Raw genomic sequence first — 72,089 nt, 5'->3', positions numbered from 1 at the left:
GAAACAAACCAATAAACACCTGTTATTATTGTACACGCTCACAAGTTTCATCAGCACTTTATTTTGAAAGTTCACCTTTATTTTGGAGTCCTCTGTAGCTACCGTACCGTCTATGACCAGCAGGGACGTCATCGCCTCCTCCAGGAAGTTGTGAAGCTTCTCAGCGTCGTGAGTCGCATCTGATCCAGATGTTTCTATGACGATGTAGAACGGGCATTCTGCAACACACACCAACATTAACCTAGCATCAACATTAACCTAGCCATATCATTAGCCTAGCATTGTCTATAACCTAGCATCAACTTTAACCTAGCTTGAATATTAACCAAACGTCATCATTAGCTTTAACCTAGCATGAACAATAGCTTATCATTACTTAGCAATATCATTAGCCTAACATTAACCTAGCTTGAATTTTAATTTAACGTCATCATTAGCTTAATATTAGCTTTAACCTAGCGTCAACATTAACCTAGCGTCAACATTAACCTAACAAAATCCTTAGCTTTAACCTAGCATCATTAGCCTACCATTAACATTAACCTAGTGTCAACTTTAAACTAGCAATAACCTAGCATCAAGATTAGCCTACCATTAGCATGCTGTACCTGAGATGGGATTGGTCAGTTCCAGGTGTGTCTTCAGTAAATCCATACATTCACTGTCCAGGAACTCAAAGGCTGACAGAATTTCTCCCAGCATGCCTCTGCACAGCTGGAAGGTTTCTAACAGCTGCTGGAAGCTCTCACAGCCTGGAACACACACACACACACGCACACGCACACGCACACGCACACGCACACACACACGTCAAACACGTGGCTCCGTGTGCTCAGAGCTGGTATTGGTGGTTACCTAGCAACACCACGTTGACAGAGGCGGGTCTACGTGGACAGAGGACGGACACGGCCGTGATGACCCCCAGCGTTCCCTCTGAGCCGATGAACAGCTGCTTCAGGTCGTATCCTGTGTTGTCTTTACGCAGCGAGGACAAACAATCCAGGACACGCCCATCTGACAACACCTGAGTCACATGATCACACACAATGAAATTAATATACAAAATAGCAGCAGAAATAAACAAAAACCCACAAAACGAGAAGAACTTTCAGACGCTGAAGCACAAACGTCACCAGTTTATAAATGTTACAGACGTCCATCTTCCTCCTACGTGATTAAACAAAGGGTCGAATGCTGCGTTCAAAGATAATCAATATTCTAACTTCCGACTAAAGCTGAGCGATATAATTAAAAACAAACGACCTGTAAGGGACAGCACGTGTGAGTGAGTTCAGTGGTGTGGCTTGTTTAGCAGAAGGTCTGGGTTAGGGCGTACATGTTCTGTGAAGTAGTGAACGCAGCAACTTATAAAACCAGAAATTTAATACAAAATAAGTTATAAAAATATATATATATCACAAATATGGAAATAGGACACTGACTATGAATAATATTCAATACTAAGAAAATGACTATATACATAAAAATTATATTAATATGGGCATTTTCTATAAAGAGAAAACTCAATATATCGCCCAGCCCTAATTTTTACTTGAAAGTGACTTTGAACGTCACCCCAAAAATCAATGGTATTGTACGCTCTCACAACGCTAAACAGTTTACAAAAAGCATCGTCACACATAACTTAAACAATTAATTTGGCAAATGTTTCAATTAATTTATGCTTAAAACAATTGAAGTTTCACATTTAGCTTCATTTTTCAATGTCGTCAAACTGTGTTTTTAGTCATTTTGTGTTTTTTCATCGTATGCAACTTTTGGTTGATTTTGTGTATTTCTGTTTTTACGTATTTTAACGCTATTTTTGTCAATTTTAGTTTTTTATCTGTATTTTTGTTATTGTTTCATATTATCGTTTGTTATGGCCTGTTGCCCATGTCTACTGTAGAAATGTTTGCACTTAAACAAAACAATAAAATAAAGACTTTTTTTAAATGTATTTAGTTTAAGTTGATTCAGAGCTCAAAGTCTAATTTTAATTTAATAAATATAATCAATATTGTCTACATCATGTAAACTGATCATATGCTGTGATGTAACGTTAAGGAAGCAGAGGGTCATGGGTTCGTATCCAACCTGGGTCGTTTGTTTTGTTCCCATCGTGTGTTCAGTGCCTGAACGCAGCATTCCATGTTTCTCTGTCAGCTGCTTCCTGATTGGCTACATTCTGTTGCAGTTTTAATATATACAATTGTTGGCCCCGCCCCCTTTCTTTCAGTGTGTGCTCCACCCACCGCCTCCAGTCCCAGCACCGTCCCCCGTAGGGATCCGTAGCGCAGCAGCCTCAGACCCCCAGCGTTGGTGGCCACGTTGCCCCCGATGTGACAGCTGCCTTTGGCCCCCAGGTCCAGGGGCATCATGTGGTCCCTGTCCTCCAGGTACTGGGACAGGTTCTCTAGGACGCAGCCTGCCTGACAGGTGAGGATCCCTGGAGAGGAGCAGAGTGGGAGGAGCTATGACCAGGTGTGTGCGTGTATGCGTGTGTGCGTGTCTACCTGAGACGTTATCAAAGCTGATGATGTCGTTCATCAGAGACGTAGAGAGGATGATTTCATCATAGACTGGGACGCTGCCTCCAACCAGCCCCGTGTTTCCTCCCTGGGGGGTCACAGCCAGGAGACGATTGCTGCAGTACCTGCCACGGTTGGACTCAATTACAATTAGGTATTCAATTACAACTTAATTACGATCACAGTGATCATTTTTTCAAATTACAGTTCAATTATGTTTGGTTGTTTGTCCTGAGAAAGTCAATTACGTTCTCAATTACAACTAGGGGTGGGAACCTCTGGGTCCCTCACGATACAAAGCTCACGATAACGATTAGCTCACAATATGAAAATACTGCAATTATTGATATATTGGTCAGAAATCAATCTACAATAATCTATGACAAAAGAAAAAAAAGATTAAGTGAAAAAATACATTTTATTTTATATTTCTGAAAGAAAATATAAAAAGTGTTTTATGAACAGTGACTATTTTAGTGCAACATTTCTGTAAATAAGTATCAACATATCAATGTAAATAAATAAGTCAACATTAATGTGCCCTAGTTTGCACTTCTACATATAGATAACGTTTCAATAATAATGTGGGCCATTTTAAAGTGATTTTATGACTAACTTGTATTTTTGTGGACTATTTTTAAGAAAATTGCAGGATTTTATTTTTTTTAAAAATATAGATCTTGACATTAAAAATAATGCTATTATGTGACATAAGCATGGGTGAGTGATTGAATTTTTATTTTTGAAGAAATCTACACAATGATTCATGTTTTCTCTGTTTTTTGTGTATTTTCTGTTGTGTTGCTGGTAATTAGTATGTTTCTCTCTGTGCATGTGTTTTTGGTGTCATTTTGTTTATTTTTTATTTTATTTTGTGTCTAAGTTGCTGGTAATATTTAGTATGATTATCACTTCTAATTAAAAAATAAATGAATAAAACCCATATTTTGAATGCTTTCATTTGTTAATTTCCCTCTCTCTCAAATACACCTGTACACTGCCCTGAAGGGCCTGTTTTGGACCCCGGACCACGGGTTTGACACATGCAGTAGATGAATTCAGTTTTCAACACTTACTTTAGTATCTGTGAAACTTCTTCTGTGGTCTGAGGCCTCAGTAATACTTCACTGGACCCTGAAAGAAGACATGATGACATCATCAAAGGTCAGCTGAGGTCTTCTGATTGGTCGGTGAGGGGGTTCCCACCTCGGACTGATCTGAGCCAGTCCACGTTACTGGACTCCAGCAGGTCTGGGTCCGTGATGACTCGGTTCTGGAGGATCCTCCTGAAGAACGTCAGGTCCTCCTCAGAGACTCTGGAGAACGGACGCCTCTGAGGAGCTGCACTGGGAGACTCGGAGTGAAGTCCACGAGCAGGGGGCGGAGCTCTGAGTGCACAGGAGAGGGTGGTGACCCTGTGGGAGGAGCCAAGCCTCACAACAGATCCCAGTCTGTGGAAAACTGTTCCCATGACTGAACAGAAGGTGGAGGAACAGGAGGAAGAACAGGCTGTGGAAACAGAAGAAGAAACACACGAGTTAGAGAACAGACATGGGTCACATGGGTCGCCAAAAACACACAACATTAAAACAATACCAGAAACTAGGGCTACACAATTAATCAAAATGTAATCATGAGCTCGTTTTTCATTGCGATGATTATTAGATCTGATCTTCTGCAATATTTACGTTTAAAAAATGGGCTCTGCATTCTAATGTATTTATTTCATTAGCCTTACCTACATTTTCAATTCTTGTGTCAATTTAAAAAATGTATTTTTTAATATGATTCTTATTCAAAGCTTGGTTTTGGACTTTAAACTGTACACATTGTTTCAAAGTAGGACTGACTTTTTTTTCCCCTGAACATCATAAATAATTGTGATTATAATTGCGATTACAATACTGATCAAAATTATCGCGATTATCATTTTGGCCGTGATTGTGCATCCCTAACAGAAACAGACAAAATGACTCCATAAACATACAAAGTAACAACAAAAAACATCAGACGTACAAAAACAAGAAAAACGCACAATGAGAAAAATAAACACCAAAAATACACAATAAAACACACAAAGTGAGAAAATAATGTATAAATTTAACACCAGAAACACACAAAATGACAGTGAAAACACTGTGACCAAAATACACAAATAGTGAATAAATGTACAAAGGAACACAACAAAAATGGAAAAAAACACTAATAAAAACACAGAATGAGGAAATACACAAAGTGACAGTAATAACACTCAGTGACAAGAAAATGGATGAACATTTTGTAAAGAAAATTTCACAATAAAACACTGTTTAAGTCATTCTGGGACTAAAAACTCCCACCTGAGTGTCATTTATAAGGTTTCATCGTTCTGTTGTCTGCGAGAAAACATGCTTTTAATAGTGATAAATATTTTTGTTTTTAAATTAAAGGTTATCAAGTTTCATTGCTTTCATTATGTACTCATTTACTTATGTTATCAACTACATTTTAACTAGTAAAGCTGCAGTTATTAATTATATTTATTTTCTTTAATTGAAATGCAACATTTAATCATTAGATAAATTTAAAGCAATGTAGCAAAAAAAAAATGCATATTTCTCACAAAAGGATTCCACTACATCAAACTAAGATAACAGATGGAAAAAGTAAATGTACTAAAGTAAAAAGGTAGTAAGTTTATTTTTTACTTTTTTTCTTAATGAATGAAGCTTCGAAGCAGAGAACATTAAGAAACATTTTTGTAATTGCGGTATTTTATTTGTGTTGCAGCCCTATTTACTGAATGTACACATGTAAAGTAACCCTGCCAGATACCTTTACACATCTTTATTCAGGTACAAGCTCATATTTTATTATCTGTTTATAGAAAATTAGTTTCATGTACATTCATCAAAAAAAATCCTCCTGTGTTTAACTGCAAAGGTAAGCAATGATTTTCAGTCGAACAAAGACGTAACGTCCAGTTTTTCTACATTTAAACAATTTATTCAACAACATTAGCATTGTGTCAATGTTTTAAATGTTAGCCAGAGATCTCGGGTGAAGCTAGTAGCATTAGCTCGCTAACTAATGCTAACACCGAGTGTGTTATTAACACTTTAGTGTGAGAACTCTATATTTACTCACCATGAACTCACTTCATGAGCTGCATGTCTCAGTCTCACAGTTCAAGGACAAACTCTTTAAAAGATGGACAAGTTACCATGTTTACAACTTGTACGTCAGCGAGGCGCCGGGCATTGACGTCATGACGTTCAGAGACGGGATCCAACCAATCAAATCTGGCTTCCGGAGTAGACCGCTGCTGCTGATTGGACCTTACGTGATGATGCGGTACTAGACGACAATAAAAATACGGAAGTAAGATTCAAAATTTATAAAATATACCCAAAAATTATCAAATGCTTACATTTATTTAACAGTTTCAACTGAAAAAATGCGTTTATTGATTCCTACATTTTGTACCCCCGACTTTTTTATTTTTATGGTAAAATCTTCCCATATATTAATTGGTTACTGAATATCAATAAATAGTGACAGAGAAAAAAGAAACGATATATATACATATTCAGACCTTTCAGATATTATGGAGCGCTAATTGTAAAGCTGCACATGCTAAAATAAACAGCAAATCTTTTTCAACAATTTGCAACAAACCACATTTAAAACATTTTTTTAAAACCGGATTTACAGCAATATTGTGACATTTGTGATGTTTTTCCTCATGCAAAAGTCAATGTTAAATGTAAATGTTACAATTAAATCTAAATGTTTTATCTAAATGTCAAATATGTAAATATTTAGCTAATATGCAAATTCACTGTTAAGATTTAGCATTTCAAATTTAGATTTAACATTGACATTTTATGAGGAATTAAAAAAAAAAATCACAAATATTGCTGTAAATCTGGTCAAAAGTAAAAAAAAAAATCACATTTTGTAAACGTGGTTTGTTGCTAAATGTTGCCGTTTATTTTGGCATGTGCAACTTCACAATTGGTGTTTCTTAAGATATAGATATTGACATTTCTAATATACTCAAACAATCATATATATGATAATGATTAAATAAAAAATCCTAGCAGAGATATTCTTTTTTTCTTTAGTTTATTTGTTTTGTATTGTATGATCTCTATTTGCTTGCATAATAATTTACGTGTATATGCATATTTTGTATGCGCTATATTCAACTTCTGCTATAACTAAAGTTTGTCCTTTTTTCCTTAAAGATCTGTACCGGAAAAACAATCAGTTCTGCACATGTGCAAAACAAAAAATTACCAGAAAGGTTCTACTGCCAGGTTCCAACGTAGAACAGTTGCATGTCTGCCTGCTTTCTGTCATGTCGTCAGTAAAAATGTGTAGATCGTTTTTTATATGCCCGAGGGAGACAGAGCGCATAGTTAACCTATTCTGTTCAAGGAGGTTAACAGAATGTTTTATTCACTTGAACAGAATCCATATATGTAAATATATGGTTACACATTGAAGCAAACAGAAAGCCGTTCTGTTCAAGAGGAGGTGAACGGAACAGGCGTTAACCTGCAGTGGCTGGTGTTGGATCACTAGGACCACTTTATAGGGTCCAAGCCAGTGCTCAGATTCCAGCTCAAGTTAACCTAGGTTTATATCATGTATGAGTTATGTCTGAACAAGGCAAAAAAAAACAAAACAAAAACTGGTTAGACATCGGAGTAATGGAGGGAAAGAACTTTTGGTTAAACATGGAAGTAAACAACTTGGTTAGACATTAGAGCAATGAAGGAAAAAAAACCTGGTTCAACCTCGGCATTCCCTGTTTCTGCAACATCTAGGAAGGAAATCAGGGTTAGCAAAAAGAACGTCAGTCAAGTCAGGTCTGTAAGTCCATGTAAGCTGAAATTTAGCCACCGTCTTGAGAGAGTGGCCAGGTTTAAGGTGGGGCACCTTCCCACCTGTGTGGAAACTAGAGTAACGCTAAAACGAAGGGTCAGAGGTCATCTGCTCGAGCAGAAAGAGGAACTGCAAGGTCAAGGAAGAATAACCTATAAGCTCTTTAGACGCGGAAAGAGCCTTTTCAGTTTTAAGACAACGAGGAAGACGCGTAGAAAATGAATGCAACCCGAAAAATATACAACAAAGTGTATGACACGCTATCTGCGTACTAATTGTATAACGCAATTTCTATAAAGTATAAAGGAACCAAACTACAGTAGAACAATAACAAACAAAAAGGTTCAGAAGATTATTTTGGCAAAATTCATCCTCAGATTGAAGACTGTAGAATAACTTCCTTTGTTCTTCATAATTCCTCCATTAGAAGACAAAGCTATTGGCTGCTGGACGTCATTGGTTTTAAACCAAACACTTCACTTAAAGTACTTGGCATTTTAAAAGGAGTTTCTTGGCACCGGTTTTGTCAACAACGTTGAAGTCTGTTCCATGATGGGAGATAATTGATCAATATTTTTTTAGATATTGGTTTCCAGGACAGTGAATTTGATCTTCTCCCTCTCCCACAGATAAACAGGACCTTGAATTAAAGCATCTTGATTGAAATCCACGTTGTGCCTTGAAGGCTGGACTGTGGTTTGTGAAAGATGTCATGAATCACTGCAATTCTGTTGGATACAAATGAAGTCTTTGATTGTGGATGTTTTGCCTTTGGTCCAGAAAGTGAAATCTGAGTGAAGTACATCCATTCCACTAGGGTTGCCTTGGTAACTCCTGTATCTAAGGTAGCTCACTATTTCAAAACCCTGACTCTGTAGTTCAGAAGTTTCAGATTGATCAAAGTTTCCAGGCTTGACACACCTAACCGAGTCCTCCATACATGTCTCCAAGCTCTGTGGCATAACTTGATCACATTCATACTTGAATGTACAGAGTTTTGATGATGCAAGGCAATATGACGCTGTAATGGATCAATAGAAGTAGCTGAAGACATCCATATTCATGCGTCGACTCAACGGTAGTTTGTTCTTTCAGTTTTTCTTCATCCAGGTTCAGTTTTTTGATTTTGCTCAGGAACATTTTCCAACGCCTCAGATATTGTGCAACTATTTAGAGATAAATTATTTGTTTATTTAAATTGCATTAGTGATTATTTAATAGAGTCATTCTTGTTCTAAAGTTCAGGCTACATTTTTCTGATAAAGAAAAGCTAGCCCAACCTTGAGCTAGTTTTTTATTTATTTATTTATTTTATTAGTGCTACTCTGCCCAACAATGAAAAACCATCTCCATACGCCCCATTATGAGTGCACTCATGTTAAGAACAATAGTGTGTGTGTGTGTGTGTGTGTGTGTGTGTGTGTGTGTGTGTTTTAGGTCCTACCTGGCCGTGGTCCTCCGTTACCTCTTCCACTAGAGCCTGAAGATGACGAAGCTGTCAGTGCTGTGGAAAACATCCTGCCTAGTACCAGTATCAAAGAACTAGACTAGCATATATCTAAATTTAACCTTAACACATACATATTTACATTTGTAGACTTGTGTAAATTAACCTTAAGGATAAAAGGGTAAAAATCCTTAATGTCATTTATTTACAAATGCATAAATGAACATTTGTTCTCTACCTTTAATCCATTCTTAAGGAACATTTAGAGTTAAGGAGGGACTTAATCATCGTCCCACAGTGGAATCAAACCACGGACCAAACAGTCAATATTTAGCCACATATTAAGGGTTTAAACTGGACTTACTAGGAGGTCTGGTCTGGATGGACCACATCAGGAAACTCAACGTACAACTGATCCAGATCTTCATCACCAACTCTTCTTCCATTTTGATGTTTCTTCTGGATTCTTTCAGTTCTTCTCAGTATGAACAAATTTTAATGTTCCGCGCAACATTCGAAGTTAACTTATCCAGATTTTTTAATATTTTGTGTATGAATTTAACTTAATTACATTTACTGGTGATCAGTGTAAGATCGTTACAGGGTGAGTTTTATTTATTATATTTAACTACTCTACATCATCAATGTGATAACTTAGTCTTTCCTTCTTAAACACAGCACTGCTGCATCATGGGAAATGTATAACAATTATTTTAAGACTTACCTTCTGCATCACTGTAAAGATATATCAATAAAATAATGGAATTACTTCATTTACAATTCATTAATTTAAGGGATTACAGTAGAGTTGAAATATTTTAGGTTTTTTTTAAAAATACACACATTTAGTTTCATACTTATGGATGTTTTTAATCTGTTCATCACATCATAAACATATTTAGTTTAATTAATCAATCGGATGTCATAATTATTACAATATTTTTATTATAGATCCTATGGAGACGTCGCAAAATAATTTAAAGTTCCTCAAATCATGAGTCCGCAATAATGCTCAGGTTGGCTATTTGGGTGAGTTATGGTGGTCAAATTAGTCAGCAATATCAAACTATGACTATGCAAAACTAGAATAAATGAAAAAATGGGTGTGCTGTGCCGTTTAAACAATGAAAGCAATAATGCAGCCCTGAAACTATGACAAAGCAAAAACCCCTTGAACTATAACAATGTAACAATGCAATCGACAAACTATGACAAGGCAAGAATGTAACCCATGAACTATGACCGACAATGCAGCCCTCGAACTATGACAAGGCAAGAATGGAGCGTCAAAGCATGGCACAGAAAATATATATTACTCGAAGTGAAACATTCAAAGCGTGACATAGAAAAATGTTGTTAAGTCATAGTTTCAACAAACTAATGACTGCAACAATTCTGAGGAATTACGTGGTAGTGAAACCATGACTCATTGACTAATAGTTATTTTTAAATTTAAACTGAATAATAGCCAATGTTTGGCTAATCTGTGACTGAACCATGACTCAGGAAAAAATACTAAAAGTTCGAATGTGGTGATTTCACCTTGAGTCAGAAACACCTTAAAAAGCATTAATTAGCAACAATACTATGACTAGACAACATTGTCTAAGTCGTCATGTATGAAATCTAAGATGTGTTGCATGGGGTCATAATGCAGCTTTAATCATCTAAACCAAGACTGTTAAATATAAATATGGTGGTTAAATTTGTCAGCAATATGAAACTATGACTATGCAAAACTAGAATGAATGAAAATATGGGTTTAAACTATGACAAGGCAAGAATGCAGTTCTCGAACTATGACAAGGCAAGAATGTAACTTCAAACCATGACAAACAGTGCAGCCCTTTAACTATGACAAGGCAGGAATAAAGCCCTCAAAACATGACGCAACACTGCATCCCTCAAACTATGACAAGACAAGAATGGAGCCATCAAATAAGGCGTGACAGCAAAACTAGAGTCATCAAAGCGTGACATAGCGAAAATACATTAATCAAAGCGAGACATAGCGAAAATACATTAATCAAAGCGAGACATAGCGAAAATACATTAATCAAAGCGAGACATAGCGAAAATACAATAATCAAAGCGTGACATAGCGAAAATACAATAATCAAAGCGTGACATAGCGAAAATACAATAATCAAAGCGTGACATAGCGAAAATACAATAATCAAAGCGTGACATAGCGAAAATACAATAATCAAAGCGTGACATAGCGAAAATACAATAATCAAAGCGAGACATAGCGAAAATACATTCATCAAAGCGAGACATAGCGAAAATACATTCATCAAAGCGAGACATAGCGAAAATACATTCATCAAAGCGAGACATAGCGAAAATACATTCATCAAAGCGAGACATAGCGAAAATACATTCATCAAAGCGAGACATAGCGAAAATACAATAATCAAAGCGAGACATAGCGAAAATACAATAATCAAAGCGAGACATAGCGAAAATACAATAATCAAAGCGAGACATAGCGAAAATACAATAATCAAAGCGAGACATAGCGAAAATACAATAATCAAAGCGAGACATAGCGAAAATACATTAATCAAAGCGAGACATAGCGAAAATACATTAATCAAAGCGAGACATAGCGAAAACACATTAATCAAAGCGAGACATAGCGAAAACACATTAATCAAAGCGAGACATAGCGAAAACACATTAATCAAAGCGAGACATAGCGAAAATACATTAATCAAAGCGAGACATAGCGAAAATACATTAATCAAAGCGAGACATAGCGAAAATACATTAATCAAAGCGTGACATAGCGAAAATACAATAATCAAAGCGTGACATAGCGAAAATACAATAATCAAAGCGTGACATAGCGAAAATACAATAATCAAAGCGTGACATAGCGAAAATACAATAATCAAAGCGTGACATAGCGAAAATACATTAATCAAAGCGAGAAATAGCAAAAATACATTAATCAAAGCGAGACATAGCGAAAATACATTCATCAAAGCGAGACATAGCGAAAATACATTAATCAAAGCGAGAAATAGCGAAAATACATTAATCAAAGCGAGACATAGCAAAAATACATTAATCAAAGCGAGACATAGCGAAAATACATTAATCAAAGCGAGACATAGCGAAAATACATTAATCAAAGCGAGACATAGCGAAATTACATTAATCAAAGCGAGAAATAGCAAAAATACATTAATCAAAGCGTGATATAGCGAAAATACATTCATTGAAGCGAGAAAAAGCAAAAAAAAACTCTTGGGTGGGCGGTGGTATTTGAACCACAACTCAGTAACAATTCTGAGGAATTATGTGGTAGTGAAACCATGACTCATTGACTAATATAGTTATGTTTACATTTAAACTGAATAATAGCTCATGTTTGGCTAAGCTGTGATAACTAAACCATGACTCAGGAAAAAAATACTAAAGTTAAAATGTGTTGATTTCACCCCGAGTCAGCAACACAACTTAAAGAGCATTAATTAGCAACAATACTATGACTCAACATTGTCTAAGCTGTAGTGTATGAAATAAAATCTAAAATGCGTTGCATGGGGTCATAATGCAGCTTTAATCATCTAAACCAGGACTGTTAAATATATATTAATTTAAGTTTTATTTGCATGTGTTAGATGAAAAGTCAATAAACTAACATGTTCTACCTTGTAAGTTGTAGCTACAGTTGCCACCAGGACTCAAATTTGCAGATGCAAATTCTAGAAAATATTCGTTTAAGGGTGAGTTTTTATTCTGAAAGACATTGGGTAAAAGCTTGGAGTTCAATCGTCTACTTCATTAGGTTTTTATATTTTTATTTTACTTTGGAGTTCTGGAATGTTAAACATTAATTTAGGTTTTCTTTGTATGTGTTAGATTAACGTTCAATAAACTAAAACATTTCATTAATGTACTAAAAATAAATCCATGTATTATCATTTTTTGTTTATTCAACATTATTTTACTAATCTCCGATTTCCTGATGTGATAAAGAATAAATATTGTCCTACTGAGTCTCGTCGTGTAGAGGATGTTGGAGATCAAAGAAGAAGAAACAAGATCAGCCTGAGCAGCTGCAGCTTTAATAAGGAACCTAATCAAAGTGATTAGTTTCACCTGGGACAGGTGAGCAGGAGGGGGCGGAGTCAGCTACTCACTCTCAGGGATTCTACACACCTTCTTTTTTTTTAAAACTTTATTTAAAGTTTATAAATTTAACAGAAATGAGTCTCTGTTTACAAAGAGAAATATATTCTGTTTAAAATAATAAATGTTTAATACCTTCGTTTGTATTGTTATTATTATTATTATTATTATTATTAGAACTTATTGCATCAAATGAAGAAAAAAAAAGTTTGGGTTTTTCTGAATCGATGAGATACAAATAAGCAGGAATCTGAGGATGTTCTAAATTAGTTTATTAAATCAATTTATTAAAACCATGATGAAGCTGTTATTAAGTCAGTGATTCTCAACATGTGGCTCTTTATGTCTTCATTTTAATTATTATTCCCCCTGAAAACCTTAAAAGGTGTTTTACAACTTCCTTTGTCCCATTTTTGCCCCTTTGAAACTTTTTAGTTTTTTTTTTTTAGCTCCTTTTGCCAATAAATATCCATTTATCCTAATTTTTGCAAGTTCTTGTTGACACTTTTATCCCATTTTTGTTGATTCTTTAACCTTTTTTTTTGCCGCTTTTCAACCAAATAGGCTAAGTTTATCCCAATAATTACCACTTGTTTCCCCTTTTCCTACATTTTGCTTTTTTTGGTTTCACAATTTTTGCCTTTTTTACACTATTGTTTGCCACATTTTGCTCATTTTAAGCTACTTTTTGTCATTACATACCATCTGTTTCCTCTTTTAGGTCAATTTTTTGCCACTCTTGACTGTTTTTGGCCCATTTTGGTCACTTTACACTCTTTTCCTGCCACGTTTTTGCCACTTTTGAACTATTTTTTTTGCCATGGCGGCTTCATCAAATGGCTGGCTGTGATTGGCTGATCACCATTCAATCACTCTTACTGGATGTTGTATGCAAAAAGTGTGGGGGATGAATTTTTGCTTTTATGAATGAATAATGGGAGTTTTTGGACGGGAAACTTCCCTTATGAAATATAGAGATCAACAATTGTTTATTTTCACTAAATTAAAAATAGGTAAAGGCTGAAAATGTAATTTATTGCTTAAATTTGATGGGGTTCAAAGTGTCAATATTGAAACAATTTATTTTAAACTGGCAAATAATTGGCAGGACAAATGGTAAATGTGGTTAAATTGGCAATAATAAGCTTTAAATATGATGAAAAGAGGTTAAAAGTGACAATAATGGGTCAACATATGTGACAATAGGAGGAAAATAGAAGAAATGTGCAAAAAAAAAAAAGCATTAACACGTGATTAAGTGGCAAAAATGGGAGTAATGTATGAAGGTAGATTTGTGTCTTTGTTATTCAGTCAAAAAAGAAAGTTTACTTCAATCAAATATGATAAATGTTTTTTTTTTTTCTTAGTTTAAGACAACTTTTTTGTAATTGGCCCATATTATGGGTAGTACATTTTTTTCCCCAGTGGCACTAATCCTCTTCCGTACATTTGTGTCTTTATTATTCAATCAACAAATAAAATATTTCAATCAAAGAAAAAAAAATAATCAAATAAAAAGTGATCAAATGCAGTTATTTGGGTCTCGAATGTTTGTTTTTTGCCTTTGAACACTTTTTCTTTGATTGAAAAGGTTTTATTTTATTTTTTTAATAAAAAACACAAATCTACCTCCATAGTACTGGAGCAAAAAATGCATTAATTATGGCATGAAAAAAGTTATGAAAATAGGTTAAAAAATTATAAGTTTAATGGCGTTTTAGAAAAAAGGTTAAAAAAAACTAAAAAAATGGGCTCAAATTGTTAAAAAAATATTTTTACTCTCAATGTCTCCCTACTCCTGGTCTACAGGACTACACATCCCACAATGCAATGCAACAAACTTTACTAACAATGTCAAAACAAACTTTGGAGCAACAATTTCAACCACTTTTTTTCCTGAATCTTGTATTTATCATCTTTTAAAACCTAAAGAAACACATCGATTAACGCTGATAAAACTTTCCAAACTCATACAAACAAATTTATTCAACGTTCAGACAAAAACCCCTTCAACCATTTCTCATGCAAATGTTTAAAACTCAACATGCAACCAGGTGTCTGAGCCCCACAGAGCAGATGTTCTTCTTCTTCTTTATTGTGAAACGTCTCCAAACGATCAAAGGTTTCTCACTAATATTCAACATAAACATAGGTCAGTAGAACCAGTGAAACACTGATGATCTCAACGTGCATCATGCTTTAGAACAAAGGGAACAGAACTGAGCATGTTCTCCATCAGGTGGAGGAGGAACGCTGGGTCTGGAGCTGCTGAAGATCAAACTCTGAGATGATCTTCTTAATGTGAGCCAGTTTGTTGTGCAGATGTTCACAGCGGATCTTGTCCTGGTTGTAGTTGGGATTGGACTGGAGCAGAACAGACGGTGTTACACTGTGACATCATCATCATCATCAAACAAAGCAGGAAACTAAGGGTTTCTGAGGGAAGTTTTTACCTTTTTGATTTTACGATACTCCTGAAGAATCTGATTTCGAACCGACTGCAGAAAAACAGAAAAAAGAAAGAATTAGAACAAGACAGCAGCCGTTAGCGTTTAAAAAAAGATTTAAAAATCCAGTTATTAAAATAAAAATATACACTTGACATCTAGACTTCATGGAGATGTTGGTCATTTGTTTTTAACAAAGATTTACTGGATCCAAAAGTGAAAATCTGATGTTTAAAAAAATGACATTTTAACATTGACTCCAATTATTAACAATGAGAGAGAAATTTAAAGTGTTGGAAAAAAAATGCACTGGAAGCAAAATTTCTGATAAATCATAAATGAAGAAACTGCTCAGTCACTAATTTTAGCTTCAGAGCATTCCTGTTAGCATTTCCGTTAGCGCTCCTGTTAGCGCTCCTGTTAGCGTTTCCGTCAGCGCTCCTGCGGGCGTTTCCGTCAGCGCTCCTGTTAGCGTTTCTGTTAGCGCTCCTGTTAGCGTTTCTGTTAGCGCTCCTGTTAGCGTTTCCGTCAGCGCTCCTGTGGGCTCTTCCGATAGCGCTCCTGTTGGCTCTTCCGTTAGCGCTCCTGTTGGCTCTTCCGCCAGCGCAGCGAGGACTAAATTTAACAAAATGTTAGCTCCAGATCTGATGTGCTCACCTTGGCCTTCATTTATGAACTGTTCGTACGTTCAGATCTGAGCGTTCAACCAAAATCAGACAAGCTCCGGCATTAATCAATTCTGACGTGATCGTACGCTACGCTCAGATCTCACGTCTGCTCTGAGCTTGTATACCATAATCTGAGTGTGTAGATCTGTACTGCAGCACAGCCTAATGTGACGGAGACTAAAAATAAAATATCAAACAAGCCTCAGCTGTCATTTAAACATTAGCAGACACACTTTTAACCTGATTATTAAAACAAAATAATATTCATTTAAAGAAAGCCCATATCTCCATTTATTTTCATTGTGTCGATAATCGCGAATAATCGGAAAATTGCAATATTTTTCCTCACAATAATCGTAACTAAAAAAATATATAATCATTACATCCCTATGAACGCTGTTCGCTTCCTGCGTTATTCTCTTCCACACGTGTTTAAATTAGCTCCTTAAATTCCAGTTTTCACACGACTGAAAAGCACGTTTGTTTTTCTTCACCTCAGCTGAGGATGATGATTTTAATCTCGGAAACATTTTTTTCTTTGCCAGCGTTTGTTTTACCTCAGTGGGCGGGGCCTCTGAACCTGGAATACCTAAGGGCGGAACATGTTACTGAAGATCAAATTCAGCCACCGCATTTATCAAGACCCCATCTTTGGTGCACTGTGATTGGTCGATACGAATGTTTCATAAGTCCCACGTTGGTCCTGTCGTGCGACACAATGTGACCTCAGATTTACACCCGTTTTCACGCAAGGTTGGTAAATGACGGCCATTGTATTTACGCTGTTCTCACCTTGTATTTGTGTGAGTCGCGGTGCAGGCGTTTGAGCTGCGTGTCCAGGTCCATGAACTGATGCGTGACACGGTCGATGCGTGCGTGCAGGTCTCGGTACTCGTTGTACTCGTGGTTAAAGTCCTGTTTGTATTTCTGTCTCTGGTCCAGGCTGCAGATGGTCGAGTACTTCCTGTTACACAAAAGTCTACATGAGCACACACTAACACACAGGTTAACAGCACACAAACAGGAAGTAACGCACACTTACGACACAAAGTCGTGCTGGTCCACCTCCACCTGGAGCTCAGAGTCCAGGAAGTGTTCAGTGATTTCTGAAAGAGAAACAGGAAGACGTCAAAGGCCATGAGAAATTTTACAGCAGTTTGTGCACTATTTCAGCTTGTGCACTATTTCAGCTTGTGCACTATTTCAGTTAGTGCACTATTTCAGCTTGTGCACTATTTCAGCTTGTGCACTATTTCAGCTTGTGCACTATTTCAGTTAGTGTACTATTTAAGCTTGTGCACTATTTCAGTTAGTGTACTATTTCAGTTAGTGTACTATTTCAGTTAGTGCACTATTTCAGTTAGTGTACTATTTCAGTTAGTGTACTATTTCAGTTAGTGCACTATTTCAGCTTGTGCACTATTTCAGTTAGTGCACTATTTCAGCTTGTGCACTATTTCAGTTAGTGCACTATTTCAGCTTGTGCACTATTTCAGTTAGTGCACTATTTCAGCTTGTGCACTATTTCAGTTAGTGCACTATTTCAGCTTGTGCACTATTTCAGTTTGTTCACTATTTCAGTTTGTTCACTATTTCAGTTTGTTCACTATTTCAGCTTGTGCACTATTTCAGTTTGTGCACTATTTCAGTTTGTGTACTATTTTACGGATCAAGATGGCGACAGTGAGAGCGTAAACAATAGAGGATTTAGATTTTCCATCACTTGAGTTCAGTTGTGTTAGGTTTGGTTTAAAAATAAGAATAAAAGTAAAGTTTTTTTTGTAAAGGCCTATTTTAATCAATTTTTTATTATTATTCATTAATGCAGATATTTTAAATGAAAGAGTTAAAATAATATTTAAAAACAATTAGTTTTGTTCATCTAAACCTGTTGCCAAGATTTCCCTAATTATTGAAAATTAATTTTTTGAGTGAATTCCGATTAATTTTGGTTTTTATCTTATTTTCTTTTTGGTTTTTGATTGTTAATGTTGTGTATTGATCTGTTTTTGTATATATCGTCTTGCGGTGGGTTTTGCTTTATGTCTTTTTTTTTTATTACCAATTAAAAACACTAAATTAAAATATTTAACAAACGTTGAATGGACGGTTTACATTTAAATATCACGTTTCAGGAGCGAGTGAAGGAAGTGATGTCGTCTACGAACGCGTGTTAAAGGATGTGAAAGGATTGGGCCGTTGAACGGATCCGGCAGTGACACTCACCGCTGCCGGCGTCCTTCTCTGTCCTCTCTTCTTCTCTCTCTCTCCACCTGTCTTTCTCCTGAGGATCAATCAGACAATGAGCAGCGGCGCAAACAGTGACAGTAATATAATAATAATGGCGTTCTCACGTGCGCTCTCTCTTTTTTGTGTTTGCTCTTCTTCCTCTTCAGGGCGTGTTTCTTCAGATCAGGAACAACGAGCGGCGACGGCGACCGTTCACAACTCTGAGGACCAGGCTCACGTCGTTGAGCGGCCTCAGACGGTGCCGCTAACCTCTGAGCCGCCTCAGCGTCAGGCTGGCAGACTGCAGCGAGGGAGTCTGACAGCGCCCTAGGATCCAGAACGTTCCTCTGCGTTGTGTTGTCTGAAGGAGTGGCGTGGGAACGTAGCCTGCAGTGGTTCTGGGATGCTTTGTTGAACAGGTGAGAGATCCTGGGTTTCTTAGTGAGGAGGGGGTCGGTGTACTCATCAGGGACCGCCCCTCTGGGTCGGTGGGCGGGGGATGAGTTGGGCGTGTCCCTTAGAGGGCTGACCTGGGCCTTAGGAACCATCAGGAGACTCGACTGAGGCTGGAACAACCTCCTGTAGGGACAGAACATTAGCATGTTAGCCACGTTAGCATGTAACAATATTGGCACATTGGCCACATTAAACACATTAACATGTTTAATTCGTTAGCACATCAGCCGCATTAGCACGTTAGCCGCATTAACCACGTTAGCCACATTAGCGTGTTAGACACATTACCATGTTAGCATTTTAGCCACATTAAACACGTTAGCCACATTAGCACATTAGTCAGATTAACCACGTCAACATGTGAGCCACGTTAAACACGGTAGCATGTTAGCTACATTAGCACGTTAGCCAAATTAGCATGTTAGTCACATTAAACACATTAGCATGTTAGCGACATTAACACGTTGGCACATTAGCCACATTAAACACGTTAGCATATTAGCCACATTAGCACGTGATACACATTAGACGCAAGCGCTCGATGTAGCTCTAAGTATCAAAGTAAACACAAAATAAAAGACAAAAAAGCACAAAATTAACACTAAAGAATAGAAATACACAAAATAAGCAAAAACATATACACAAGTGTCTCCAAAAATCATAAAACAACAAAAAGAACACAAAAATACACAACAAAAACAGACGAAACAACAAAAAAATGCCAACAAAATGAAAAAATATATACAAAAACCTACACGACAAATAGAAAAAAAACCCAAATGAACAAAAATGAGCAAAGAATATACGGCTATATGGCTCCAAAATCCCCAAAACGCAAAAAAACACACAAAAGGCTACAAAACATTAAACAATGACAACACAAACACAAAGCCTTTATAGTTTCCTGTGTTAAAGCTCTGATTGGTCATTATTCTAATGCTGACATGAATGTTGATCATGTGACCCTCAGATCAGATACAATCACATGATTGTTGGTCTCTAATGAGATGATCAATGAGAGGAATTGAACTGCTGACCATTCAGAACGAGTCAAACACAGAGAATTCCTTCTAATCATACCTAATCATCCTCTCTGTAATCTGATTGGCCGTTACCTGACGAGGATGCGTTTGAGCAGCTGTGTGTCTCCTGTCGTGTACCCCGGCCAGTCTTTCTGCAGTTCTTTGTACAAACTGTCCTTCAGAATAAAAGCCTTCTCTCTGACGTTCAGCTGACCCACCTGTACACACCATCATCATCATTACTGTCGTGCTATGCTAGCTCTGAGCTCTGATGCTAACACTACCTGTGCTAGGACAGAGTCCAGCGTGTCTCTGAGTCCATCACTGAGCCCGTCCTTCTGCAGCCTGAGGATCAATTCTGGTCTGGTGTACGGTCTGAGGGCCAGGAGGTGGGCCACACGATCCTTGAGGGGCCGCCCCTGCACGTCTCCCATGCTGGCCCCTCTCCTCAGCTTGGATGTGACCACGCCCTTCACTTTAGGTTTGGTCAGGCTCGCCAAGGCTGCTGCTGGGGCTCGAACCCTCACCTTTTTACCTGCAGAAAACAGGAAACAGGAAGTAGGAAGTCAGAAGAAGCAGAGATGTATTCAGGGTCACGACTGTCTGCAGGTCATATCACCGCTGACCTCATTTGGATGTGCTGCTCATTACAAAGTGAAATGTGTGAGAGATCTAACTGTGCTTTTCAAAATAAAAGTCCTCATTAGGATGACTCAAAGCTACACACACACGCCTGCACAAGTGAGCACCTAAACTTAGCACTGACCGCTTATTTAAGCTAACTTCCTCTGAACAGCTGACGTGCACACCCTCGTGTGTGTGTGTGTGTGTGTGTGTGTGTGTGTGTGTGTGTGTGTGTGTGTGTGCTCTCACTAATGTGAAGCGGCAGCAGCAGTTTTTATATTTGAAGTGTGTGTGTTTTACGTTCACATCATCATTCTGTGAACATGTGACCACACCACGCTCTCAGGAGCAGGTTGCTGTGCTGCCTTACGTTGCCATGGCAACCTGTCTGCTGACCATGAGCACAGCGTCCTACCTTGGAATCGTCCTCCATGTTTGATGACGATGGCCCCCCTGCTGCGTGTCTCCCCCTCAGCCTGAGCCATGCTCTGACGAGCTTTATCGTACGAGTCGTCAGTGGCGTTGACCGTCATCTTCTTCTGGATCCCCCCCAGACATGACAGCTGCTCCACACTGCTGGGCGGGGGAGGGGGTGGGGGCAATTGACAATGAAACCATGGGAAATACAACAAGCAACATCTGTACGATCTCCATCATAAATAATGGAGGGAGAAAACTGAAATTTTAATATTTTTTTTCCTCTATTTAAAAACAGGCACCAACATGACACCTAAATGCCTCTCATTCCTGTTTAGAGACGATATCCAGGGTTCTTGTCAGCGCAGTAGCGTGTAGGGGGTCCCTACTCTTTCATTTTGTCCCCAAATGCTGTGTTTCAACCTGTGTAGGGGGGCACTAGAACACTTTTTGAAGTTAATTATTTATTTATTTTCTGCACTGAGATTTTTTAATGTGTTTGTTCATATTATTATGATGCATTTAAACGTAAAAAAGGACAGGTTTATTAACGGTGTATTAGCTGAACTGGTGATCAGTTTATCTGGTGACACGTCACAGCAGAAACTACAACAATCACACGCTGTGAAGAAGTTTAGTGTAAAACCTGAGGGTGATTTAATTAATAATGTTTTGTGATCACATCACACATTTCTACGGTGTTTTTTGAACTTTTAAACAGGAGGCTAACGGGTTAGCGGTGCCGCTAATGTTGCTATTGGGGCGTAACCTCGTGTCACAATCCAATCTAAAGTATATAAAATAACAATAATTGACTTTATTACCTCTGTTTATCATGTTTATTCTGATTCCAGGACGTTTAAAAACCAGTAAAGTCTCTAAATGGGGACAGATGTGATGCGTCATTACATCCACATGTGGACAGAACGTTTCTAAAGCTGTGGTTCGTCCTCTCACCCAGGGACCAGCTGTTGGACGCAGTCGAAGCAGCCGTGTGGATTATCTCTAGCGACGTCGGTGAGGCTGAAGGTGAAAACTCTGGTGAGCTGGTTAGTGTCTGAGCAGGGGATGGAGATCCTCTGGAACATGTGACCAATCAGAGAGAGCCAATCAGAGAGAGGGACAGGTGAGATGAAAGACAGTTTAACCCAGTAATGACTCCGCAGTATTGATCCAGTAATGGCTCAGCAGTAATGACTCAGCAGTATTGATCCAGTGTTTCTTACCCCATCGTTTCCAGTGAATCTGATGGTTGGATGTGACGAACCCTGGACCAGAAAACACTCTGTTACACGCACACACACACACACACACACACACGTGTGCTAGCTCGCATTAGCATCTGTTAGCATTTGAATCACATGGATAATGGATCCAGCCTGTGGAACTCTCTGCCCACTGATTTAAAACTGCAGACTGACATGAACAGGTTTTACAGAGGTCTGAAACAATGGCTGAAGTCAAGTCAAAGCTGCTCACATGGTAACGCTTTATGAAATGTATCCTGATGTGTATTGTTTACCTTTTAAATAGTGTGTTGTGTTGCATTGTGTATTGTGAAATGTGTTGCCTCCTATGGACAGGTGTTGCAAATTAGCAGTTTTGCTATAACACTGAAAACGATGTATCTGGTTTGTCCAATGCAGTTGTTATGTCCATATCAAATAAACAAATAAATAATAAATGGCGGATTAACAAAGCATCACTTCATTATTTGCTTTCTCCATGAAAGGATTGATCATATTATTGATTAACAGTGAAACGCACACACAGTGTGTAACAGTGTGTATCTATTTGTAACTGTGTTTGTGTGTGTGTAAGTGTGTGTTTGTGTGCATTAGTGTGTGTGTAACAGTGTGTGTGTGTGTGTGTTTCAGCTGGAGTTTCCAGAGTGTAGTAATGAGTGTGTAACTGTGTGTAGTAATGAGTGTGTAACTGTGTGTGTAGTAATGAGTGTGTAACTGTGTGTGTAGTAATGAGTGTCTAACTGTGTGTGTAGTAATGAGTGTCTAACTGTGTGTGTAGTAATGAGTGTCTAACTGTGTGTGTAGTAATGAGTGTCTAACTGTGTGTGTAGTAATGAGTGTGTAACTGTGTGTGTAGTAATGAGTGTGTAACTGTGTGTGTAGTAATGAGTGTGTAACTGTGTGTGTAGTAATGAGTGTGTAACTGTGTGTAGTAATGAGTGTGTAACTGTGTGTGTAGTAATGAGTGTGTAACTGTGTGTAGTAATGAGTGTGTAACTGTGTGTAGTAATGAGTGTGTAACGATGTGTAGTAATGAGTGTGTAACTGTGTGTAGTAATGAGTGTGTAACTGTGTGTAGTAATGACTGTGTAACTGTGTGTAGTAATGAGTGTGTAACTGTGTGTAGTAATGAGTGTGTAACTGTGTGTAGTAATGAGTGTGTAACTGTGTGTAGTAATGAGTGTGTAACTGTGTGTAGTAATGAGTGTGTAACTGTGTGTAGTAATGAGTGTGTAACTGTGTAGTAATGAGTGTGTAACGATGTGTAGTAATGAGTGTGTAACTGTGTGTAGTAATGAGTGTGTAACTGTGTGTAGTAATGAGTGTGTAACTGTGTGTAGTAATGAGTGTGTAACTGTGTGTAGTAATGAGTGTGTAACGATGTGTGTAGTAATGAGTTGTGTTAACTGTGTGTTAGTAATTAGTGTGTAACTGTGTGTAGTACTGAGTGTGTACTGTGTGTAGTAATGACTGTGTAACTGTGTGTAGTAATGAGTGTGTAACTGTGTGTAGTAATGAGTGTGTAACTGTGTGTAGTAAGGAGTGTGTAACTGTGTGTAGTAATGAGTGTGTAACTGTGTGTAGTCCTGAGTGTGTACCTGTTTTGTAGTACGCGTGTGTGTAACTGTGTGTAGTAATGACTGTTACTGTGTGTAGTAATGAGTGTGGTAACTGGTGTAGTAATGAGTGTGTAACTGTGTGGTAGTAATGAGTGTGTAACGTGTGTAGTAATGAGTGTGTAACTGTGTGTAGTAATGAGTGTGTAAACGTGTGTAGTAAATGAGTGTGTAACTGTGTGTGTAGTAATGAGTGTGTAAATGTGTGTAGTAATGAGTGTGTAACTGTGTGTAGTAATGAGTGTGTAACGATGTGTAGTAATGAGTGTGTAACTGTGTGTAGTAATGAGTGTGTAACTGTGTGTAGTAATGAGTGTGTAACTGTGTGTAGTAATGAGTGTGTAACTGTGTGTAGTAATGAGTGTGTAACTGTGTGTAGTAATGAGTGTGTAACTGTGTGTAGTACTGATTGGACTGAGGACAGGAAATATGCGTGACTTCCGGTAGCCTGAGATACATTGATGATGAATGACACACACACACGCGCACACACACACTAACCTTTCCGGTGTTATTAAAGCTATAAACGGCTCGTGCTGCGCTGTCAGTGAGTTTAACGTGAAAAACGGAAACGTTGTTGTTGTTTTTCCCGCGGCTCCATGAGCTCCACGAGCCGCTGGACAGACCGTAGCTCCGGTTCTCCTTCAGCACGGACATGACACCGGTACCGACCCACTGTTCACAACCTACGGCCCACTGACAGGAACAGACGGAGTCCACGAGGCCCAAGAAGCGGACTTTAGCGAGCTTAGCCGAGCCGTGGCTGCCGCGCTATTCTGGACCACATCACATTACGTCATCACGGCGGAACTCAGCGGAGCGCTGATTGGTCCAGGGAGCTCAGTAAACCCTGACGTAGAGTTACGTACGATTGTCCCCGCCCCCTCAGGGCTCTGTGATTTCCCCGTATGTCATCACATCAAATAACACAAAAAACTCACATACAGACACAAAATAACACAAAAAATAACTAGCAAAACACACAAAATATCTCACAAAAAAACTACAAGACAATAACACAAAAACTACCACAAGATAAGGTTTTAATACACACGTAAAATATGTTTTTGTTTGGTAATTCTTTCCTGTGTTTTGGGAGTCATTTTTTTGTGGTTCTAAATATTCTTCTCTTATTTTTGTGTGTTTTTGTGCATTTATTTACCTTACTTATTTAATTCCGGCGTCATGATTCTCATTGAGTGATGCAAGCTCTAGTGTTACAGGATAAATATTACCGTGTGTGAAAGAGTCACACCTTGTGAGCTCAGTCCTACAAACAGACAAGTCAGAACAGAAGGAGAGAAATGTGTGTGTGTGAAATCACGAGGAGACGCTAATCACATTAATCACACACACACTGGGCCTGTACTACGAAACGGGATCTCCTCTTATCACGCTAACTTCCAGGATTTAATCTGTGTTCTGTACTATGACGCTGGCTATGTTCTTACCAGGTTAAATCACCATGGTAACTTAGCCTGGTCTGGACCAGGTTATGAAGTGGTCCAGACCACTTTAGCAGTACTAAAGCTCCGCCTCCTGACCAATCAGTTCTCTCGTAAAATAAGCTGCACATTTTTCAATTGGGAGTTTTAAGGTTCTTTCCTGTGATATAAGCGTGGGGGGAAAAAACTGTGAACTCTGCATAAATTGTGGAGTTTCATTAAATTTGTGTATTTAGAGGGACTGAGAAATCTACAACTGAATTATTTGCTCATTCACATGATGAGTCATGATTTTTCCGTCAGTGTTACTTTCTCCTGTGGGACACATTGGAGGTGCTAAAAGGCTGGATTTGGCCCCCAGGCCCTAAGTTTGACACAGAAGAGTTAAATCAATGGTTCCCGAACTTTTTCTGCTGCGCCCCTCTATGACTAATGAGAAACTCTCAGCCCCCCGCATCGCAACCCTTTTTTATTTATTTTTTAAAAAGGCTAAAAAAAGGGCAAATTTTTTTGAAAAAATAAATAAAATTGAGACTTTTCTTCAAATCTCATCAAAATAACGTTAAACTTGTAATCACATATTTTAGAACAATAATGATGCATTTAGTTAATAAAATTAAAAAATATATTTTCTATTTTTCATGATATTGCTCCACATCCCCTTCTGTCATGATGCTACGCCCCCACCCAGGGGGCGCCCCCTCAGTTTGGGAACCACTGCAATAAACACACGTACACAATATTTCAAATCAAAGCTTTTTCTTCACCCCGACTTAATCACTTTAATATAAATAAAAACCTGTAATGATTTATCATCATCATTCTGAGGAAGACTTCCTGTTCATGGCAAAAGGAGTGAATTCATTTTTATTAGTTTTTAATATGTATCTACAACGAGGGAGACACAGGCAAAAAACGACCGACACCTTGACGAAAAGAAAAAAACAAAACAAAAATACATTAATTAATTATCAACGCAGGTTTTCCGCCGTTTTTTTTCCAACATTTTTTTCGTCTAAAGAAAACTTTACAATATAAAGAAACGTACGAAGGAACCTCTTTAGTTTTTTTTTTTTTTTTACTACACAAAGACATTTAGGGTCTGAAACTAATGCTAACATGGATCCAGAGCAACACTGCGTTGTGTTCCAATACTGCTGAGTCATCGCCAGGAGAAAAACCAGGAAGTGAAACAGTGAAACCAGGAAGTCGCTCAAATGTTACAGTATTTTACATCAGGTCGAACAATAGAAATACACAGAAGATCAAACGCTTTACTTTACAGGACAGAAAGATGGAGAGCGTTTGTACAACAGCGTGTGATTGGACGCAGACGGAGGGACACGCCCACTTTCTGTCGGCTTCCATCTTTGGACGGTTTGTTCCGGAAGTGTTCATGCAAATCTACAGCCAGAAACGGAAGGAAACCAGTTTGGATTTGAAATAAAAACTAATGGGAGTGTGTGTTTGTGTGTGTGTGGAGGTTAAATACAGTATTTAAATTAATAAAAATAAAGAGAAGTTAAAAAAAAAAAAAAATTAAAAAAAAACAGGTGGGAAAAAAGAATAAATTGAAAAAAAGGTAATAAAAGAAAAGAATAGGAAGAGAAGGGAAATAAAATAAAAAAAAAAAAATTAGGTGGAAAAAAGGAAAATAAAACTGTAAAAAAAGGGTGACAAAAGGGAAAATGGGTAAAACAAGGAAGAATAATGAGGAAAAAAATAAAGGGGAAAACCTAAAAAGAAAAAAGGGAAGAAAAGACTAAAAAAAGAAAAAAGGAAAAAGGGGGGATATTGGATAGCAGCTCCAGTTTCAGTTCATCATGATTCATATTAATCTCTCAAGTGTTCAGTTGTGAGTTGAAATATCAAAAGATGTCGATGATATCAAAATGCATTTTACAGTATTTACACCCACAAAATAAAAATATTACAAATGTTAAAGTAATAATCCAGTCTGACGATGAAAAGTAACAAAAACAAGAAGAATCAGACTGAGGTGTGTGTGTTTCCTGGTGGTGTGTGTGTGTGTGTGTGTGTGTGTGTGGGGTGACCGACTTGCGGCTGCTGATTGAACAAAATATTTACAGGTGTTAAAAAAAAAAAAAAAAAAAAACAAAGACTCATGAGAGAAAATAAAAAGTCGATCAATAAATAAATGTGTGCGAGTGAAGAAGAAGAAGAAGAAGAAGAAGAAGAAGAAAAAGAAGAAGAAGAAGGGAGAGGAGCCATGATGACCTCAGAGGACCAAACAGTACCAGGATGTATGGAGGTGTGTCTACCAGCAGGGGGCGGAGCCTTCATCACCACGTGTCCAGTAAAAACATGTGGATTTGAATGCATCATAATAATATCATTAATAACAATAATACAACAATTAAAATAACAATGATACAATACATACACAAATAAAAATAAACGAACAAAAACAATGAAGGTCGCTGTTCATTGGTTGCCACGGCAGCGCCATTACAGAGTCTGAGCCGCGCACAAGTCCATCCCACAGCTGGAAGAGGAGGAGCTCCGTCCTCCAGGCCCCGCCCTTTGCTCATTGTCTTGACCCCGACAGGAAGCCGGGGAGGCCGGGGGCGGAGTCGGAGAGGACGCTCTTCCTGTTGCTCTGCGGCAGCTTCCTGTTTCCTGCTCCTGGCTTGAGGCGCGTCGCGGCGTGTTCGAACGCCGCCACCGCCACGGAAGGCTGAGCGTCCAGGAGGGGGCGGGGCCAATAGAGAGTGTGTGTGAGAAGGAGGAGGAAGTGATGGTCCAATCCGAGGCGAGGGAAGGATTGGTTTGAAGAAAATAAAAATGAGGTGCAGGAAGGGGGCGGGGTCAAAATACAAAAAAAAAAATAAAAATAAAAATAAAAATAAAATCACACACTCATCGTCATGTTGGGAGAATACTGCAAAAAAGAGAAGGAAAGGGGGTGTGGCATGAGTGGACACGTCACTGACAACATCCAATCACCAGATGGCGCCAAAACACAGTGTGGGCAGCCCTAAAGGATGGAGGTGGGGCTTAGAGCTGGAGTCAACCAATCAGCACACTGCATCTGTGTGTGTGTTGCTGATCATTTGAATCCAAAGCCGATCTCCCTCTAACTTTAACATCAAACAGTGATTGTGAAACATGTAAAATATAAAGTATTGATCTCAGATTAATTCCCATCACTGACACTGAGAACAGGAGGATCAATGAGTGGGTTCAATGCAAGCAGAACCTCAGCTGGAGCATGTTTGTTAGAGCTGCAGCTTAAAGCTGCAGTATGTAGAAAGAAAAAATCCGTTCCTTCTCTGTGTTTGTGACTTTATTCTGTTTCTTCTCCACCTTAGTCTGTTTTTATCCTTCGTCTTTGCTGTGTAACTGTTGCGTTTAACGCTGTGATGGAGACTTTTGCTGGAACGTCCGCAAATGCACGTTTACAGCCAATAGAAACGCACAAAATAGCTCAAGATTAGCTGATATCCAGCGTCACGCTCCTGGATTTATGAACTTCATTTACACTCAGGAGAAGAGATTCAATGTCCACCCAGAACACTTTGGATTACAATATGATCAAAGATCATTATGTATTTATGACCAAATGATGCCAAAAAAGAAGTACAAACTGCAGCTTTAATTATTGATTATTTATCAGACAAACACTGTTTAGGCCTTATGGATCAATAAATTAATGATGATTTCATCAAAAACAAAAAAATAAAGATGCAAATGTTTGAAATTGTTTGAAGTGAGTTTTGATCTCCACTATAAACTCTCTCTTATTGACATTGTTGGTAAAGTTTGGCGCATTGCATTGTGGGATGTGGAGTCCTGTAGGCGGATGCATAGAAGTGTTTTACATTATTCTGATAGAAAAAGAAGAACAGACGAAGAGGACAAAGAAGAAAAAGAAAAAGAAATCACAGTAAGATCAAAATAAAAACACTTCTATGCTTCCGTCTACACGACTCCACATCCCACAATGCAATGTGAGGCCTTACTGTGTCATGATTTTAAATAAAGAGCATAAAAAAACTAGTCGGATTGATTCTTTCCGTTCCAGAACATTAAATCTGTTCTTTCCAACTGTTTTCTGTGACCACAGAAAATCTGAGGCTCTAACATCGCGACTGATTGGACGAAATATGGAGTTTTTGTCCCTCTGCCGTTCGTCTGAATGTACTTCATTCCAGCCCTAACTGAGATGTATCCATGTTGGAACGCCTCTCTACTTGCATTCTCCCACTGCTTCACTGGTTGAGGGGGTAGGGTGGTGGGGAAGGGGGGTGGAAAGCTCATCAGGCTGTGGGACGTCCCTCCCTCCCTCTATACTCACACTTTCACTTTGGAATGGGTTCAAGAAGTTTCCGCCCATTTCTCCGTCATCCCTCGGCGTCCCTGGGGGGTTGTTCATTCCCCCCATGTTGTTTGGAGAGCTCTGTGGGGGGTTGGGGGGAGAGAAGATACAGGGGTGAAACCATGAACTGGTCCCAGTAACACATGGACTGGGTGGTGGGACTCACCTTTGGAAGCCCGTCCATGTCTCCAGATCCTGAACAGAGAGACACACAGAGGTCAAAGGTCATGTTCACACACACACACGCAGACACAAACACGCAGACACACACACACACACACACACAACTGACCTAGTGATCCGTTCATGTGATGTGGCTCCATGGCGCCCATCGCTCCCATTGGCCCGTCAGGCCCCGGTCCCATTGGGAACTGGTGAGAAAGAGCAGGAAGTGAGCGCCTCGTGTTGCGAATCAAAGTTTTTTGAAGACCTAAAGACTCACGTTGGGTCTGTTTCCTCCTGGTCCGATGGGATTCATCATGGTGTAGATGTTTTCACTGGAGTTTGTGGAATCTGAGAAACATCAACTGGTTAGTGACAGGAAGTTCATTAAAAACAGCAGATGGATGAGAAGACTGGGTTGGGACACACACATACACGCACACACATACACGCACACACGCACAATGGGGGAGAGAGAGATGGGAGACACAGGTGTGATGATTGGGTGACGCACCACCTGGGCTGGGCATGATGGGCGTTCCTGGAGGACCGCCTCCCCCCGGAGGACCCTGAGGACCAATCAGAGAAGAGAAGAACGTCACGATTAAATGGAAAAAGGCAAAAAAAAATTCTATAAGGGTGGAAACATTTTTAAAAAAAGGGATTAAATGGGGAAAAAAAGGGGAAAAATGGGGGAATTAGTGAAAAATGAGTAAAGAAAAAATTAAAAGAAAAAAGTAGGAAAAAGGGAAAAAAGAACAGAAGAGAGGAAGAAAAAAAATAAGCAACAAAGAGATGAAGCTGGTACTTACCACGTAGTTTCCTGGAGACGATGAAGAGTATGCTATCTACAGGTGGACAGAGAACCGACCAATAGGAGAGTCAGAGAGTGTCAACGTCATTTCTGTTCAATGGTTTTATTGTGAAAGTCTGGTGTTGTGCAACTTTATTGTTGATCTACACTTAAAGTCTGTGTGAAGCAAATTCAGCCATTTTCTTCTAAACACATTAAAACGCTCATTAATGTTTTCCTTAAAACATGTAAAAAGCCTTTCAAACATTTAGAATGTAATTATGGAGCTAGGTTTCACAAACTGGGTTTCAAATTTCTGTGTTCAGGATTTAATGGGCGGGTCAGAAATCATAGCTGCGTTATGTAACATAGCCATCGTTGGCAAAAACCCGCCCCTGCTGCCGAAGCACACCAAACTTCTGAGGCCTCCAGAGGGTGCGATTCGGCCCTTAGCTGAAAACAAACCACATATTGGGACTCGGGAATAAAACGCATCAACTGGTGCCACATTTTCAACGTAATTAGCACTTTTTTACACCTCCATTGTGTGTTTCGCCTCTAGCGGACACAGTTCTGACTCTACCCGGGAGAGATGAACATATTCGGACTGAGGCGGAGCAGACCTTTCTGCTGACACATCGTCCGGCCCGATCCGAGCACTTTAGGAAAACCAATGGGAGAAGCAGTGTCGACGCTGGAGCCACTTTCACACTGCTCTCTCCCATAGAAAAAGTACACGGAGGCGGCGCCCTTCCCGTGCGTGGTTCCAGCGCCTCTAACTGACACGCCCCCAGTGTTTCAGAGCAGAGAGAAGTGCTTGTTTTTACATGATTTTGAGACCTGATTTTATAAACAGTGATCTTTCTGTGACATGACAAACTCATAACACACATTAATTCCTGCTTTACACAGACTTTAAGTGTTTCAGTTTATAACGTTCACTATTGGTCACTGTTAGCTTGTAGTGTGGAAGCGTGACTCACAGAGTTAGCGTTGGGTCCAGGCCACGGCCCTCTTCCTCCAGGACCCCTGAGGACACAAACATCAGTCAACAACTACATTTAAATATATAAACACTAAAGAAAAGAAGCTGCTTTAGACTTTATTTTAAGAGGAAAACGTTTTGAGAATCACTGACATGTTCATTCCAGGCATGGGTCCACCCATGGAGTTAGGAGGGGGCCTCATGCCACCATAGTTCTGATAGAACCACACAGGAGAACCACAGTGAGGCACAGCATTAACCCTTTAGAGTGTTAATCATCATCATCATCATCATCATCAGTGTGGTACCTGGGGGCCCATGGCCATCCCTCGAGGAGGGTTCATTCTCATTGGTCCTCCCATGTTAGGATGACCTGCAGGGCAAACACACACAGTCGCGCACACGCACGTGCTCTCTAAAGTGATCCATGAAAAGCTTCTACAGACTAAAAGTCCATAATCTCATTGGATTGTTTAGATTTAATCTGGAGCTCAGACACACCCACACCTCACATACAGGATGCTTCATATCACACTTAATCTTTACTATTAGGAAGCTATTTAATTAGCCACATTGATATATTGATACTAGTTTGATAACAGGAAACAGAGTATCAGATTATATGAGCCTACATCTAAATTCATAGATATAAACAAATACAAGCAGTCCATTAACGCTCAATTGTTTCCCCTTTTTTTTTTTTTATCCTTTTTGTTTTTTTTTTTTCTCTTTTCCTTATTTATTTTTTACTTTTTCATGCCAAGAAAAATAAATAAATCGTTTCTATTGTTCTATTCAATCATGTGTAAAAGTAACTCGTGTTTGTTTTTTATTGGATTCATTTAATTTATTTCTCCAGCTCTCCTAAATTATGATTTATTTATTTAATTAAATCTTGGAATATTTTTCTGTTTAAGGTTCAAATATCTGTAACTCATTGGTTAATAAATAAATCAGTTCTCTGATGTGTTATGAGTAAAATCACTTGATCAAGACTTTTCCTAACATTCAAACGCTACAAAATAACCCCTACAGTATGTACGGTTAGTGTTGATTTCATATTGATACGCTCTCCAGCCTCACCTTGCGGTCTCGTTGGGTCCAAACTGTTTGGCAGCAGAGGCTGAGAACCTGGGATCCCCCCTGGAGGCTGAGAACAAACAACATCAACAGATAAATAAACACTTAAATAATAAATAATAATCACAGCTGGAGCGGTGGACCCAGTGCGTACCTGGTTTGGCATTCTCAGCGTGGGGCGTGGTCCACCGGGATACCTCGGAGACATGAACGGCTGCAGAGAGAGAGAGAGAGAGAGAGAGAGAGAGAGAGAGAGAGAGAGAGAGAGAGAGAGAGAGAGAGAGAGAGAGAGAGAGAGAGAGAGAGAGAGAGAGATAGAGAGAGAGAGAGAGAGAGAGAGAGAGAGAGAGAGAGAGAGAGAGAGAGAGAGAGAGAGAGAGAGAGAGAGAGAGAGAGAGAGAGGTTAGGGTTTGAATCCCAGCTGAATGTGAGGCAGGGTTGGGGTCAATTATAATTTTATTCACATAATTTATACTTAATAATAATTATGATGTCATTATCAGAATCAGAAATACTTTATTTATTTCAGGGGGAAATTACACGTGTCAGAGGATCAAGAAATATTACAAAATTTAAAAAAATAAACACTAAACAAGAAGAAAACAAAAGGGGGAAAAAAAACCGTACATAATTCGGTAAAAGACCGTTTAATTAAATAAGGATTAAATACAAGTGCACACATTACAGTAAAAAAAAAAATACAATACGATACGATAAACTAACATACATCTTTTTTAATTTTTATTATAATTGTATTTGTAATTGAAAACATCTGTTGCTGTTGGAATTTAGTCCAGATAATTGACTTTGTAATTGTAATTGCCATGAAAATTCAATAAAAACTGTCAATTACAATTTAATTAAATGCAAAACAAATGTAGTTACCAAATAATAAAATATGTTTCATATTAACTTTTACCACTACCCGTCACTTCTCTTAATTAATATAAATCACCCACAACATAAATATTAATACCAATATATTCATTGATTAGGAAACCTAACAATGAAACCAAGGTATGAGAAACTAATTAGATGATAGATTATATTTATTAGTGTATTTTACAGCCGTTAGCATTGGAGATGCTAACAGAAGGCTAACACAAGAGGAAGGTTACGTTATTAAAGGCTCAGTAATTGGGATTAATAGTAATTGAACTTTAGTTATTTGATAACACAGTTGTAATTGACTTTCAAGGGAAAAATAATTGTAATTTTAATTGGAAAAAAACACCCACCAAATGAAATTCCTTGTATTGTTTTTAAACTGTACTGAATAAAAACTTTTCTGATTTCTGAAAAAATGCCAGTCATCGTAATCCTAATTGAATTGTAATTGAACATGAAAAATCAAAGATGTAATTGTAAATAAAAAATGTAATTGATTCCAACCCTGGTGTGAGGACTCACAGATGAACACAGCGTGGTCACACAATGAAGATAAACAACACATCCAGGAAGTGTCCCAGAAAAACCAGTGGCACAGGCGCGCACGTGTGTGTGTGTGTGTGTGTGTGTGTGTGTGTGTGTGTGTGTGTCCCACAGGGCTCCCTGCCTGCACGCGCTCAGACGATGCCCCCTGTGGTCGGCCCGCTTAGCGGAAGCGTGTCTGTCCACACGAAAAGGAAACCAGAAACCTGCACTGTTGCCAGTCGTAGCTACTGATGTGGATTACCACCACCCGACTGTCCATGGCCCGTCAGCACTAACACAAAGCTAAGCTAAGTGTGTAGCATGTGATGTGTTTATGGCGCCGTTCTCCTGGATTATTTATGAGGTGCAAGAACCAGGGAGGGAGGGAGGGAGGGAGGTGTGTGTGTGTGTGCGTGTGTGCGTGTGTGTGTAGGAGAAGATAAGCGTGCAACCCCCCACTAGCTGCTACGGGGGAGGGGCACGGAGTGAATTATTCATCCCACATGGGGACCGTCAGAGCTCGTCTACAAGAAGGAACCAGCACCAGAGCCTTGGGGGGTGGGGGGGTGGGAGGGGGGTCAAAAACATAGGCAGAGTGTTTTTAGGGTCTTACCTGGCCGTGGGGTCCCATCATGGGGTTGTTGGGGTTGTGTGGGGGGGGCTGTGCGTGGGGGGACTGCTGAGAGCCGGGCGGTCCCCTTTAAGAAAGAAAGTGACATCAGAGTGGGGTGGGGGTGGGGGGGGTTTGCACCTGGAGGAGTCAGCCAATCAGAGTTAAAGATGATGGAGGAAGGAAGGGGGGGTTAGGGGGGGCATGGGGTTGTTAGTGGAAAACTTTTAGTTCAAGGAAAAGGTGAAGAAATGTCGGCCCGTGCAGCGACTTATAAGAACAAACCAATCAGAAATAAATGGGGGGGGATCAGTTAGTATTGATCCTTTCAACCACATGGGGGCAGTGTTTGTATTTATTAAAGCAACGGGACAGGCAGCAACAGCTGGAAACAGCAGCAGAAAAAAACTACTAAAGTGATGTTTTTAGAGTCTCGGATTTTCTGTGATGGCAGAAAAACGTACGGAAAATAGGGAATTTACTTCCAGAAACAGAAATGGTAACAATATTATTTTATTTATTATCTTCAAACAAAAAATAAGCTAAAATGACCTGACACTAAATATATCCTCACATGTATGTTTGGGAAAATATCACACATTTACACAACTCGTAAACGTGTGGACAGAGAGAGAAAAATGTCAATTATTGCACAAAATCTGACATAATAAGAAATAAAAAGACATATTTCACCTTTTGAAATGTAACATTAACTAAACCCTCACCAACAATAATCACACATTTCCTCCATCAAATTTCACTGTAAAACAGTGGGCTAATGTTAGCTTTAGCATGTGTAGCTAACATTTCTACTGTGAATAAATGTGTATGAAGCATGTTGGCATTTTTTAGAGGAAATGAACAGCCTGTAATGATGTGATTATTAGAGAAGTAAACTTCTAACAGAATTGGGGAAATTAAAAAAAAAAAAAGGAAATCAGAGGCTCTAGGTTTTCCAAAGTGTGTTTGAAGCCTTTTTTTTTGTAGATGATGCTCATCAGCAGTACCTCTCATGGTAAAGCAGATATTGCAGAAAGTGAATGTCTCTTAATAAACTAGAACAAAAATGGAGTCGGACCAATCACTGTCCTCGTCTGGAGAAGAACCAAGAGAAATCTGTCTATAGGACTCCACATCCCACAATGCATTGCAGGAAACTATTCCAATTATGTCAGGGAGAGTTTCCAGTGCAGATTGAGTGGAATTTTTTGTTTTGAGCAAATGATAATAGATGTATTAATTGGAAAAGCAGTTTTAAGTAAAAAATAAAGATGACATAAAAAAATTATACATTTAGATTGTGATCGTCAATGACAATCAATTAGTTTAAAGTAAATTATTGACATTATTCACGCCCTAAACTAACAGAATTCTTAGTTTTTTCATCAGTAAAAGCATCTTTTTCCCACACCGACTCTGAGTTTTGCTAAAAGCTCATTTAGTCTGTGACAAATTAACGAGTGCTAATAACACGAGGAGAAATAAATCGTTTCAAATGCTCTTGACCCAGTGCACGGGTTAATCGTCTAAAAGGAGGGATTTTTTAACAGAAATGGTTTGAAATAATTAGACAATTAAACGAGTAATTCAACATTAATGTGCCCAAGTTTGCTCTTCCACCTATAAATTAGACAAAGTATGAACAGCATCAATGACACTTACATGTCCTTTTATTTATTTAATTATTTATTTTTAACCAATTTTTATTTAATTTCAGGACATTTTGCAGGTTTTAGGATTTTTTTCTGAGTTCTTTCAACAACAAATTACAACTGATTTATTTGATCATTTACACAATGATTCAAGTCTTCTCTCTCATTTTCACAGCGGGCCCAATCCGATGCGCTGAAGGGCCGGATTTGGCCCCGGGGCCGTGAGTTTGACATGTGTTCTACAGTGTTTATAACGTCCCTGTATCATCACCGTCCATTGTTGCACTAACATGAGTTTGTTCAGATAAATGAGTCGATGGATGTCGAGTGTTTCTTACAGCGAGATGACGAAGGGCAGACGTTCATACAGCCCCCCCCCCCAGCAGTGTTAAAAATAGCCCCTCCATGCGTCCACCCCCACCCTTTCCCTCCCTTTGCTTATTCACTATTGTCCTCTCACGAGTCGCCTCATGAACACTCCACCACCTTCATCAGAACCATCCTCATCCTCAGCAGTGATCTGAAACCAACTGTCTGTTACAGAGTGTGTGTGTGTGTGTGTGTGTGTGTGTGTGTGTGTGTGTGTGTGTGTGTGGCCACACGCTAAACACTCATCCCTTCACAGAGACAGAAATACAGATGAACGAGTGATGAAAAGGGATGAATGAAGCAAAGCCACCGACCAATGGGAACAACTGGGAACAACTGGGAACAACTGGGAACAACTGGGAACAACTGGGAACCACAAGTGCAACGAAAGGAAGTGTGAAGTTATCAGAATAAAGTTCAAAGACCAAATCAGTGGAAATGATCAATCGCTGGCCTTTGATACTGAAAATCAAAGTCTTTCTTTATTTATCTAATAAACTTTTAATTCTCTCTTTATATTGAGACGTTTACTATTTAAGAATCTGAAATGATTCCAAAGCAAACACTTTTAAAACTTTGGAGACGATCTTTGATCAGATAAAGTGTCACTTTGTTGAGCAATTAAAATCAAGATTATTTGCTTTAAAAAGCTTTAAATTGCTGATTGAAATGTTAGTTTTGATATCAAAAGTAAACTCTCTCTTATTGACACGGTGTTGGAAACATTTGTTGAATTGCATTGAGGGATGTGGAGTCCTGTAGACCAGGTGTTCTGTAATTTTATACATTTTTATACTCGTATTTTTATGTAATAATTTCGTATTGGTTTTGGAGTTCAGTTAGCATATCTGGATATTATTTTTCCGTGCTTTTGTCATTGTTTGGTCCTTTTTAACTGTACGTTTGCTGTTGTTTTGTGTATTTTTTATTTGTACATTTATGTTGAGGAATACTGGGAACAAACGAGAACAAAAATGCAGTCGAAACCAATCACTGTCCTCGTCTGGAGAAGAAACACCAGAAATCTGTCTCCAGGACTCCACATCCCACAATGCAATGCACCAAACACAATGTCAATTAACGAGTGTTTATAGTGGAGATGAAAATTAACTTATATATTTTTTCCAAGCAAATGAGGCATAAACTTTGTCTTTATTTGATAAAATAAAAAATCATCTCCTGCAGTTTCTTATTATTATATTATTATTATTATTATTATTATTATATTATTATTATTGTTATTACACCAACTAATTTTCCGATCAGTTTGGAACAAGTCACAGAATAATGTGTAAAATTTTAGTGAGGGCGGAGGAAACAATGTTGTTTTGTTCTGAAGGGAAATCATATGTATTGAGGAAAGAAAACATGAGCAGGTTTGTGATGTGGACGGTGACGGGGGGGAGGTGGGAGTGGGGTGGGAGTGTGGGGTGTCATACCTGGAAGAAGCCTGGGGGCATGGGGCCGCCTGGCATGGCGTCATTGGGGGGCATGTTGCCCATCACTGGGCTGGGGGCTGCTGCTGCACTCTGAAACACACACACAGATTACCATTAGATAACTCAGACAGTGATGGTGTAATAGCTCACAGAATACTGTAGGGGGCAGTGTGTGCACCTGCAATAGAACCAACTACCTCCTCAGTAAAGTTATTATCAAAGCCTCAACTAGTCATGTAAAGTCTTATTGTTCATTTCAGTGTCATTGATACTATTAAACAAACATTATTATTATTATTTCTACAGGATGAGAGGAACGTGAAACGACCTTTGTTTAAAGACATGTTATTATAAACATGTTTTTATGAAAACTGGATGTGTGGAGGATTAGGATTAGACTTGGATTCACCTCCACAATAACAAACACATTCTGTTCATAACATCACCAGTTATTGATATTACATACACATGGAAATACAATGTTTACAGTAGTAAATAGAGAAAAGAAACACACAACATATCAAATAATATGAGTAATAATTGATTAATAACCATCTTTACACAAAACTTTGTGTAGAATAATCACCAAACCACATGTTATAGTGTCACGTGTTCATTTGAACATCCATAAAGTCAGTAAAATGATGGTCCATTGTTCTATGAATCTGTGATAACCACATTTATTTATTCATCTGAATAATATTCTACTGTTATCCAGGAACAATTATTATATTATTATATTATTATTATTATTATTATTATAGTCATCTTAAAGATGTGATTTAATCAGAAATAAATGGGTAAGAAGTGACCCAAAATGGTGGAAAATGTGGTGAAATGGGATTCTAAAAACCACAGAAATTAGAGTGGCTAACAGCAGACAGAAAAAGTGGTAAAAAGGGTTCAAAGTGTCAATATTGGAACAATTAGTTTAAACTGGCAAATACTGACAAATTATGAATTGAGGTTAAATTGGCAAAAAAAATAAAATCATGAAATATGGTTGAAAACTGGTTAAAAGTGACAATAGTGGGTAAAAATATGTGACATTAGGTGTAAATAGTTTATAAGTGCTGAACATGTCTGTAAAAAAAAAAAAAATGTGTGGAAAAGTCATTGAAATGTGATTGTAAAACTGTCAGAAATGGGGTAGTAATTTAGCAAAAATACATTAAAAGGAGCAAAAATATGGCAAAAAAAAAGTGATGGAATGAAAATGTTAAAATATGGTGAGTTTGGTGTAGTTGTAGAAAATGGGTACAAAATAAGCAAAAATGGGCTGAAATTGTTTAAGAAAAATATTCTTAGTTTCTTGAAGGCATCTGACGACCCCCTCCCAGTGCCTCGCGACCCCAAATGGGGTCCTGACCCCAAGGTTGAGAACATAAACTTTAGCCACATTATTCCTGGACTTTGTACTTCCTGATTATTAGAGCAACTTCCTGTGGTACAAACAAACTCAAATAGAGAATTAGCTAGAAAAAGACTCTCATCCCCCTTTTATTGTTGTTATAAAGTTAACTGCTCAACTTCCACTTCCAGCCTTTCACAACAAGAGCCCTGAATAAGGCTGTTAAATGCTCTAGTCATCCAGCAGCGTTAGCGTTTTGACCGTGCACATTATCAATGCTATCAACTCTTTCATCCATGGTCACTTCTCAGAATATGATGCTAGGCTAACACACAGCTAACAGGGCTAACTCAGCGTAGCAGCAGTCTACTAAATACAAGCTATCAGGTCTAGACAGAGGTTTTTCTTTAGAAATTAAAGTGGCTCCATTTGTGGAGAGTTTTTAAGATAATTTTGTAACAATTGTTTAAAGCTCCTCAACCTTGGGGTCAGTTCAAGAACAAGAATAATTTCAGCCCATTTTTGCTTATTTTTACCCTTTTTCTCCAACTACACCAAACTTGTCACATTTTAACCTATTTTCATCACTTTTTCTTGCATTATTTTTGCTCCTTTTAATGCATTTTAATGCATTCTTTCCACTTTTCCACTTTCAAGACATGTTCAGCACTTATAAACCCATTCCACCACTTTCTTGCTAATATCACATATTTTTACCCATTATTGTCACTTAACCTTTTTTTTTCCACCATATTTCATGATTATTTTTGCCAATTTTAAACACATTCACCATTTGTCATGCCCATTATTGCCAGTTTAAACTAACTATTTGAAACTTTTAAGCCAATATTGACACTTTGAACCTTTTTTACCGCTTTTTCTGTCTGTTTTTGTCTTTCAACCAATTGTCTGTAGTTTTTTTAAATCCCATTTCATCATCTTTTCCACCATTTTTGATCACTTTTAACCCATTTTATTTATGATAAAACAATGATTCATCTTTAAACTATGGACCATCTACTATGGCCCAAATAATAATAACTTCCTGGATAACAGTGGATATTATTCAGATAAATCAAAACTCATCTGAACCTGAACTGCGTTAAAGTGCTGAGTAAGGTGAATCCGTGTTAGATGATGTCATTTAACACGTTTAGGGGTGAGCAAATGCAGACGTTTTTCAACCAAACAAGCTTAGCTAATGCTAATTAAATTAGCACAGCGGCATAGGCGCTAACTCACTTCACGCTCTTCAACAATTAAAGTGCAGTGGAAAAGTGAAAGGGGTAATAAGATATACTGGTGTTGTCAGATTCATGTCCACAGTGCTTACAGTAAGACCACACACACACACACACACACACCACACACACACACACACACACACACACAACACACACACACACAACACACACACACACACACACACAACACACACACACACACACACACACACACACACACACACACACACACACACACACACACACAAAGAGTTGCATCACAGGCTCATGCAGTGCAGGAAGAAGGCACACAGGGGAGGGGCTTTAGGACCCAGGGGAGGGAGTCACTTAAACACACCTCCCCCTATCGTTATGCTAATTGTGGAAGTGAACGTGAGCACGCCGCTGAGTCCCAGGGGACGATACGAGGTCGGATACCCCCCCCTTCCCTCTCGATATTTTCACCTCGTTGTGTGACACACACACACACACACCACAACCCCCCCCCCACCCCCAGTTGGGTGTCAGCAGCTTGCAGAAGCTGTTGCCATGGCGACAGGTCCTCTCTGTCCCCCTGGCAATCCCCCGCTCCAGTGAGAGCAGTGTGAGAAGGAGAGAACACGCAGAGGAAGAGACGTTCCTGTTTCTCCATCATCACTCCGTCACATGAAGAAATCTGCTCGGGAATTCTCCAACTTCAATGAATCCAAACTAAAAGACGGAGTTCTGTCACCACCAGCGAAGAAGAAGAAGGTAGATGTAATATGAGTTTGGACATTATGAAAACCATCTGGCCTGAGGATCCACCACTGTTTCTTCAGCTTTAATTCACACACACTCAACTGTTTCCTTTTCAATCCCAGAAATTCATTTTATGCGGGAAGAGAAAACCAGTAATTACAACATTATTGTGCTCTAGTTTAAACATCTGCGTTTACATGAAATACTAAATATGTAAGAAACCAACCAAAAAGTGACAGATATCAGTCCCAGCAGGGTCTCCACTTTAAATGTCCTTAATTTTGTGCACAATTTCATTTTAATTAAGGAAAATATTATGTAATCATTTGAGGAAAATTGAAGAATTTTGTAAGAAATTTAGCGTTTTTTTCATCCAAAGTACCAGGAAAACTGTGAGAACCTGCAAATATTGTTGAGTTTCATTTATACAATGATTCATGTCTTCTCTGTTATTTTGACTTTCTCCTGCGGGCCAAATTGGATGCACCAAAGGGCCGGATTTGGCCCGCAGGCCTTGGGTTTGACACGTGGTGTAAAACAAGAGGGTAATTCTCTGGTTGGAGTTAATTAAAGGTTTTATAAATAAATTTGGGATCATATCACACATATTTATGTGATTTTTCCTTTAAACGAGAATTAGCATGTGGCTAACGTAGCTAATGTGACGTGATTTCAGTGCAGAATCCCATCTGAAGCATATAAAATGTTACATTATTAACAGTAACTGACTCTATTAACCCTATTTATCATGTTTGGTATGAGTTCAGGACATTTATTAACCAGTAAAGTATCTAAACATGGAAAAAAATGAGAAAGTCTTCATATCAATCAGATTTTGCGTGTGGTAACTGACATTTTGGCGGGACTGACTTTAAAGACCAACACAAATGTTTTGGTTACTGAAGAAAGAAGCTGTATTAGCACGTGCACAACATCATCATCATCATCAGAGGGAGAACATGCAAACCCTTGATCTACCAAGCACCCAATCACAGGACAGGAGGAGGAGTCAGCTGGCTACAAAACGACCCGTGATTAATAATCCATGTTGGAACAGCAGACTAATGATCTGATTGGCTGTATTGATCCTCCCTCTGCTCATCTCTCATTGGACAGACTGGACCAATCAATAGTGCTCAACGCATTATTGACCCCCGCCCTGATACCTTTCACTGCCATGAAGACACACGCATAAATAGTGGGAGGAGAGAGAGAGTGTGTGTGTACTTCATCAGCGTCTCCTTGACCGGTAGAAAGAAAGAAAGAAAGAAAGAAAGACACACACAGACACACACCACACACCCACACACACACACACCTCACACACACAGACACACACACACCTCCCACACACAGACACAGACACACTCACCTCACACACACACACACACACACACACACACACACACACACACACACACACACACACACACACACACACACACACACACACACACACACACACACACACACACACAGCCTCGTTTGTCAGTCCAGTCTAAACATTGTTTATGTTTGCTACGAACACAACAGGACAGCACACGCACAACACATGAAAGCACCACTACGCACTCTACACCAGTGTTTCTCAAATGGGGGTACGCGATGGCACTACAGGGGGTACTAGAGAGAGAGAGAGAGGAAAATGAACAAATGAAAACGTAAAAATATATGGGGTTTTAAATGTTTAGTTTTAGTTAAAAATGATAATCATACTAATTATTACCAGCAACTCACAAAAATGGCAACAAAAACACACAAAATAAGAGAAAAATATACTGAATAACAAAAAGAACAGACAAACGACAACAAAATACACAAAAAAAAACCCAATAAAAACACACTAAGGGAGAAAAGTACCATTACCAGCAACACAAAAAACGACAACAAAGACATTAAACGAGAGAAAAATACACAAAAATAACAGAGAAACCAACCAAACGACACCAAAAACACACAAAGTAAGAGAAAAATATACTGAATAGGAAAAAGAACAGACAAATGACAACAAAATACACAAAATTATGATAGAAATGATCTTGATTAGAACATGAACTAAAAAAACAAAGGTCAGTGTTGGTTCCACATCAGGAGGGAAATGACCAGAAATAATGAAAAAAACTATAGAAATAAATCTATTCATGAGGCACTAAATAGTGTTTCATTCACTTATTTACAATGTTGGATTCTTTATAATGTGTGTTTTTACTCAATCATTCCATCATTATGATCTATAGTTAATTTCTTCATAGAATTGAACATAAGGGGGGACTTGAACCACTGATCTACAACAACAACAACAACCAGGAACATGAGCAGCTTTAGAACCAAAGCGAGTGAAGATGTTGGACCTGCATTCCTTAAAGGGACAGGACACCGTCACAGAGTCACTGACTTACAGTCAGAGTTAGGCTCAATTACAAATATAATTATAAAACATGTATTTTACAGCTGATTTAGGACCCGTTAGCATTAGAGATGCTAACGGGAAGCTAACACACGAGGAAGGTTAACTTTTATTAGGTTACTTTTTTCAGGCTTAGGAATTGTGATTAATTGTAATTGAACTTTAGTAATTGAGAACGTAATTGTAATTGACTTTGAGGATAAAAATTGTTATTTAATTGTAATTGAAAAAAAAAAGCAGGTAACTGTAATCGTGAATGAATTGTAATTGAACATGGGTAATTGAAAAGGTCATTTTAGCTGAAAAATGTAATTGATCCCAACTCTGGCTATAGCTGCTGGAGACCAAAATAAAAAGATATAAAATGTTAAAATGACTGCTTAAAAATTTTATTTTTATCTCCACTGTAAAGTCTCTCTAATTGACTTTGTTGGTGAAGTTAAGTGCATTGCATTATGGGATGTGGAGTCCTGTAGACAGATCTGAACAAACTTTAAATATTTCAAAGACTGTGGCTGTGATGTAAATGTCCCACTAACGTACTCTGCACTACAAACTCACTGAGTATATAATGTCTAGTATATACTATATACACACACATTTACAGGGACCCTCCACTGTGCTACTGACTAAACATCCTGTTAACTTCAAAATAAGAGTCCTATTCACAAAAGAGTTAAAAAATAAAAAAAAAACCTAAAAGAAGACAAGAGATGCTTTTATTTTGAAAAGGGAGTGTTTGATTTTTAGCTTGAAGCTCGTCCAAGGACCATTTTATATTCAGCTCCCAATGCATCATGGGACAGTTGAGTATGACTAGTATGCCCACTGTGCATACTTAGAGAATGTCCCCAGATAGTATACATCCTAGTATTTATCACCTACTCAATCTATTCATACTATCTAATGTAAACAACACTACATACTCATTTAGACACTTAGTACTTCCTGTGTCAACATATGTGACATTAGGTGGAAAAGTGGTGGAAAGGGTCTTACAATGTCTTAAAAGTGGAAAAAATGTGCAGAAAAGGTATTGAAATGTGACGTAGAAGTGTCAGAAATGGACAGTAATGTAGCAAAATACATTAAAGGAGCAAATATATGGCAAAAAAAGTGATGAAAAAAAAGGTTCAAATATGGTTAGTTTGGTGAAGTTGTAGAAAAATGGTCAAAATAAGCAAAAATGGGATCAAATTGTTCAGAAAATATTCATAGTTTCTAAAAAACTGGACCAAATGATCTTTGATTTATTATTTAATGATCGATGAGGCCTACACTGTCGTTATTTGAACAATAATGCAAGTTTAAACATCCTAAACATATTGTTTAGCATGATTTAAGTTAAGTTTTTATTCAGACTTTTTAAAAACACTGGTGTGTGATTGGAACTGTTGGCTTTGAGTCCCTGCAGACGCAGCATGTTCAGAGCTTTAATATTTGATACTTCCAGGAAACAGATTCCAGGGTGGGGGAGTCTTTAAAAAACACACTTCACAGTTGTCATCCACGCGGGAATTTAAACTGTTATTTTGTGATGCATGTGAATGTGTTTTTAAAACTTGAATCCTTACAACATCAGATTTCCTGCTTCAAAATGTCCCAAAACTCTGTTAAAGACATTTCCATTTAAGTTTACGCTTTGTTGTTTTTTTTCTAATCAGACTCATTTCAGGCTGTTAAACTTCCTCAACTGATGCCAAACATGCTAATTATACTTAATGGAGTTAATCATCGTCAATAATATCATATTTCTCACCTGTAGAACTATGCTCAGATCACGTAGTGCGACATGTGACAGATCGGTGTGTTTTTGCTACACATGCTAAAGCTAACACTAGCCCAAACAATTCATAGTAAAAAATATGAAGAAAAAATATATATAATGTCCATGTACAGTATATATCACCTACTATCTGAAAATGTAATTGTTTTGCACTTTTTGTTTTTCTTAACACTCTTTATTTATATTTTATAATTATTATTATTATTTCATTTTGCCATCCTTGTTCTCGTCTTTTTTCTCTATATTTATTGTTGAACCATTTCATTAAAACAAATTTCTCGTATTGTCTAAAAGCTACACTTGGCAATAAAACAGATTGTGATTGATTTTTAAAAACATGATTATTTATTCTGTTATCTCACCATTTCCATATTGTCTCATGTTACGAGAACATTTTTCATTTCCGTCTCTCTGTCCACATGTTTATCACAACTAATTGTGTGTAAATGTTTGATATTTTGATTGAAATTTCTGCTTGATTTTGTTTAAAAAATAAAACTAAACAAAATTAATAATACTATTAACAATATTTCCATTTCAGGATGTGAATTTGATCATTTCCGTCTGTTTTTCTGCAATCAGAGGTCCTAATTTGGTAAAAATAAATAAATAAAAAAAACACTCCTGATTATTTATATTTTCTTTTTACCCGTGGTCTAAATGAGTGGTTGTGTTTAATCTGTGTATTATTGGTTTTTCATTATGTAACAAAAACATGAAAAATAAAAAAAAAAAAATAAAAAAAAAAAAACACTCATTATCTGATTTTTGTTTCCAAAACCAAAATGAAAAAACGGAAAACGCCTTGTTTTTCAAATTCAAGCTCTTTTGCTTCTGTACAGAAAACAGAAAACGAACACCTTTATTTGTTTTCTCCATCACCGATTTGCCATAGTACGTGACACGGAAGTGTACTCTCATCCAACGCTAACGGCTATGCTAACGACAGTTCGGCATGATAAGATCGCTGCTTCCAACTGTGCGTCAGAAACGTGTCCTTTTCACTTTAGCTGGTGTTGAACACAGAACCTCCTCACGGACATTTAGGAGGATTTAGAGACTCTTAAGTGTTGCAGAGCTAAAGATTTCTCAGAATGTGTAACGCTTCACTTCCGGGTCACGTACTTTGGCAAATCGGTGATGGAGAAAACAAATAAAGGTGTTAATTTTAAGTTTTCTGTACCGAAGCAAAAGAGCTTGAATTTGAAAAACAAGGCATTTTCCGTTTTTTCATTTTGGTTTTGGAAACAAAATTCAAATGAGTGTTTTTTTTTTTTCGTTTTTCATGTTTTTGTTACATAATGAAAAACGAATGAATGAATGAAGACACGGATTGTGTTTGAATCCTGATTTATTCTACGTTATCAACTCTACGTTTACTGGGCTTCACTGTTTATTGCTGTGTACAATGTCTTCTCAGAGCTACCGTTGAAAATAAATCTAGATTAGCCAATCAATCTGTGTTTGTAAAAGCAGCAGCAATGATTGTGATGATGGAGGAGTGAGAGAGAGAGAGGAGGGGTTGGATGAAGAAGGGAGGGGAAGATAGGGTAAGGATGGATGGAAAAGGTGTGGGAGGATGAAACAACATCAACCAGAGGTTAAAGTTGCAGAAATGCACGAGGAAAAAGGCTCAAGAGAGGAATGTGCCGTGAATAATGACTCAGATTTCTGTGATCACGGAAAATATGGAATTCACGTTTCACAATCTGAAACATTTAAATGCTATTTTTCACAGGAAAACAACGGACAAATGTGTCCAATTCAGACAATAATCCAGTTCAAAATCTAACATGTAGCAGATAAAGTGGTGATCATGTTATCCTGTGACTGAAAATATGTTAATGTGTTGATGAACAAGCGGTTCAGATTATTATGATCTCATTCAAACGTGACTTTTGGAAAATGGTTGGGAAAAAAAAAAAATAGATTTAAAAAAAGGATGAATGTTTCGACACGGGGAAAAAACTTTTTTGTTTTTGTTTATTTATTTAAAATCGTCCACAACACCGAAATGCCTCTCATGAATGTTAGAGAACGAAATCTCACATTTACACTATTTTCACCATTATAACGGGTGATTGAACTAACAAATGTGTCCAATTCAGACAATGATCCAGTTCAAAATCTAAGGTGTAACAGATCGAGTGGTGATCATGTTATCCTGTGACTGAAAATGAATTTGGTACTTCATCTGAACTGAGTTTTTAATGTTTTTGTTCATATTTTTACGAGTATATTTAAATATGAAAAGGCTCTGGTACAAAGACAGGTTTATCTGATGGTGTATTAGCTAAACTGGTGATCAGTTTACATGAGGCTGATTCTATGGTTGGAGGGAATTAAAGGTTTCATAAATAATGTTTTGTGATCATATCAAATTTCTATGGGATTTTTTACTGTTAAATGGGCAGCTGAGGGTTAGCATGTTGCTAACGTCGCCATTGTGATGTAATCGTGTGTGATTTCAGCGTAACAATCCCATCTGAAGCATATAAAATGTCAAATTAATAACAGTAGGTGACTATTATTTAAACCTCTAGACAGCTTTAAAAAGTCAGACTCTGTGACCTCAGGTACCAAAACGGTACCCTTCAAAAAACTGTCATAAAAATGTTGTGTATATATATATATATATATATATATATATATATATATATATACATACACACACTGTATATAATTTTTTTTCCCCTTTTTTTCACATCAGATCTTTTCAACAACTCCAGACCTAACCATAGATAGATAGATAGATATTTTAATTATATTTCTTTTAATGTTTTAATGCCCTTTCTGTCATAGAAACACATTTTTTCCAATGAGAAAAACAAGATATTCATTTTTTTCAAAAAATCATTTGCAAAGATGAACATTTGCTATGAATTTATTACAGACTTGAGTAGATCAATAATTAATGGAAACCTTGATTTTGAGGCATTAATACTTTTAGAGCTATGAGCATTTATTGAAAAAAAAACTTACACTTTTTCAGCTTCGGTACCAAAATGGTACATTCATAAAAGTGTTTTCAAAATATCATATATAAATCATTTTTCCCACTTTTTTGACATCAGATCTTTTCAACAACTTCAAATCTAATCACAAACATAAAGTTTTATATTATATTTATACCCTTTCTTTCAATGCATTTTTTTCCAAAAATAAGGTGCAAAGTAAAATATTTATTACATTGAACATTGATTTTCTCTATTTATAATGTTTGTTTAATAGCAAACGGTGACCTCTGATTATGGAAAAATTCAATGTAAACTGATGCAGAAATGGATGCTCTACTGTAAGATTGATATTTAAAGTCAACAAACAGTTGTGTACATCTGTAAACACATTACAAACTAACATTAATCAGTGTTTAAAAGCAGAGTTCACGTCGTCTCTGGATCGTTGGTGATGAACCAGAACCAGAACCAGAACCAGAGCTCAGACTGGAGACAAAATAAAGCTTCACTTCACTTTTAGAAGCTCATCTACATTTAAACACACAGGGTTAACATGGGGGGGGGGGGGTTCCATGGGCCGCCTGCCAAAGATGCACCCCCAATCAAACACACACACAAATCCATGGCTAAGCCTCGGCCCAGTGCTGGGATTACCGGATTAGAACTCTATTCCATTATCTCCTCACACTATAAAGCGCACACACACACAATGACACACTATCTTGGCCACAGAGCACAGGCTGTAGACAGACAGTGTCAGTCAGAAATGATGACATTTACACAGTTACACATTCTCCTCACAGTGGACCAACACTGTCACACCATTACAACCACTCTGTTACTGGTTACTATTATTAGACTTTTTTTTTAACCAATCACGAATGCAGGACCTCCCATTTTCTGAGATTGTGGAAAACGGGCAGAAAAAAAACTAAATTCAAGTTCTGACATAGAAAAAAAAAAAATCTATCTGACCCTGTTTCTTTATTTAAAATGAACCAATATGAATAACAGTATTTTTGTCACTGGAAAACTGCTGATTCAATGTCTAGAAAGTGTCACAAGAAATGCAGTCTTTTTAAGACAGCAATGGATATTTTGTTATTGCAATTAAATGAATTAATTCATTTATTTTATTGCATAAATGGACAAATGCGATCAATTCTGCCCGTTATTTTATTTATTTAATTTCATTACATTTATTTTTGTTCTTACTGTCTGCTCTTTTTTTTTTTTTTTTTTTTTTTTTTTTTTTTTTTTTTTTTTTTAAATTGTATATAGTTTTTGTTGTTGCTGCAACAGGTGAATTTCTTCTCTGGAGATCAATAAACGTATTATATTTTAGTAAATAATCCCAGTGAAAATCTCGCATTACGTGTCGCCGAGGCAAAAGCCCGGACATGGGAGGAGTTTGGTGAGGCCATGGAGAACGACTTCTGGACGGCTTCGAAGAGATTCTGGACCACTATCCGGCGTCTCAGGAGGGGGAAGCAGTGCACCGTCAACACTATGTATGGTGCGGATGGTGCGCTGCTGACCTCGACTCGAGACGTTGTGGATCGGTGGGGGGAATACTTCGAAGACCTCCTCAATCCCACCGACACACCTTCCAATCAGGAAGCAGGGCCCAGGGACCCGAGAGTGGGCTCTCCTATTTCTGGGGCTGAGGTTGCCGAGGTGGCTAAAAAGCTCCTCGGTGGCAGGGCTCCGGGGGTGGATGAGATCCGCCCGGAGTTCCTCAAGGCCCTGGATGTTGTGGGGCTGTCATGGCTGACACGACTCTGCAACATCGCGTGGACATCGAGGGCAGTGCCTCTGGATTGGCAGACCGGGGTGGTGGTCCCCCTTTTTAAGAAGGGGGACCGGAGGGTGTGTTCCAATTATAGAGGGATCACACTCCTCAGCCTCCCCGGTAAGGTCTATTCAGGGGTACTGGAGAGGAGGGTCCGCCGGATAGTTGAACCTCGGATTCAGGAGGAGCAATGTGGTTTTCGTCCTGGCCGTGGAACTGTGGACCAGCTCTACACCCTCAGCAGGGTCCTTGAGGGGTCATGGGAATTTGCCCAACCAGTCCACATGTGTTTTGTGGACCTGGAAAAGGCATTTGACCGTGTCCGTCGGGGATTCCTGTGGGGGGTCCTCCGGGAGTATGGGGTATCGAACCTCCTAATAGGAGCTGTTCGTTCCCTGTATGACCGGAGTCAGAGTCTGGTCCGCATTGCCGGCAGTAAGTCGAAATTGTTTCCGGTGAGGGTTGGACTCCGCCAGGGCTGCCCTTTGTCACCGATTCTGTTCATAACTTTTATGGACAGAATTTCTCGGCGCAGTCAGGGCGTTGAGGGGGTCCGGTTCGGTGGCCTCAGTATTGCATCACTGCTTTTTGCAGATGATGTGGTCCTGTTGGCTCCAACATACCGTGACCTTCAACTCTCACTGGATCGGTTCGCAGCCGAGTGTGAAGCGGCCGGAATGAGAATCAGCACCTCCAAATCCGAGTCCATGGTTCTAGACCGGAAAAAGGTGGAGTGCCTTCTCCGGGTTGGAGATGAGGTTCTGCCCCAGGTGGAGGAGTTCAAGTACCTCGGGGTCTTGTTCACGAGTGAGGTAAGGATGGAGCGAGAGATCGACAGGCGGATTGGTGCGGCGTCTGCAGTGATGCGGAGTCTGCACCGGTCCGTCATTGTAAAAAGGGAGCTGAGCCAAAAAGCGAAGCTCTCGATTTACAGGTCGGTCTACGTTCCAACCCTCACCTATGGTCATGAACTTTGGGTCATGACCGAAAGAACAAGATCACGGGTACAAGCGGCCGAAATGAGTTAACTCCGTAGGGTGGCTGGGCTCTCCCTTAGAGATAGGGTGAGAAGCTCAGTCATTCGGGAGGGGCTCAAAGTAGAGTCGCTGCTCCTCCGCATCGAGAAGAGCCAGATGAGGTGGCTCGGGCACCTAATTAGGTTGCCCCCTGAACGCCTCCCTAGTGAGGCGTTCAGGGCACGTCCCTCCGGAAGGAGGCCCCGGGGAAGACCCAGGACACGCTGGAGAGACTATGTCTCTCGGCTGGCCTGGGAACGTCTCGGGGTCCCCCCGGAAGAGCTGGAGGAAGTGGCCGGGGAGAGGGAAGTCTGGGCCTCCCTACTGAGGATGCTGCCCCCGCGACCCGGAAACGGCTGAGCGGGAGAAGATGGATGGATGGATGGATAATAACCCATAAAGTCTCTAAAGGTCAAAATGATGAAACAGAGTTAACGTGATTTAACAACATTTGGTCAATTTTGAAAAACAAAATCAGAGCTTTTATCTCCAGCTCATCTTAACATGAACTAAACATGTGCCATGTGCAGACAATAGCAAGAACACCACAATTTATAATTCAGAACCAACATTTCAGCCTCAAATGATGTGTCCCCTCTTAGTCATAAAGACAAATGTTTACCAGTTGACCCAAAAAAATCTGTGATAGCTGCAGCTTCTTGGCGGTAGAGAAGAACAGTGCTACTGCGTAAACCTCATCGTAGCTATTAAGGAGCTATTTACTCCCCCTTAAACATGACACTGCGGTGGTTGAAGTAAATGGAGACTGGAGAAGGGGGAGTAAATGTCCAGCGAGAAGCCACAGGGGTTGGAACTGTCGCCACCTCCGGTCACAGATTTTTTTGGGTCACAAATTTTGGCACAACAGCGGCACTCGGTTGCCACTCTGATCTTAGTGACGTCATCGACTCGTTGACGTCAACTCGACTAGTATGCACATAATGTCGACCTTTAAAATCAATAAGTTGTTCAACTCCTAGCACACACACAAACACTTGTGCGCTCACACACAAAAACACTGCAAATACACACAAACACTCGTGGTGCGCGCACACAAACACTGCCCACAAATCTCTGCAGGTGAATCAAACAGCTCTGCGTCACGGTCAGTGACCATAAATCCCACGACATTCATTGACAACACTTTTAATAGTCGATGTTTATAGATTTTATCAACTCGTTGTTGCCTTATTTAGGATGCATTCACACACTTGACCTTGTATGTGTTTCATAAAAATACACACACAAATGGAGACACTTACGTAGTCGTGGAAGGCTTTGGCCTCACTGGAGTGTTCACACGTCTCCCTTCGGTCTGGAGCTGCACAATACAAATCCCAGAATACACTGCAATAGGAGGAGGAGAGGTCAAAGGTCAGCAAACAGTGCCATACAAGCATATGTCTAACAGCTATTCATTAGCCATTCACACACACTTACTGTCTCAAACCACCTCTTTACACACTTCAACATCTTTGTGGGAGAGCGACGCAATGTCAGTGCAGCGCACACACGCACACACACTTAAATTTCAATCTGACACTGAATGGAAAAAACATCCCATACATGTTTTGGGAACAATCACAGTGCTGCACTCCTACTTAGAGCTATTTTCCTGAACCTGGTGTTCGTCTCTACAGCCTCTGTGCACATGAGAGACGGAGGGAGGAGCTGTACTGTTTTCAAGCACCAAAACTTTTACATTTTCATGAAAACGTTCTTGTGTAAACGGGTCCTCAGAGTGAGGAACACAGTTGGTGTGTTTCACACTTCAGAATTTAACTTTTTACTTTTACAACAAAGTGCTGATTTACTTCACCATCACTTGGATCAGTGGGGAAGTGTTTTATGTCTGCACCAGATTCTGAACACAAATATTTGGCTTCATTTCTATCTTTTTAACACAGACTGGTTGGGCTCAGACGCTGCACGGTGAATGAATGGTCAGCTGATGTGTTTGGATTACAGCGAGAAACACTCACTAATGTTTGCTGAGGAGGTGAATGGAGGCTGTCCTCTGGTACATGAATAAACGTTGTAATAATGCATAAATGACTCATTTTGGACTCGTGTAGCTGTGTGCATCACATATGTAGAGAGCAGCTCTCCGAGTTGTGTGTGTTACAGCATTAAACCTCTAGGTAGCGTCTGTAGCATCACATCAAACTGTTTGCAGTTGGATGTTGAACAAGTGGCTATTAAATAAAGCTGAGTCATTAAAGAAACTCGCCTACATGTGTGCACCACGCACAGATGAGAATAGCGTCAGTAATGGGTTCAGGATTAAAGAGAGCTCAGCTTTATTCTGGTTCAGGTCGAACTTTGTAGATCTGATTAAAGTTCTATTCTATTCTATTGGCCTGGTATGTTTACTACATTGTTTTTTGACGTTTCCCAGGGTCTCGTGTAAACAGATCATTTTGGAAACGCTGCCGTGTGAATGCGGAACTTTTAGGAAACAAAAACAAGTTATTTTTGCCAATTTAACCACATTCACTATTTGTCGCCCATTATTTGCCAGTTTAAACTAATTGTTCCAATATTAACACTTTGAACCCTTTTTCAGTCTGTTTTTGTCCACTATACATTACAACTTTTAAACAATTTCTGTGGTTTTTAGAATCCCATTTCACCACCTTTTCCACCATTTTTGGTCACTTTGAACCCATTTTATTTCTGATTAAAACAATGATTTCCATCTTTAAAATTACTATATACAATGGGGCAAATTTTGTGTTACAGTTCTTGCTTTTTGTGTATTTCTGTTGTTTTGGAGGTCATGAGTTTATTTGTGTCTCAGAAGTAATTGCTGTAGTTTTGTGAACATTTTTGAATATTTTTCTGTACATATTTGTATTGTTGTTGTTTTGTGCATCATGAGTCTTGTTTTGTAAATTCTTCTGTTTGTCATGAATCATTTGTTTTTCTTAATTTTCTGTGATTCTTTGGAGTCATGAAGTGTGTTTTTTTTGTATTTAGTTTTTTTTTTTAGTTATGTTGTGTAATTTAGTTATTTCCATCTTTAAGATGACTATAATAATAATATTCCTGGATAACAGTGGATATTATTCAGATGAATAAATAAATAAATGTGGTTATCACAGATTCATAGAACAATGGACCATCATTTTACTGACTTTATGGATGGACCCCAAAAATCTCTCCCCTTTATTCCCCCTTATAGATGGTCCTGTCTACACATGACTGTTCTTCAATGTTCATGCCTGTGTTCAACCACCTTCAGCTACAGTGGGGGTCCCCGCTCTCTGGGACCTTTATTTTGGGGGTCGGGGGCTGAAAAGGTTGAGAACCACTGCTTTAGAGGAACATTAGTACTAAACTGTGATGATTATTGATCTACTGTAAAGATGTGATGTTGGGTGTAAATGTTAGCACTAACTTAAAGTTTAAGGGAAAGGTTCTAATGTTGTGGCTGTTCACAGGAAACAAAGGTGACGTCGTCGAAGTGAAACCGCTGATCGCTGCTTAAGAAGCTGACCTTAGAGGTCAAACCCTGGCCAGGGGCAGAGAGGGTGACACAAAGGAAACTGGAATGCAACGGGTTAATCTGGCAGGAATCCCTGTGCCATGTGAACAAAGAGAGAGAAGTGGGAGGTGGGGGGAGCACACAAAGGGTGAGGAGAGGGCGATGGGGGCGGGGCAGGGGGTCCATTCCCTTACCATCTGGATCTATTGTTTCACACACACAAGGGGGGGGGGGGGGGGTGTAGGACTGAAGGAGTGGAGGAGGGGAGGGAGGGAGGGGTCACGACCCCAGTCACTCTGGTCAGACCCCAGGGCCGCCCCCAAACATGGAGGTCATTTTAACGCCCGGTGGACAGGCTATAGAAGCAGCTACAGCATCATCTAATCCACTGGTTCCCAAACAGGGGTATGTGTACCCCAAAAGGTACAGGAGCACGTCGCTGGGGGTATTCAGGAAGATTTAAAAATAATTGGGAAATGTTCCTATAGCTCCTTTTTAGGCTATTTTTGGACAAATTCACCACAAACTAACAGTACCATTGCTTAATAAAATACTATATTTTCTTGCAATTTATAGAAACAGGATTATTTTATGCTGTAGAGGCATTTTAATCACACTTCTGATAATAGAAGACACAAATGAGCTACATTTTACAAAGGAGACATTATTTACTTACTATTAAAGTAATCATATTAAAGTTGCATCAGTATTTTATTTTTTTCTTTAGACTTAGACTTTCTTTATTGTATTTCTTTACAGTACAGATGAGAATGAAATTTCGTTGTATTGGCTCATATTGTAGGATAAAAAAAACAGGATAAAAAAACAGCAGCAAGTATTTACGTAAGGTACTGTAAGTAGTATTTAAAAAATAAAAATAAAGTGCAGATATAAATAGATGAGTAATTCTATGAGTAATTCCACTCATTGTTTTACATTTGTAGATCAAGCCTTAACAAACCAATGTTGTGAACCAATGAGAGACAGTTATTGGTTGAGGAAAATGAAAAAGTATATGAAAGAGAGGTACCTGAAGAGGGGGTGCACATGATTTAACAAAACAAAGGGGGTACACAGGACAAAAAAGATTGGGAACCACTGATCTAATCTAATCTTATTTAACAACTAGGCAAGACCTGTATTCACAAGCCAATACATATTTGGCAATTGTTGAAAAACAGAAGACTGACCTTGACCTAAGGTCACACATTGATAGGAAATGTTGTTCAATGGTACCAGTCTGAGCACTGTGTCAATTTGTGGCCCAGTTATAGGGAAAAAAGTATTTTGTGACATCATGAACTTTGACCCCTACCAATCATTTTACTGGTAGGTCGTACAGCTTCGGTCCAATGAAATAAAATACTTCACTTGAGGTGAGCTTTTCAAAAACGTAGGCATCAAACTTGTATGATAAATATGTGTAGAGATATGGAAAAGTTGGGTTTTTGACACTTGACGCGACCTTGATATTTTGGCTCCAAAATCGTTTGACTGCACATCCTTGACATTGTCCCTATGAGATGACATACGTGTCATTAGTGCTGTATTAATAATGTCATGGAGGAGTTCCACAACAAAGGAGCAGAAGAAAAATATGATGAAAAGTTTAATTTACCAGATACGACAAACACAGAACTTACCACCACCACGAATGGAGGAATCCAGGAGGTTCCCCTAATGTGATGTTCTTCTCCCATCGAATCTAAGGAGAGAGGAAAGGGTTAAGAACGTATGATCAGTCGGGTTCAGAACATCAAAGGACTAAACCAAGAATATGATTGGATCAAATTCCATCTTTGTCCCTCCCTCGTTTACCCTCCAAATACGGTTTGTCATTTTTTTTTTTTTTAAAAGGCATATGATCAGTTTAACATGCTGCTATTTATTTATTTATTCATTTATTTATTATTGTTATTACTACCTTTCTGTGGTAACGGAGTGGAACATATAAAAGTTGGTCACATCCGTCACACACTCAATAGTTCCTGTTCTAATACCTAATGACCTTCATTGACCTTTTAAAAACTGACATAAAAAAGTTGTTCTGTGGTTTCCATGGCTACGATTGATGGTAACAAAGTGGAAAAGAAAACTTAAAGGTGAACTAGAAATGTAGGCTTTTTCGTGGGCCTGATAGTTTACTACATACTGTACATGTTAGAAAGCTGATGACACCGTGCAGATGAGTTTCTCCTGTTTATCGTCTAATTTTGTGCAAACCACTCAAATAAACCCATAAAATGACTCAAAATACATAAAATAACACTATGACAATAAAAATACATTCAATGGCAACACACACACACACACACATTGTTGCACTAATTCAGTTGTAGATATCTCAGTCATTTCAAAGACATTTTAAATAAACTTTAGACTCACAGGTTTTCTCACGCTTATATCACACAACGACAGTCAGTTTTAACAAGAAATTTACTCAATTAGTTCCAATATCATGTGGTTTTTTTCAAATTATTCCACAACATTTTCTCAAATTAAATAAAAATTGGTCCAAAAACGTAATTTAATGAAAGTGAAGCTCTGTATACATCATTTAAAATGTGGAAGTGCAAACTAGGAAACGACATAAATGTTGAAATGACTTGTTTTCCCACCTCAGATCAAACTGTTGCGTGTGTTCGCTCCCTGAACTAAAAAGCTTTTACCTTATAGGGAAGTTTAACAAATGAGGACATTTGTTTTACTGAGAGACAGAGAAGGGGTGTGGTTAAAAACTACAGCTCTCCAATAACATCACAGTTGGCTAAAGTTGTGTGAGATTCCCACAGTGGACACTAGAGATCCTTATTAAACATTAATGCTACACCTCACACTCTGTCATCATGTTTAGCTCGTTTGTCCTGACGATGTGAGACATGTTGATGCTTCACTGATAAATGAATAAGTCTTACCTCTGACAGGAAGGTCTGTGCTGACTTCTGAGCTCCCACATGGAGCAGGTATTCATACACGTATAACGCTAACCTGAAAAACACACAAAACACAGTCACTGTAAGTGGAATTTCATCATTTTTGTTCTCGTATATTCATCCCGTTTGTCCCATAGTTTGGTTTTTAGCTCCGACTCTGACATTTAATCCTGTTGCTCAGCAGAAAATAAACAAACTGGACTTAATGTATTTAATAAATCTGCACAAACGCTTTAAAGATTTGTTTCACAACTTTTTATGCACACAAAGTTTAAAAGAAGCATTTAGTGAATCCACTAGATTTGATCTTGTTTCTTTTCACAGGATAAAAGTACGCACTTTGGCAGCGCTTGGACTAAAATAAATACTTTTTAATGGCCTGCTGATTGGCTTGGTTCTCTCAGTGGAAACGTTGTCTGCATTTAAATGGAAGCAGAGAAGAAGAAAGAAAAAGCAGTGCTGGTAGGTCATTGAAGAGTCGTTTTATATAAAAGAAAGAAAGTTTGAAATACTTTTAGCTCTGTTCAAGTGCAAAGAATGACAGAGCGAAGCTACAAGTTATTTCATATTTAAACAATGTACATTTCTGAGCACAGAAATAAGGACAAAATAAACTGAATTGACATTCTGAAACAGGAAAAAATAGGAATAGATTAGAATAGAAAATAGGAATAGAAAAAAAAACCGATTCATTCAACTCCCGATATGATTCAGTTCACAATACTGGGTTCACGATACGATTCTCTGATGATTTATTTTACAAAATTGGACTGTAGACAAATGATGACTGAAAAATATTCCTTTATTTCTTTCGGAGAAAAACTATTCAAAACAATGCAATTTAACTAAAAATAAATCCTGAATGAAATAAATAAAGGAATGATACAAATGAAGTAGAAGCCTATTAATTTAAATTCTGGTTCTATAGTAAACAATGCAAAACTGCATAATAGTTCTTTTACTTTTTAAAAGTGCAACTGAAAATGTATTTTGTGCCTAAACAAAAAAAAAAAAAAAAACAGTCATTACACTGTATTTATGTCAGATATTAGTTTGGACCAGCATATGTAAAATAAATATTGATTCTAAACAAAAAGGAATAAATTGCTTGGCAATCAGTTTTAGATTTAAAATTCAGCAAAAAATATATTTTCTACCTGATTAATCAATGAAATAATGAATATAATACTTGATTTTGTGCATATTTGCATCCCTGGTCCACATTCCACCTGTGACTGTTTGACTCTCACAGATAGTTAAGTTCTAAGCACAAGCAGAAAGAAATTATGTGAAATAGTAATAATAGTAACTAGGCAAGACCTTACGAATACAACCTGTATTTGGATTTGTTGACAAGTTTGTTGTTTTCACTAGTGAAATGAAAAGAAATAATGCAGGAAAAACAAAAAATCTGACCATGACCTAAAATATGACCATTGTTGTACATATCTAAATCATATTTGTATTATCTTTTATAAATATCTGAATCACATTGGTATATATTTGTATTACTATTATTATCTATCCTACTTTATTTATTTTCTACTACTGTAATGTGTGTGTTTCTGATCCTTATTTTTAACATCTTTTACTTAATTATACAATTACATTGTTTAATCTTTCTTTTGTCTTTAACGTTTTTATTCTTTTATTTGTGATTTTTTTTCTGTGGCTGTAACAAAAGCAATTTCCCCCTGGGATTAATAAAGAAATTCTGATTCAGCTGAATGTCAAGGTCACACATTGAAAGCAAATGTTGTTCAATGGTACCAGTCTGAGCACTGTATCTCAACGTGTGGCCAAGTTATAAAGAAAAAAGTATATATATATATATATATATATATATTTTTTTTTTTTTTTTGCGACGTCATGAAATTTGACCCCTACCAATCTTTTTTACTGGTAGGTCGTACAGCTTTAACCCAATTAAATAAAATACTCCACTTGAGATGAGCTTTTCATAAATATAAGCATCAAACTATATGGTATATGGAAAATTTTGGTTTTTGAAACTTGAAGCGACCATGACATTTTGGCTCCAAAAAAGGTCGACTGCACATCCTTGACATTGCCCCTATGAGATGACATACGTGTCATTAGTGCTACATTAATAGCCTAGGAGGAGTTCAACGACAAAGGAGTTACAAATACAATAATTGTAATCATTTTCCTCCAGCATTAATGTGTGTAATAAATCTCTCGTCAATGTGTCGGTGCCTCAGGTGGCCTCTATACTTTCACCACAACTGCTTTGATTTTTTACATCAAGCCTGAGTCTTTAAAGTCTTTACAAGTTGTGACTTTTAACAAAAATAGTGTATGTACAGTGGGCTTTTCCCTTTAGAAAGTACCGTTAGGTAATCCAGCAGCATCAACGCCTTCACTTAGCCTTTACGTGTGTGTGTGTGTGTGTGTGTGTGTGTGTGTCCTAATAACAGTGCTCTACGTCCTCATCATTAGTCAATAATCTCAGATCAATAATCAATGCTTAGGAGGTCCTCGAGCTGCCGTGCATGTTGTTTAGAATCAATAATCGTTATTATAATTGTTAGTTTTATCCACTTCTTTCTGTTTTTGTGCCTCAATCAAACAAAAACCAAATTAAGATGAATTCAAACACTTCCATCCTTTATTTATGGTGCTGGGGTTCATTTTAAACAGGCGAGCAGAGGGCAGCACAAACGTAGAGCAGGTACAGCTTTGATGGGGAACCCCTCTGTGGTGAGATTGCATGTTCTCCATTGTTTAGAAATGAATAGAAAACGCTTTTATTGATCTGCAGTGGGGAAATTCACTTTTGCATCAACACAATAAAAAGAGCAGAAACAACAATAAATACCAACATAAGCACTGTAGGGGACAGAAATTATTTAAAAAAAGGTCTTGTTTGTGTGGGATTAAAGCACAAATTTAGAACCTATGGTTTTCCGTGATCGCAGGAAAATAAATAGAATTGACAGTTTTGTCACAATATATATTTTAAACAAAATCAATTCACTTTTTGGTCACTCCATCACTTCATTGCTCCAGTGAACAGTAAACAGTGTGTGTGTGTGTGTGTGTGCGCACGCGACAGGGGAGAGAGGGTTCATCACTTCTATATTTACGGTTTTAAATGATCAACTTACAGGGTTACTAAAAGATAAATTCACCCAGAATGTAGGCTTATTCTAGAAGTTAACCGCTTTAATTTTAGCGGGAGGGAGGGGCTGCTCCCTCGGCTCTACAGACAGTGAAGGACGGGGGGGGGGTTGTTGCTTGAAGAGTTCACATTTTTAAACTTTGAGCGACTAGGTCGTGCAGGACCTCTTGAAGTCAAGTCATTTACATTGATTTTGAATGCAATCTAGTTCACTTCAGTTGAGTTTGGTGTGTGAACACTCCACGGAAAAGAGGGGTGCGGAAGGGGGAGGTCTATGCAAATCCAGGAACACACACCCCAAAACAGAGCGCTTTAAAAGACCTGGATAATACAGGGTCTTAAACCTCCCCTCTTGCTTAATGTTGTGACCAAACACCAGCACAGAAATGTCATTTAGACCACAGGGAACTGTTTTAAAAGGTGAAAAATTGGTATAATATGTTTTCAAATATGACATAACTGTAATAATCATGTTTGGAATGAAATTTAATAGCCTGTAATGATGTGATTATTTGGGAAAGACGAGGAAACAGAAAAAAAAAAACAATAATCTGTAAAATTCAGAACAGGAAATCAGAGGCTTATTATATTATCAGGTTTTCCAAAGATTATGGAAATTATTTAATACCTCCATGTGTTAAATGTCCTCGTTGAGGCTTTGTTTTGATCATACTTTATATTAATATTGTCATTGTGTTCCTGAGCATTGTATGTATGCATTTTCATTATGTGCAGGATCTAAAGCTAAAGCTAGTTAGCAGCCTGTGCCATTTCTATTTAAGGTTGCAGCTTCTTTTTTTTTACTTTTGATTTACTTTTTTGTTATTGGGGAGGAAAATGAAAACACTTTAAAGGCAATAATGTGTTGGGATGTGATATGTCTGACCTGCTCTTACTACTATTGTTTGCAAATATAGAAAAATATGTATTGTTAGTATGCAAATATAGTCGGAGAATATGAACAGGCAAATAGAAAAGAGTAAGAGGTAGGGATGTCACGATTAATCATAAGGCAGTTAAAAATCGATTCATAGCTATCATGATTGACATCGATACTTAGAAAATTGAATCGCAGTACTTTTTTTTAAACAGCATGGGGCGCTATATATTTATCCCTTCTCTTGTCCAGCAGTGTACGTGGAGGGCAGAATCTGCTACTACTTTCTTTCTGGCCGCCATCTACTCTTAAACATGTTAATAAATGATTCATTACCCCTTTAGCACCGAAAGAATATCTGTAATATTACGTGAACATCTGTAAAAGTAACGTTTTTCTATTAGCTCTGTCTGCTAGCATAGCATCTCTTCTTCACTGCTAGCTGCATGCCAACCGACCACTGGGTTACCAGCGCCCTCTGCTGCTCAAAACAAATATCTGACGTAAATCAGTGCAATTTTTAAAAAGTCCGATTGTTATGGCACAAAATACATTTTCAGTTGCACTTTTAAAAAGAAAAAGAACTATTATGTAGTTTAAACCAGAATTGAAATGAATCGGCTTCTTCATTTGTATTATTCCTTTATTTATTTCATTCAAGATTTATTTTTAGTTAAATTGCATTGTTTTGAATAGTTTACCATGGGATTCTTTTGAAAATGAAAAATAGAACAGTATTTTCTAGTTTTCTTCCCAAAAAAAATACAGGAATATTTTTCATCCATCATTTGACTACAGTCCCATTTTGTAAAATAAATCGTGAGAGAATCGTATCGTGAACCCAGTATCGTGAATCGAATCGCATCGGGAGTTGAGTGAATCGATACACCCCTAGTAAGAGGAGTTTTTCAGATGATGTCCCAACATGCTCACACCGTGGGTTAATGAATGAACATTAATGTGATTAATGTACAATAACTATATATATTTCTCTGCTGTATTTGTACTGAACGCACATGCATTAGCCCACCTGTTTTACAGCAAGAAAATATGTTTTAAATGTGTGATATTATTCATAAACGTGGGTGAGGGTTTAGTCCATATCATATATTTATATTTTAAAAGAGGAAGTCCATCATATCTTGTCATATTACGCCCAATTTTGTGCGAGAATTGACATTTCTGTCTGTCTCAGCACCAGCTTAAGTGTAAATGTGTGATTTTTATCTCAAAACATGCACATGAAGCTATAATCCACTGGTAAAACTCAAAGCCGGAGGATAAAGTCAAAATGACGGAAAACATGAATAATTATGATTCAGTTGTGTTTTATTTTGAAAAAGCGCTATATAAAACCAACATTATTATTGTAGATATCTCAGCTCTTACAAATACAAAAATGAAATTATTATCCACAACATTTGCCAAGGTGCACATTTTTCCCACGCTTTTATCACATGTTGGCAGCCCTTTTTAAATCATAAATTGTTGAAAAAAAATCTTATCTTTTCCAAAATCTTGCAATTTTATTAAAAATCATTCCACAATTTTTTTCTCACAAACTTTGTTATTTACCGTCAAAAACATTCTCACCGGTAAGAATGTCATCCCACGATAGAAACGATAAATGCCCATGTCAGAAATTAAAGAGGGCCACGAGCCATTTGCCCCTCAATTTAGCCAAGAATGCCCCAAAAAACCTTGTTCCACGTTATCTCCTTATAAGGACTCGAATATATATGTATATTTATTACCATTATAGGGGTGGGCGGTATACCACTTCATACCAAATACTGGTATATATTTATGTGATGACGTACATTTTTAACATACAGCTGTACCGGTATATTGATTACACAACGTTTGGAACGCTGCGCCGCGTCAGACCGTAGCCTTTTCAGTGTTGCACTGCAAAGGTAAACAGTAGCGCTATGGTTACTATGGTTACGGTGTACATGGATAAGAAAGCTCTGAAGCTGCAGAACATGATGACAGAATAACTTATGTCAAAAAGAGGAGGAGCCCTGTCTGTTGTTTGGTCGGCAAAGCAAGTTCGATGCAAATATATATAAATATACTGTATAACTGGTTTCGTCCTGTACTTTGTTTTTGTTGTCGTTGTTCTGGTTTTGTGTTTCTACTTGTATTGTTTGATTTACAATAAAAACATAATTTTAAAAAATAATTTTTTTAAATTTATGAATCGATTCAGAATTGTGGATGATTAGAATCATGATTCTTATGTGAATCGATTTTCCCACCCCTATTGCCCATGTCAGTAATAGTCTAATAAACACATAAGAACTGCAACTAATGATTAATCGGTCAATAAATAAATTGATTATTCGATGAATCAGATTTTTTGATGTTTATCTATAAACCATTTATCTATAAACCCTGATAAAGCTGATTAAACTGAATTAAAAGTCTCTCATGCACAAACAAAAGCTTGCGCACACAAGTCACACACAAACACTGGAGCACACATACTAGAGTTGTCACGATACCAAAATGATTAACCACCAGACAAAGTATCACAGTTCTGGGTAATATTGCGATATTGAAGCCTTTTTTTAAATTATTATTATTTTTATGATCTGTAATATATTTGTACAAATCAGAAATACTTACTTACTTATAGTGTTGTTTGGTGCATGATAAGTACATGAACAAAAGCATATAAGCAATAAAAAAAACTAATAAATTAAGTTAGAATTTATATTGTTGAAATTAAAAAAATCATCATTCAGTTTCTATTGCACGTCAATTTATGTGTAATATAAATAATCAGCTTAGGATAACAAATCCACTGTCCTTTTAAAAACAAACAAACTATTTGACAACAATGTTTCTTCTCCAACATAATAAACCATAGAGGATAAAATACAATAAACAGGAACTGATTCCTGGGGATACTATATTTCTATGTATTTTCTGGGTGACGTGATCCCTCCTTTGCATGTATATCATTTGTAAATATTGTTTGTACATTGTAAATATCTCTGTAATATCACACACAAACACCCGTGGCGCTCGCGCACTCACACACACAAACACCCGTGGCGCTCGCGCACTCACACACACAAACACCCGTGGCGCTCGCGCACTCACACACACAAACACGCACCCGTGGCGCTCGCGCACTCACACACACAAACACGCACCCGTGGCGCTCGCGCACTCGAACACAAACACGCACCCGTGGCGCTCGCGCACTCGAACACAAACACGCACCCGTGGCGCTCGCGCACTCACACACACAAACACGCACCCGTGGCGCTCGCGCACTCGAACACAAACACGCACCCGTGGCGCTCGCGCACTCGCACACAAACACGCACCCGTGGCGCTCGCGCACTCACACACACAAACACCCGTGGCGCTCGCGCACTCGCACACAAACACGCACCCGTGGCGCTCGCGCACTCGCACACAAACACGCACCCGTGGCGCTCGCGCACTCGCACACAAACACGCACCCGTGGCGCTCGCGCCCTCGCACACAAACACGCACCCGTGGCGCTCGCGCACTCGCACACAAACACGCACCCGTGGCGCTCGCGCACTCGCACACAAACACGCACCCGTGGCGCTCGCGCACTCGCACACAAACACGCACCCGTGGCGCTCGCGCACACACACGCACCCGTGGCGCGCGCGCACAAACACGCACCCGTGGCGCGCGCGCACAAACACGCACCCGTGGCGCTCGCGCACAAACACGCACCCGTGGCGCTCGCGCACAAACACGCACCCGTGGCGCTCGCGCACAAACACGCACCCGTGGCGCTCGCGCACAAACCACGCACCCGTGGCGCTCGCGCACAAACACGCACCCGTGGCGCTCGCGCGGCACAAACACGCACCCGTGGCGCTCGCGAGCCGCGCACAAACACGCAACCCGTGGCGCTCGCGCGCGCGCACAAACACGCACCCGTGGCGCTCGCGCGCGCGCACAAACACGCACCCGTGGCGCTCGCGCGCGCGCACAAACACGCACCCGTGGCGCTCGCGCGCGCGCACAAACACGCACCCGTGGCGCTCGCGCGCGCGCAAACACGCACCCGTGGCGCTCGCGCGCGCGCAAACACGCACCCGTGGCGCGCGCGCGCAAACACGCACCCGTGGCGCGCGCGCGCACGCGCACGCACACACACACCACACACACACACACACACACACACACACACACACACACACACACACACACACACACACACACACACACACACACACACACACACACACACACACACACACACACACACACACACACACACACACACAGACGATTGTCTACAGAAATATACAACCATCATCTTTTTCAAGCTATTGATCCTGTTACAAACAGAGGGAACTTTGGGCTAAAGCCAGAGCTTCAAATATTGATAATGTTTGGATCTCCTGCTACACTGAGGACTTTATAGCCCAGTACACTGGTGTCCTGCTCATTCAGGGGATAGTAGCGCTTCACCAGAGGACAGGGATCAAACTTTCATGTGGATCATGTGCACGTCTTAGAAACAGGGGGCGTGTTCACCTGGACCGCTGCATTATTAAAGCTCAGGAGAAACTGACAGGAAAGGAAGTGGGACAACTACAGCTAGAAGATCACAGGAAGTAGCAGTCAGTGCAACAGGAAATGACCGGCACAGAAGAGAGATCAAAGGAACGAAACTAAAGGCGGTCGTGATCCCATATTCGCGTCAGTTATCGGTTCGATATCAGCAAAGAAACCACAACAAAAATCAGATTATATCAGCCTTTGATATAAAATGTATAGTTTCTGGCGATATTGTAATTTTCTATATCGCCAAAACAAAAATATCTATACATCTTGACTCTGGATGTATTGTCCAGGACTAATTATTAGTTTCATCATCTTTCCCCATTTGTGTTCAGAGACTTTTCTGGTTATTATTATTATTTTCTGGTTAACCCTAACTTTTTTTTTTTTTTTAGAGCATATACCTTGAATATTCCAATCTTATTTTATTGTAAACATTGAACAATATCCACGAAACTTGTTGTTTTAACTGCACATGAGGTAGTTATCTAAAGTATAAATTAAAAGTTTAGAACATTGCTGTCCAAAACACTAAATTATATCACTTTTTAGTCAGAAAACTACATGAGTGAACAAGTAAATTAAAGTATTATGTACAATTCGGCTAGCTTTTTTTTTTTTTTTTTAAACTAAAATCATTGTTAAGCTTCGAACAGAGTGGTCAGAGCTTAACTTCCATGCGCGGCACCACAGAGAATCTCCAGTTTTCCAGATGGAGTAATGAACGGGTTGAGTTCAATACCGACTCTCGTGAAACAGCGCATTAGTGAGCAATTACACGGACAGTTACACGGTTTAAACAATGAGAAACTTGTCAGCAAAAGACTCACCAGTGGCTGACGGATTCAAATGATCTATTCAGAGAGCTCCGTGTTTGAGACGCTGATGATAGCATGGCATAGGAGGAAGTGAACTCCCTGACCTGTGATTTAAAGGAAGTTTGGGATCATGGCAATAATTTTAAATAACCATGAAATATTAACTTCCATAACTTTTAGCAGTAGAAAAACTTTTTTAATATTGACCTTTTTTAAACCCAAACAAACTGCGACACAGTGATGTCATGACCCAAAACCTGAAGTAGCACGCTCATTACCGAGAAGGAGCCGTAATCTTAAAATTAAAATGAAAGTTTTAAATGTTTTGCAACACCAAATTACTCCAAGATAATAGATGCACACACTTGAGGTATTTGGAAGCCATTGACAAAGTTTCAGGTCGAACAGACACCGCGCCGGGGATATATTCGCTCCACACACGCACACGCACACACCTTTTTTGCTTTTATAGGTAGAAGAGAGAAACAAAAACATGTTTTCCTGTGTCCAAGCATTCATTCTGGGAGGTTTTTCATCAGTTTTTTAAAGTCATAAAAAATCAAGACGTTAAATTTGCTTTGCTGTTATTGGATTTATTTAGGTTATTTTGTTTAATTGTAGAATATTCTTGTGTTTAAGGTTCAAATGTCAGTTAATAATAAACGGATCGGTTTTTCTCACACCTACTGTTGCAGACTATTGATCTCTGACTAATATCACTTGATCAATCGTTTTAAAACATTACACACCACAAAACAAGTCATAAAAGTTCTGCTTATAACTTTTACTGTTCTGAAATTATATATCAGAAACCTTTAGATTAAACATTTGTTTATTCCTCATCAATAAAGTGTTAATAATAAAACCTCTATCACAGTCTGAGGTGACCTCTGACCTCCACCTTCGATGGGACATCGGTATGTGTGTGTGTGTTCGCGTCCCACCTGACATCAAACATACATGAGCGTGTCTTCCATCTGTGACGCAGAGCTGAAAGCAGCTTCAATAATTTAACAGTGAAGGAAAAGGAAGGGATGGAGTTAGAGCAGGGGTTCTCAACTTTAGGGTCGGGACCTATTTTTGAGGTTGCCAGATGCCTTCAAGAAACAAAGAATATTATTTTTAACAATTTGAGGCCATTTTTTTGGCTTATTTATACAATTTTTCAGCTACTACACCAAACTTGCCATATTCTAACCTATTTTTATCATTTTTTCTTGCCATCTTTTTTTTTTTTTTGCTCCTTTTAATGCATTTTTGCTACATTTTTCCCATTTCTGACACTTCTACAACACATTTCAATGCCTTTTCTTCCACTTTTAAGATATTTTCAGCACTTATAAACCCTGTCCACCACTTTTCCACATGTTGACCCATTGTTGTCACTTTTGACCTCTTTTCACCATAATTCCTGACAATTTAACCACATTCATCATTTGTCAAGCCGATTATTTGCCAGTTTTAACTAATTGTTCCTTTGTGTGTCTTTGGAGTGAATTGTTGTAATTTTGTGAACATTTTGTATGTTTTCTGTACTTTTTGTTAGGGCTTTCACTTGAACGTGTTAATTGCGATTAAATAATTACAGAAAAAAAATCATGCAGCTTTTTTGCTTTCGCACTGGAAAAAGCAGGGAACCTTTATTATTTCAAAAGTTCCCGGTATACCCATAATACTGACGCACAGGCTACAATAACAAGACGAGAGACTGCCGAGCTGCTCAGCTTCGTTGGCGTTCATTTTGGCTTTTAAAAATACCGGATGAAAAACTAAAGCCTAGTTGTGTGCACACTGTGCAAGAAAGAATTTGCCTCATCACCAGAGCTTTGCAGCCTTCGCTAGCACCTCAATGCTAAACATGTAGCAGCTAGCATGGACACTGACAATGCTAACTGCTACATGCTGCAAGCAAGTCGTGACTGACAAATGAACAAACTCACTGGATAAATACTTTCTGAAGGAGAGAAAACAAGTTCAGTGTCAGAAAAGTGTTCTTACGGTTTATGATGTGCTAACTTATTATAGCACTACATATGTTTTATTTCACTTAAATTTCCAATATATTATTAAGTAAATTTCTACATTTGCATCTGTTCTAGACTGTTAAAAAAAAAAAAAAAAAAAAAAAAAAAAAAACTGAGTTTATAATGCCACTTTGTTATACTGTATATCAATATTTTGATCTGTCACAATAATGTAATTTAAATGAAAATACCTCAAGTTGAGGGCGTTTCTTAGCATTTTTTGGTACGATTAAAAAAAGACACTAATTAATTACAGAGCATGATTCGTTAATCGCACAATTTCTTAATCTCTTCACAGCACTACTTTTTAAATTGTTGTTTTATGGGTGATGAGGTTTTTTCGTGTTTTTGTTTTGTACATTTTTCTGTACTTTTTCATATTTATTGGAGTCATGTTGTATTTTATCATTGATCTCTGTGTCATTAATCATTATGTGGAGTAATTTCTTTTTTCTTGACCGTTTCTATATTTTGTCATGTTGTGTGTTTTGGTTTTAGTTAATTCCATCTTTAAGATGACTATAATAATAATAATAAATGTTCCTGGATAACAGTGGATATTATTCAGATGAATAAATAAATGTGGTTATCACAGATTCATAGAACAATGGACCATCATTTTGCTGACTTTATGGATGGACCCCAAAAATCTCTCCCCTTTATTCCCCCTTATAGATGGTCCTGTCTCCACATGACTGTTCTTCAATCTTCATGTCTGTGTTCAACCACCTTGGGGTTCCTTTATTTTGGAGGTCGTGGGCTGAAAAGGTTGAGAACCACTGAGCTAGAGTTGGAGGAACACACACTCCTGCTTAGTGGGTGAACAGCTCAGAGAACCAGTGGAGCTCCAGCTCCAGGATCCCCCTCACACACCGGGCATGGTGTGGAGACAAAGGGACAGTAGTAGGGCTGCAGTTCTCCTTGCTAACACCAGCCTCTGTCCCCCCCGCCCTCCCTCAGTGTGTTTCTGAGGCCACATTAGCCCATAAACCGCTCCGCACTCACCCGCCTCAGGGCCGCAGGTAAGCGGGGAGCGCAGCAGGCTGTGCCCGCTGAGGGAGCGCCTCGGCCGGGGAGCACCGAGCGCGGGCCCTCGGTGACTGAGGACGGTGGAGGAGGGAAGAGAGGATTCGAGTCCCAGTCAGGGGACAGCAGGAGTCTATTTATACCTGACGCACACGCATAAAAGCAGGGACACACTGCTGTGCATTGTTCCCACAGTGGGACAAGCTGGAACCCGGACTGGGACCTCCTCAGACCCCCTCAGTCCTCCTCTATCCCCACTCCAGCTTTAATGGAGGAGCCTGGTTATAGGACCACGTGTGCGTGTACGTGCACACTTACTCCAGCTCCTACAAGTGTTTAATAAAGTTTGCTACACACTGTTGTGTAAGTTTGTCTAAAGAAAAGAAACAAACGGACACAGGAGCATGAGCAGCTAGCATGTGATGCTAACGTTAGCCTGGAGGATGGAGCTCAAACACTCCATTAATAATGATGATGACACGGTCACTTTAGAGAGTTTATGTGTGCGTGTGTGATAGCTAAGCATCCAGGTACATACAACAGCAGCACCACCACCACCACCACCACAAACTTTAGCGCTTCTTTTCCCGTCCTCTGTGCTAACTTTAGCCGTTAGCTCGTAGCCCTGGAGGCTCCGTGTTGTGACACAGAGAGAAGTGATGATGATGGCGGTGATTTACTCACTTTTCTCGGGCTTGGCTGTCGGAGGGCACCACAGCTCCTTTCCCTTTGCCGTACATCTTTGGAGGCTGTTTGTGACACTTTGAGTTTTAATCCCGCTCAGAGACAGCTGTCAAAGGAAGCATGGAGGGAAAGCTCCTCCGTCCATAGCTACCGGTCCGCGTCCCCGTCCCTGTCCGTCCGTGTGCGTGTCTCGGTCGGTGTGTGTGTGAGCCCTGCGCCGCTTCTCCTCGATCCGGAGCCGTTTTTTCTACATCCAGCATTGCCCACAAATCAGGCAGGCTTTCAGCGGAGGGGGGACTTGAAACCGTCCACTGCTGGAGCGACTTTTTTCTCTCTTTTTTTTTTTTTTTTTTTTTTTTTCAATCGCTGTTCCAGGATTCAGCTCACACTCCCCCTGCTGTGGAGCGGTGGGGGCTTCTTAAAGCGACAGTGTCTTTTTGTCAACTTCGCTCAAGTTCAACATCTCTTTCTGAGGCCTTCGAGTTCACGACGTTTGTGACGAATGTTTAATAAACAAGTAGAGCGTGAGAATATTTAGCATATTTAGCATATAGCTGTAATTAATTAGTGTTTAATGTATTATCAATACATATTTATTTGAAAAAATACACATTTCAATTGTTTTTTAGAAGGATTTTCGATCTTAAATCTAATCCACATGGAGCAGCCATGTTGGCCGTTGATTCCTGTCAAGTATTTACATCACGTCGAACCTGATTTCCATGGTTTTAATCTTTATTTTGGTTTTCTCTCCACATTTACCTCGACAGGGTTCCTCCCACAAGGAGCTACTCATTTCACTGGCTTTTATTTATTTGTTTATTAGTTTGGGGTTTTTTTTAAAACTCATTTAGTGTGTTTTTATTGTCATTTGTGTATTTTACAGTTTATTTTTGTTTAATTTATGGAGTATTTTGGGGGTTTTTTTAAAGTCATTTCCTCCATCTGACTGTTAATGTGGATGTTTGTTCGCAGGATATTTCAAAAGGTTCAGAACATATTTAAATGAAATTTCGTGAGTTGATCTAAACTTTGCTGGTTTGGTTTGTGCTCTTTTGGTTGTTTATTTGTTTGTCAAAGGTACTTTCTAGATTTTGATTTAAAAAAAAAAAAAAGTATTGTAAACAAAGACCTTCGGCCACGGAAGTTTTTTTTGGAATTATTTTCTATCTGAAATCAATTTTTGCGATGTTTTTCATCTTTATTTAGGTTTTTTATCATGTTTCTCTCCACATTTTCACGTCCCTGAAGG

The 72,089-nt window shown here is 38.7% G+C and overlaps 3 protein-coding genes across 7 annotated transcripts in view; all 3 read right to left on the bottom strand.

Annotated features, from left to right (window-relative positions):
- Nucleotides 1-5,815, bottom strand: part of d2hgdh (D-2-hydroxyglutarate dehydrogenase) — an 8,105-nt gene extending 2,290 nt beyond the window's left edge. Inside the window, exons 1-8 of one of the 2 annotated variants that reach the window (XM_028437572.1) lie at nucleotides 5,658-5,815; nucleotides 3,738-4,040; nucleotides 3,608-3,665; nucleotides 2,517-2,656; nucleotides 2,256-2,449; nucleotides 856-1,024; nucleotides 609-752; nucleotides 76-218 (exon numbers count right to left, since the gene is read on the bottom strand). In XM_028437572.1, the coding sequence (XP_028293373.1) occupies nucleotides 76-218; nucleotides 609-752; nucleotides 856-1,024; nucleotides 2,256-2,449; nucleotides 2,517-2,656; nucleotides 3,608-3,665; nucleotides 3,738-4,002 (1,113 nt within the window). In that variant the 5' untranslated portion in view covers nucleotides 4,003-4,040; nucleotides 5,658-5,815. The remainder of the gene's footprint in view (nucleotides 1-75; nucleotides 219-608; nucleotides 753-855; nucleotides 1,025-2,255; nucleotides 2,450-2,516; nucleotides 2,657-3,607; nucleotides 3,666-3,737; nucleotides 4,041-5,657) is intronic. The other variant, XM_028437573.1, reaches the window with a different exon arrangement.
- A 9,141-nt stretch (nucleotides 5,816-14,956) lies between these two features.
- On the bottom strand, nucleotides 14,957-24,519 carry LOC114456187 (RNA polymerase II elongation factor ELL-like). Of its 2 annotated transcripts, none has more exons than XM_028437799.1 (12): nucleotides 24,221-24,519; nucleotides 22,083-22,124; nucleotides 21,814-21,935; nucleotides 20,855-21,015; nucleotides 20,100-20,350; nucleotides 19,909-20,033; nucleotides 18,463-18,916; nucleotides 18,335-18,392; nucleotides 17,151-17,214; nucleotides 16,901-17,072; nucleotides 15,447-15,491; nucleotides 14,957-15,357 (listed from the first exon to the last, which is right to left on the bottom strand). In XM_028437799.1, exons 1-12 carry the CDS (start codon nucleotides 24,374-24,376, stop codon nucleotides 15,229-15,231), a joined length of 1,779 nt encoding a protein of 592 aa, XP_028293600.1. In that variant the 5' UTR covers nucleotides 24,377-24,519; the 3' UTR covers nucleotides 14,957-15,228. The 2 variants fall into 2 exon arrangements, with proteins under 2 accessions (XP_028293600.1, XP_028293601.1); XM_028437800.1 differs by having other exon boundaries at nucleotides 20,855-21,012.
- A 2,769-nt stretch (nucleotides 24,520-27,288) lies between these two features.
- On the bottom strand, nucleotides 27,289-71,180 carry LOC114456080 (single-stranded DNA-binding protein 3). Of its 3 annotated transcripts, none has more exons than XM_028437603.1 (18): nucleotides 70,838-71,180; nucleotides 57,682-57,754; nucleotides 56,410-56,471; nucleotides 52,542-52,626; nucleotides 38,007-38,096; nucleotides 34,550-34,633; nucleotides 32,678-32,737; nucleotides 32,527-32,593; nucleotides 31,752-31,816; nucleotides 31,597-31,658; nucleotides 31,442-31,487; nucleotides 30,478-30,513; nucleotides 30,183-30,234; nucleotides 29,946-30,016; nucleotides 29,796-29,874; nucleotides 29,670-29,698; nucleotides 29,483-29,584; nucleotides 27,289-28,066 (listed from the first exon to the last, which is right to left on the bottom strand). In XM_028437603.1, exons 1-18 carry the CDS (start codon nucleotides 70,891-70,893, stop codon nucleotides 28,037-28,039), a joined length of 1,149 nt encoding a protein of 382 aa, XP_028293404.1. In that variant the 5' UTR covers nucleotides 70,894-71,180; the 3' UTR covers nucleotides 27,289-28,036. The 3 variants fall into 3 exon arrangements, with proteins under 3 accessions (XP_028293404.1, XP_028293403.1, XP_028293405.1); XM_028437602.1 differs by having other exon boundaries at nucleotides 27,290-28,066; nucleotides 30,180-30,234; nucleotides 70,838-71,179; XM_028437604.1 differs by lacking the exon at nucleotides 34,550-34,633 and having other exon boundaries at nucleotides 27,290-28,066; nucleotides 30,180-30,234; nucleotides 70,838-71,179.
- Between the last annotated feature and the right edge of the window lie 909 nt (nucleotides 71,181-72,089).

This window comes from Gouania willdenowi, chromosome 22, assembly GCF_900634775.1.
Source record: "Gouania willdenowi chromosome 22, fGouWil2.1, whole genome shotgun sequence".
NCBI classification, from domain to species: Eukaryota; Metazoa; Chordata; class Actinopteri; order Blenniiformes; family Gobiesocidae; genus Gouania; species Gouania willdenowi.
This window is presented reverse-complemented; position numbering and strand designations above follow the sequence as displayed.

Bases quoted from the DNA above. Each gene is read 5' to 3' on its own strand.
- LOC114456080 (XM_028437602.1), bottom strand. From the start codon at position 70,893: ATGTACGGCAAAGGGAAAGGAGCTGTGGTGCCCTCCGACAGCCAAGCC. The intron at 32,594-32,677 runs GTACGCACTGGG...GTTTGTTCTCAG, and splicing joins CGCTGAGAATGCCAAACCAG to CCTCCAGGGGGGATCCCAGG. The intron at 31,659-31,751 runs GTACCACACTGA...TGGTTCTATCAG, and splicing joins GGATGGCCATGGGCCCCCAG to AACTATGGTGGCATGAGGCC.
- LOC114456187 (XM_028437799.1), bottom strand. From the start codon at position 24,376: ATGTCCGTGCTGAAGGAGAACCGGAGCTACGGTCTGTCCAGCGGCTCG. The intron at 22,125-24,220 runs GTTAGTGTGTGT...TTTCTGGTCCAG, and splicing joins GCTTTAATAACACCGGAAAG to GGTTCGTCACATCCAACCAT. The intron at 18,393-18,462 runs GTGAGAACGCCA...ATTGATCCTCAG, and splicing joins ACAAAAAAGAGAGAGCGCAC to GAGAAAGACAGGTGGAGAGA.